Consider the following 72,089-nt stretch of genomic DNA (forward strand, 5'->3'; position numbering starts at 1 on the left):
ACGAACTTTACACGCAGTGCTTACTCACCTGATCCATCGGCAGCGGCCGTGTCTCACGCTGCACCTTCGCCTGCAAAGACAACAGCATTGTTATACTTACCGGCACGCTGTGCATTCCGGATTCTTCACGCTGCATCTTCGCCTACAAAGACAAAAGCATTGTTACACTTACCGGCACGCTGTGAATTCCGGATTTCTTCATTCTGCATCGTCGCCTGTAAAGACAAAGAAAAAGACATTAAGCAGGTATTTACTCACGCCCATCACGCTCGTCACAATCAAACGCCTGCGAATACTCCGGCGTCTCTTTAACACGAACTAAGCTGCAAGGAAAGAGACAGTTAGAGCGCTTGCCATACTTACGAATTTCCAGGCGCTTCACTCCATCTTCCATCTCAAGAGTCCTGCAATACATAAGGGAAAAGCATTATACAGTGTCTTCAAAATTAACGTGCCACGCATTTAAAGACTATAAAGACAAAAGGTGTCCAGAAACTTACCGCTCGTGCAGACAACGACGGTAACCATCCTCTGAAGTCAAGAGGTCAATGTTTCACCAGTGAAGGAACTGGCAACGGCACCCTGCACTAGACGCAGATGGAGAGCCCAGCATTCACCTATCGAAGGTGAGCACGTTGACCTGGGAGGGGGGCTCTACAGACAAGCTGGGAAGAGAGAGAGAGAGAGATAGGGACATTCAACAACCCAGACCTTTAATCCCCATATTCTTTCACCTGCAGAAACCTCCCCCTTCGAGTTCGACACACAGTGCGAAGAGGTTCGACCCCAGAAGCCAATCGAGTCCTGCACATCACTTTTCGAGTCACAGACACCTTCCTGCCAAGACCCGCGCCTCCGTGGAAATCAGGTGAGCATTACAGAACGCGAAGCCCACCACAAAACTCCTACCCAGGCGCAATGGAAACCTCAGACACTGATCAACTAGCCCGGTTGCTCGGGGAATTAAGAGCTGAAGTACATGCAGCTCGTCAGGAAACTAACTCTCTAAGAAGAGAACTGATAATTTCCAAGGAGCGGACTGAGGACCTCGCTAGGCAGTTGCTACAAACACAGGCAGGACAGACACCTTTGCCCGCTCCAGGAGGAAGTTATCCTTCTGCATCATCTTTAAATCCAGTGCAAATCAATCTGCCCGGTAATGTGCCCTTGGCTCCGCCCGAACACTTTTCTGGTGATCCAAAGAAATTGGCGGTGTTCATCAACCAGTGCCGCTTACACTTCTTATGTCGACCAGCTGCTTTCCCAACAGACCAGACCAAGGTGGCTTTCGTATCTCAGTGGCAGCGCCGCAGATTGGTCGATCCCTTTAGTCACCCAGGATGATCCGGTTTTACATGATTTTCAGGCCTTCCAGTCCAGCATGGAGAAACTGTTTGCAAGACATGCAGAAGGGCAGGCCTTGGACAATGAACTTCTTTCATTACGACAAGGTAATCAAGACCTCTTGACTTATATAGCCTCATTCAACAGACTTATAGTGGAAACTCAATGGCCCGAGGATAAGAGAATAATGCTTTTCTACAGAGGCCTGCGTGGAGAGCTCAAGGATGTGTTAGCTCAAGTTGTGAATCCTCCACAAAATTGCTCAGACTATATTGACTTAGTTGTCCAATTGGACCACAGACTACAGAACAGGAAGGCAGATCGTTCCAAATATGATACCCGAGTGTTTTCTAAACCACCAACCTCTACTAGGGGAGCTGACACGGTGGCACCCATGCAAATAGGGGGCATGAAAGGACCTTTAACCAGGAAAGAGCGGGAAAGAAGAAGGCAGCTGCAACTATGCCTCTATTGCGGAAACCCAGGACACTTTCTTCAGGACTGTCCAGTGAAACCAGCTAAGAAGGCTGTAGGAGCCGCGGATACCTGTACCACAAATTCTGAGCAGGGAAACGACCTAGCCCGACAAGAGTAGAGGTCCTGTTGCCGAGCGTTAAGATCTGTCCTGTGACCTCGCATTTCGTGGTACCCATGGTCCTCATTAGTCCTGACCGTCCAGATCGTTTGCATGCAATTGAAGCTTACATCGATAGTGGAGCAATCGGTAATTATGTGGACCGTGAAATGGTATCAAGGATGACTCTACCCCTTGTCCCTAAGGCTGTAAAAGACGTCATTACTACTGTGGATGGCACGGAGATAGCCTCCGGACCAGTAACGCATGCCACCAAAGAAGTGACGCTAGTGAGTCAAGATGGACACCGGGAGAGAATCGTGTTTGATGTGATCAAGGCTCCTCAGTTCCAGATCATTCTGGGAATCCCTTGGTTAGAGAAACACAATCCTCAGATCGATTGGCGAGCAAAGACGGTTCAGTTTCCAGAATGTTTTACCACTTGTTATCCTAGGCCTGATGTTTCACTGGCGGCAATCTCTTCTGAGGAGGTTCCTAAATTACCTCCCGAATACCAGGAATTCCAAGACGTTTTCCGGAAGGATCAAGCGAACACCCTGCCTCCTCATAGGTCTTACGACTGTCAAATAGATTTGATACCCGGAACAACTCCTCCTTGCAGAAGGATTTATGCCCTCACCGAGCCAGAGAATCTTCACCTCAGACAATATTTGGATCAATACCTAGCTAACGGGTTTATCCGTCCTTCAAAATCTCCAGCTTCATCAGCTTTGTTCTTCGTTCCGAAAAAGGAAGGAGACCTTAGGACTTGCATAGATTATCGCGCCCTGAATCAGATCACCGTTAAAAACAGATACCCGTTACCTTTGATCCCTGAACTCCTGGACCAAGTCAAAGACGCATATATATATACAAAATTGGATCTCAGAGGAGCCTACCACTTGGTACGGATAAAAGAGGGCGATGAATGGAAAACGGCCTTCCGCACCAAGTACGGGCTATTCGAATATCAAGTGATGCCCTTTGGACTTTGTAACGCTCCTGCCGCGTTCCAATATTTTATGAACGATGTCCTTAGAGAACTCATAGACATGTGTGTTGTTGTCTATATTGATGACATCCTCGTCTATTCATCATCCGAAAAGGAACACCAGAGACACGTTAAAGAGGTTCTCGAGAGATTGCGTCAACATAATCTTTTTGCTAAGCTTGAAAAATGCGTTTTCAACGTAACAGAAGTCGAGTTCCTGGGATTCATATTGTCACCCTACGGAGTCCATATGGATTCAAAGAAAGTTGATACAATCATCAAGTGGCCATCACCAACCTCAGTAAAAGGAGTTCAAAGCATGTTAGGCTTCGCTAACTTTTACCGCAGATTTATTACTGAATTTTCTCGGATAGTCCAGCCCATCACCGCTCTGTTAAAAAAGAACAAACGTTTTGAGTGGTCTTCTGAAGCAGAACAAGCTTTTCAGGACTTAAAAGCTAAATTCATTTCTGCACCTGTTCTAAAACACCCTCGCCCAGAACTCCCCTACATCATGGAAACTGATGCTTCTAGTCTCGCTATGGGGGCAGTTTTATCACAAAGAGATCCGGTCACACACCAGTTACACCCTATAGCCTTTTGGTCCCGTAGGTTTTCGGCTCCCGAGATCAACTATTCAATTACCGACAAGGAACTTTTAGCTATCAGATCGGCCTTTAAAGCATGGCGGCATTATCTTTTAGGAGCCAGACACACAGTCACCGTAATGACTGACCACCGCAATTTACAATATCTAAAGACGGCCAAAGCTCAGTCTTCCAGACAGCTTCGCTGGGCTCTGTTTCTGGCTGAATTTGACTTTATAATTACTTATCGTCCAGGCAGTAAGAACGGAAAAGCAGATGCCCTCTCCCGGATGGGAGTAGATGAACATTTGACCAATCCAGATCCAATACCCATAATCCCAGAACAAAGGATTTTGGGTTTGGTCAGCACTCAATCTTTTGAAGACATCAAGACCACGGTTAAATCACTCCTAACTCCGGCCGATTTGCAGGACTGGCAATTAAAGGGAAAAGAATTCTCAGTGGATCAAGACCTACCATATTTCCGAGGACGATTGCACTTGCCCTGTGAGAAAATACAAAAACAAGTAATCTCCTGTTATCACGATTCTCTAATGGAGGGGCACCCTGGCATTACCAAAACCATGGAAAAGATTAAAAGACATTTCTGGTGGCCATCGTGGAAAAAGGATATTAGAGACTTTGTAATCTCCTGCGGTGTGTGTGCCCAGAATAAAAGTCAGAAGCAGAAACCAGCCGGCCTATTACAGCCACTTGACATCCCTCCCTGTCCATGGATTTTATCACGGACTTACCTCCATGCTTGGGGTATACTACCATCTTAGTAGTCGTGGATCTATTCTCCAAGATGGCTCACTTCATACCCCTGAAGGGTCTACCTTCAGCCTCAGTATTGGCCCGAGAATTCTTGGCAAACATTGTTCGCTTACACGGTTTTCCCTCGGTTTTAGTCTCCGATAGGGGAAGTCAATTCATCTCCCACTTCTGGCACAGTTGCTGTCGTCTAGCCCAAGTTGATGTAAGACTTTCGACCAGTCACCATCCCCAAACTGACGGACAAACCAAAAGGACAAATCAGACATTAGAACAATAGCTACGTTGCATGCTCCAACAAACAGAAAACCCCTGGAAGGATATCCTTTGGATCGCTGAATACGCTTACAACAATTCGACTCATTCTGGAACCGGGAAGACTCCTTTTTTCCAATTATACGGACACCATCCTAGAACCTCCAACCTGGATCCTCCCCAAGAATTTGAAGCACCTGCTGTGGATCACTTGCACTCGGAGATCACCTGTGCTTTTAAGGAAGCCACTGCCCATCTGCAAAGAGCTAAAGCTCAATTCAAAAAGGCAGCAGATCGGCACTGTAAAGACGCCCCTCACTACGCTGTAGGAGATCAGGTTCTTGTTATCCACTAAGCACCTGCCTTTAAAAGGACCCCGCACCTTCATCCCGAGATACCTTGGACCCTATCTCATATCTGCCATAATTAATCCGGTGGCTGTCAAATTGGAATTACCTACGCATATGAAAATACATCCAGTATTCCATGTCTCCTTATTAAAACCAGTACAACCAGAAACCCGATTGACTGAACTTCCAGAACCGGTTTTAGTAGATGGAAAACTTGAATTCGAAGTGAAGAACATCCTAGACTCCAAAATCTCCAAATCTAAGTTATATTATCTGGTTGATTGGAAGGGATACGGCCCTCAGGAGAGGTCTTGGGAACCCTCAGAATATGTCCACGCACCTCGTCTGGTCAAGAAATTCCATCTGAATCACCCCAACAAGCCAAAACCCCCGGAGAATACCCGCTTAGGAGGGGCCTTGAGGGGGGGGTGCTGTCATGATCACTGTTTCCAAGGAGCCAGGACCAGCCCAACGTCCTTGGAAGCAGGCCCCTAACCCTAGGCACCAGCCGGTCCCTACTGGGACCTTTTGGACCCTGTCCTGGCGCCGGTGGCACCAGGCTCATCAAAACCATAGGTCCCGGCACTGGAAGCGCCGGGCTCATAATTGGTGTGAAAGTGCTTGGGTGGACTTACCTGCAGCAGACCATGCTGCTTACTTACCAGCCACTTAGAAGCCCTCTGTGAAACAGGAACTACTTTCTTACCTGGGTGGGGCAGCTCCACTCCCTGGATACAGCACTGGAACTCTTCTGGAAACTGGAACTCTTTTCTTACCTAGGCGGGGCCGTGGAAGAAGACGCCTCATCACTCCAAGGCTATTTAAACCACACCCGATAGATGAAACGTGCTTCGCGTTATTCTGCATCTGCAGCAGAACGCTCACCGAGTTTGTTCCAGCCTTTCTTCTTTTGATCCTGAACCTGCAAGAATTATACTTACCATTCCTGTACCCAGTCAACATCAGCACCTGCAAAAGACAAGAAACAACAGGTTAGCAAGACTAACTTTACACGCAGTGCTTACTCACCTGATCCATCGGCAGCGGCCGTGTCTCACGCTGCACCTTCGCCTGCAAAGACAACAGCATTGTTATACTTACCGGCACGCTGTGCATTCCGGATTCTTCACGCTGCATCTTCGCCTGCAAAGACAAAAGCATTGTTACACTTACCGGCACGCTGTGAATTCCGGATTTCTTCATTCTGCATCGTCGCCTGTAAAGACAAAGAAAAAGACATTAAGCAGGTATTTACTCACACTCATCGCAATCAAACGCCTGCGAATACTCCGGCGTCTCTTTAACACGAACTAAGCTGCAAGGAAAGAGACAGTTAGAGCGCTTGCCATACTTACGAATTTCCAGGCGCTTCACTCCATCTTCCATCTCAAGAGTCCTGCAATACATAAGGGAAAAGCATTATACAGTGTCTTCAAAATTAACGTGCCACGCATTTAAAGACTATAAAGACAAAAGGTGTCCAGAAACTTAGCAGCATTCACCTATCTAAGGTGAGCACGTTGACCTGGGAGGGGGGCTCTACAGACAAGCTGGGAAAAGAGAGAGAGAGAGATAGGGACATTCAACAACCCAGACCTTTAATCCCCATATTCTTTCACCTGCAGAAACCTCCCCCTTCGAGTTCGACACACAGTGCGAAGAGGTTCGACCCCAGAAGCCAATCGAGTCCTGCACATCACTTTTCGAGTCACAGACACCTTCCTGCCAAGACCCGCGCCTCTGTGGGAATCAGGTGAGCGTTACAGTAGGGGTGCGGGCAGAAGGGTTTCTCCAGCAAAGATCTTTACATTGCCTATGAAAGTCCAAGCACGCCTGCCCTGCACTTTGACAGCAGACAGCGTGACGTCTTCCACATTGAACGGACCGTTGAAACAGGGTTCGTCCCACTTTTTCCTTGCATGATTGTGGCTTAGGACCGCATCTGCGGGGAAAAGTTTGGGAACACGTAATTCTTGAGATTCACTTGTTGAAGCATCTCCTTCTGTGTTCTGTACTTCCCTACACCCTTGTCGCTGCAGCTGCCCTGAAATGACAGACATACTTGAAGTCCTACAGTTCAAATAGTCACGCCATTCCATTCCTCACAAATCTGCAGTTGGCTGAGCATCACTTCTAACTCTGGATGGAGGCATTAAGCGTGTGCTCATTCGTCTCCCCGTCACTATCTCGTGGGGCGTGAGATGGTGGTCAGAACCCGCTTCGTTCTTTAAAGCATATAATGCCAGTGGTAGGCAATGCAACCACCCTTTCTTCAAGGTAAGCTTCAATTTGGCTATTCTTTCCTTGAGGTGGCCGTTGAGCCTCTCACAGTTCAATTTCCTTGTGGATGATAAGCTGAAGAAACCTTGTGCTTTATACCAAGCAACAAGCTGATCTGTTCAAATGTTTGATTCACAAAATGTGGGCCATTGTCTGACCTCATTACCTCACATACTCCCCATCTAGGAAATGCAACATGCTCTAATAGATTTGGTACGAACCAATCCTCAGCAATAGTTGCAGCGAGATTCTCTCTGGTTGTGTGCACGGGGTGGTGTAGCTGTTCCAGCGCCACCCTTAATAAGGCTATAGGCATCACCGATTTACCAATGCTGTCTTGTCGCCTCAATGCTTCAGAGGGGTTTAAAGAACACCCTCTTTGCATCCATAAATTCTTTTCCTCTTGAGGTGCTTCCCCTTGGTCCTCTACCAACTGCATTTTTGACAGGTTATTATAACTTTCAGATACAGTCATCATAACAACCATTTTTCATTTACATTAGGAGATTCAACATTCATCATTTCTTTATCTGTATTTGCTACGTGCTTGTCTTCAACATCTGCTGCTTGATTTCCACGTGAGATAAAATCTGCCCTTTTAGTGTGAGCTGCGCACTTGACAACTGCCATGCTTACTGGGAGTTGTAGTGCTTTAATAAGCCTGTCCAATAAGGCGGCGTGCCCCTCCTTTTCCAACGTGCTACGTGCAATGTGCTAACCCTGAATGCACCGTCAACGTCACATAGGCGGAGGCACTGTACACTGTTATTTCCTGGTCTGCGTGATCCTCGAGTGCGCATATCAATGCCAATAATTCTGGAGCCTGTGCTGAATAATGAGACGGCAATCGAGTACTTTTAAGCACCCAAAATTCCCCATTAGCCGTGTGCTTTATCACAGCGGCACCTGTATATCTCTGTCCATCATTTTGATCGATCCTTGAAGAACCATCAATGAAAACCGTCTCTCCTCCTGTTAATGCATTCTCTTTTAGTCTAGGGATTTCATCATAGAACTATTCATAGTTTGCGCACTCGTGTTCAGGCTCTCCTTCTGTCATTGGCTCAGCTATAAACATGGCAGGATTCACTATTTTAAATCAGACTATTTTAATCGCTGGATTCGATATGACTACCTCATAGGTAGAAGCCCTTTGTGATGTCAATGTGCCCTTTGGTTTCTCTAAAATGGCAAAAAATGCGTGCTCAACAAATAACGTCATGGAACATCCCATCACTATGCTTGCAGCTTTCTCTATGGCGAACACAGCGGCTGCTAAACTTTGTTCGCATAGAAAATGACCTCTCATTACTGGGTCTAAGATTCCACTGTAATATGCAAGGGGCTTCTACCCCAACATGGTTCTCTGCGTGAGCACTGCTGTCATAACAGTGCCATCTGTATGTGAGAACAAAAATCATTCCTCAGTATAATTAGGCGTCCCTAAAAATGGAGCTGTGCAAATTGCTTTTTTCAACCCATCAAACCCTTCTTCCATTTCCTCAGTCCACACGATTTTTTACTGCGTTGCCTGTGCTTTCTTTAAGGCCTGCCACAAAGGCCTTATATACGAGCTTTAGTCAAAGACACATGCCCTGATGTAATTACATAATCCCAAAAATCTCTGCATGTGTTTTATCGTGTGTGGCTTTGCAGTTTTTAAAATAGCCTCAGCTCTCTCAGGGGCAACCTTCTTTCCTTCGTGCAAAATCAATTGACCTATGTATAAGCACTTCTTGTTGACAATATTGCAACTTTTCTTTGCCAACTTTATATCTTTGATCAGCGAGTATAATCATCAGCTGAACAGAATCGCATCTGCAATCTTCCTATGAGGTGCTGCAAACTAAAATGTTGTCTACGTATTGCAACACAACATTTCCTAAAGCGATATTGCTTAAGTCCATCTGCAGAACTCTATTAAAAATCGATGGAGACTTGCAGTACCCCTGGGGTAAACGAGTACTTTTCAGACGTGTTTGTCTAAAGGTAAATGTCAGATCCTGCGAGTCTTTGTGCAATGGGATTGAGAAAAACACATTTTTCAAATCAATCACAGTGAAATATCGTGCTTCAACAGGTATATTATGTAAGATTGTGGACGGGTTAGGAACTAGAGCGAACTCGGCTTCTACAATCTGGTTGCTCAGCCTAAAATCTTGAATTAGTCTCCAAGACCCACAAGCCCCCTTTAGATTTCTTGATAGGGTACCCCACAGTATTACATGATGATTCTGACGTCACTAAGATGCCCTGATCCATCATGGCAGGAATAGTCTTAAAAATACCTTTATCTGCCTCTCGAGACATGGGATACTGTCATGCTCGAGGTAAAATTGCTCCTGGTTTCAATTTAATCTTCACTTCTCCAACCCCCTTCAGTAGGCATACGTCATAGGGGCCAGGGGCCGTAATGAAACTGGTTCTTTTGCCATGTCTTCATCAAAATACTCAGGACGCTTTAGTGCTATCAATATCTTCTGAGGAACTTCTCTTTTAATTGCTCTCAGCCAGTAAGTGTTGTCTATGTTATATATTACTTTGTCATTAGATGGATGATCTCCAAACAGATCTTCATCAGTGACGTCAGTCAATCTGTAACCCTCCCCAATGGTGATTAATGCACACCATTGTCTCCCTTCATCATCATTTCCATCAAGCAAAACTATTTCTCCTCGCACTATGGCTGCTTGTAGCTTTAAGGGAAAGACTTGTCCCTCCTCTTCAAGCATAGGTATTCTAGGTCTGAACAGAAATTCATCGAGTGTTATCATTGCTCTGCCTGCTACGCCTGGTAGCCATTTCAACAGAATGCGTACTCCATAATGAAAAACCTCTGATTCTAGCGGTTTGACTCTCGCAGCTATCTGTCCTGGAAAAGCCATAATAATTTCACACACGTTTAAATAATGCATTCCTGGTGTTGAACACACTATGCCTTCATCAGAAAACAAAATTGTCATATTTAACTTTGTCATCAGATTTCGTCGCAATATATTAACAGGTGTTTGCCTCGAATATAGAAATGGCACCTTCATGTCACATTCTCCTATAGAGATTGGTAATTCTTCAGTGAAAGAAACTCTGCTTGTAGCTCTTGTGAATACCTGAGCATTCATGGCATTGCCAGACATTGAACATGTTCACTCTCGTATACATGAGTGTGTTGCACCTGTGTCTACTAAAACAAAAAAGATTTTCCCCCTATACTGACGTCTACCCTCGGTTCCTCGTGAGGATTCGGCATCACGGATAGTATTGAACACATCAGGTCTCCCAGTTTGCTGTCCATTTGCGGGTACAGACGTATTCCGTTACCTGTAAAAGTATTCCCTCCATCGACAGTGACACCCCCTATTCTACGAGTCATTAACTGTCCTGTGCTCGTGTTTTGCTGAAGCTGCATAGGTGACTACTGTGACTGCCCTTGTAGCAGATTAACTGCTACCTGCTGTGGTTGCAAGCCTTGCTGCACTCTCTGCGCTTGCTGCTGCATTGTTTGATTCTGAGCAAATCCATCTCCATTCTGCTGCGAATATGCAGGCGGATTTGACATCCCCCCCCTCTCAGAAACTGGCCATTTTGCACTAACCCTTGACTTCTACATGTGCGAGCAAAGTGCCCTGTCATTCCACACGTCCAACATATAGGCGGTGGTCTCCCAACCTGCCCATTTTGCATATGCTGATTGCCATCCTGCATATTCTGAAACCCACCTTGGTTATTCTGAAAGCTTCCCTGATTATTCTGCCAATTCCCTTGATTACCTTGGGAACCTCGCCCTCGGAATCCCTTTTCCCTGTGCAGTAAATCCACTATTGTTTTGATCGAACTGCCTTTGATTATTCACCTGCGGCATGTTCACGGTTTGCTGTGAATTTGATCCGTCTACACTCGTCAACATTGCCCCTTCAATGGCGTACTTGGCCAATTTATTCTGCATTAGCTTCGCCTCCTCGACCTTTCTAATATCGTCTTTTTTTGCGATTCTTTTATTGCAGGAGTCTGCAGTAATGCGCAATGGTCAGCTTAATTTCCGACCACGGTTTTGCTTCTATACCCACTAATTTCTTGAGCTGCTTTTGTACTGGCAGCCCTTGGCATAATATATGATAGAACACTAGTATAGATTTTACCCAAGATTTGCGTGTTTCCAAGCTTCATTTTGAATGTAGACAAACGGGTCATCCCCGTCCTGCATCTTTTTTGTCATTATAACTTCCATATCGGACGTGTCCGGATACAGTACTCAGCGCTTTCCAGACTGCCGCCCTACAGTTATTGAACGGTGCTCCATCGTGAGCATTGTTGACTGTAGTCACATCAGCATATCCTGCCCTTGTCCACGTCATCAGCTCTCACCAACTATGGCGATTAGGAGACCCTTAATGTCCCTATAGCCAACGTGTTTCCTCCCATGTATCCGTTTCCCAGCGCCAGAAGTTAAACTCGGGATTTTACACCTTAGATGATCTCTATCCATTTGAGGCCATGGTATATACTGTGGTCTCGTTCCCCTTTTCTCTGGCAAGGGAAACTGCGAAGCCCCATACTCATTCTCATCATTTGTCTGTCCATCGCAGGGACAATATTACCACATCGCCTTCGACCTGGCAATGATCTTAATCTGCTCACATAAGGCAGCGGCTCCCCCCTCTCACCATGGAGTTGCCCTTTAGGTCGGTCTGACTGTGTCAATGGTTCTGACGCCCTAGGTATAGGTGCGTTTACATCCGACCATCTTACTTCCTTATCCATAGGAAAGCATCCCTCAGGACCACATGCGTCATCTCATTCTTCCCCATGGATGGTTTTTCTGTCTTCGTCTGACATTTTTTGAGCCCAACTCGTGCAACTTCTCTCTTCGTCATCTCTATTTAGTGTTAGTCTGTCTAGAGACAGATCCTTATGCTTCGTACTACATGAGGCATCCTCTGTGTCATACAACTGAGTGCTCTCAAGTTGATCATTTTTTCCCTTCCTTCGTAGCTCTTTCTGAGCTTTCATTTCATGGTATACTTTATCTATTGCTTCCCCAATGCTCCTAGAGTCAAACTCGTCTTCTGGATTTGCTCTAGATGGGCCTGGTAATGACTCGTATTCTGGAAAGAATTCCTCTATATCCTCCCATGCTACTTGTGCATTAGGATCTCTTACTTCTTTTTCAGACAATCAAGATCGCATGCTCTCTGCCTTCTTTTGCGTTCCATTTCATCAAATTCTCTTTGCTTTCTCGCTTACTCTCTCACTCTGTCTTCTTCCTTTTTTCCTTTTTCTTCAAATCCCTTCTCTCATTTGCCCTTTGTATCTCCTTGTCCCTTCTAGTCTCTTATCCCTTAACTTCTGTTCCTCTTCTTCTATTCTTTTTTGCTCTAATCTTTCCTGCTCATCCATTGCTCTGTCTGTTATCTTTTCTTTGCTCTTCTTCTCTCGTTTTTTCTCTTGTTCATCTTGATATAGCTGCTCTTGTCTGTCTATCTTTCCTTTTTGCCCTTTCATCTTTCAATCGTTCCTCTCTTTATCTTTTTTATCTTGCTCGTCTTGATCTCCTCTTTGTCTTACGTCCTCGATGCTTTTACCATCGAGTTTAAGCAAAATCTGGCCACCTATCCATTCGTTCTGTAAGAGCGCTATCTTATCAGCCTTATCGCTTTCTCCTTTCCATCTCTTTATTTTTCTTCCTATATCTAGAGACGTACTTGCTTGATCACTTCTTTCCTTATCGCGTCTCTCCTTGTCCCTCGGGACTTTAGAGATGACATCTTTCTCAGTAATTTTCTCTGGGCCCTAGTCACTACTTTGCGTAGGTGACTCAATACGGGTTGCTATACACTGCCGCTGCTTTAAGCTCCCTCAATGGGTATAACCCATCATCTTTCTTATTCTAGTCTTTTATTTCAGAATGGGCGGGTGGAGCAGAGGGCTCTTCACCCCCCCCTCTTTGCATACATTAAGTATCCAATCTAAAGGAGGCAGTTAATCTCGCTCCTCCTGGTACATTTTCCAGAGCTCTAAGCTCACTAGGCGCTTAGCTATCTTCTTCCCAGTATATGCTGCATGCAAATATGTCGTCATATGCTGCAGGACTGTCTTTGATAGTGACCCTCCTTGCCGCCACGGCATAACATTTATATCTGCGGTTCCTTTAACCCATTCTGTACTATACTGTCTAAGTTTGGGTGCATGTTTCAGCAACTGCTTGCAGAGATGCACAAATGGAGTAATATCCTCCATCCTTAGCCCTTCACTCTTAACTTGTTAACGCTTGCTTGCTTTAATCACAGATTTAAAAGTACATTTCAGGAAAACAACAGAATATTAGCGAGCACCAACCGTCGCAAGCTCCAATCCCATTACCACAATTTGTACTTTAATCTTGCTAAAAAACAACCATCAAGTGCAATAAAACAATCAGTTTCTTTTTCAACTCCACGCTTCTCAATCATCAATTTTTATTCAGCTATGACATGAAAATTTTTTCAAAACCACATAAAACAAACAGACTCGACCAGCCACATATATCTTCTATGATCTTCTCTCTAAGACTCGCCTTGCCCTCTTAAAGGGGTAATTTATACTTTGTATGAAATATTTTTAATTAGCTGTTAATTGAATCTGTTTTCTACGTGTTCCACTATGGGACTCTGGGTTCAAATTTCTTCTGACGTTCTTTAAAACTTAGGTATAGGGCGTATTCTCTTTATCGTGGCCTCTCTCACGATTATATATTGCTCGGCCACACTCAAGTCAATATCTCATTCCCTATATATATATATATATATATTACACTCTTACTCTCACGTTATGTTTATCCCGCCTCCTTCTGTTACTTTCCTTTATTTACTACGCAGGCATCAATTTGCCACTTTCCTCAGTTTATATTCACCATTCGCATGTTCGTCTTCTGATTCTCGGAATTACACGCCTCTTTTACCGCCTCTTCAAACTGTCCTACGATCAACTTGTCGTAGACGTGGGAGGGGATTCTGTGGAAATCAGGGGACCCGTCACACCCGCTTTGCAAGTTCTTGATAATTACATTAACCACTATCTACGGGGAGCTTCACGTCTTGTCAGCCGAATTGCAAAAGTCGTGTGATATTTCCGGGATTCTAAAGTTTACTTATGTCGATGGATTTTTTAATAAACCATCCTCTCTCTGCTACCAAGTGAACTGGATATCCCAGCCCCTTTGATGAGTAGTGATTACCCTTGAGATGGATGGGGATGCAGATTTTATTCATACATTAATAATCAAAACGACTCCGGTAGTTTGGCAAAAAGCAACTCTGTTTTAATGTCAAGTATCTAAAACAGGGAGTACAACGAACATCAGCACTCGCTTGATCCTCTTACTCAACGAATCTTTAAAAAAAACGGAGGTTATATTAAACAGAATCGTCCCGAGTGGCGTATTGACCTGCGTCATTACCAACATCATCCTACGTGGCAAACTACAAAAACATATTGAGGGAAGTGATGGGCTCTATGTGAGTATCTAAGTATAAGTTCCATATCAGTATAGAACAGTGAAAGAAAGTGACAGGGTACTTAACATCAGGTGGGGCAACTAAGCCCCCCCTTAAAATGGCCACTATGAACGTCACTAAATACATGACGTCCCATTGGCTACCCAAACTATAGGACCCTTAATTACACAGTCCTCTACAATTGGTTGGCTTCTAACCCCCGTCAGTACTTTTCCACCTACGTCTAGCAGCACGTCCAGGCACGGGTTAGCTCGTCTTAACACTAGCTTCCCACCAATTAGCTAATCAATCCATCATCACTTCAATGGTCCAGTGTCAATTAGGACTTTGAAGCCTGGCCTTGTGTTTGTACTGTGCTCTGAGAAATTCTAGGGAGTGTGGGCACATCCTGCCCTTGTGCGTAGGTGTGACCACCTCGTTCTTCCAACTTCATCCTTGCTTGTGACTGGAGACCATGGAATCAAGCCTTTTTGTGTATTTAATATTATTTTCTAATAGTCCTCTGATGTCTTTTGTTTTGATCAAGCCTTCTGAACATGAATTGTACCTAAACAGAACCAACGAGGAACCGCGCTGCACCCTGTGACAGCGGAAACGTTTCTGGAGAACAGCTGTGCTGGGAAAGGGATATCATGCATGTGGAATCCGTGGCAGGAACATCCATCAGAAAGAACATTACTGAGAGGTAAGTAATGTGTTTTTTACCGTCTTCCGCAAGGATCGGGTCACTCTCAGACCGCACCCAAGTTCCTGCCCAGGGTAGTCTCTCAGATGATGCTAACAGAACAGATTATTCTCCCAATATGCTTTGGACACGACACCGACCGAGCGAGCATTGTACTCCCTAGACATCAAACGCATCCTGAAATGTTATGTACAACGCACAAGTGCCTTTCGTACATCGCCAAGATTATTCCTTGGCTTTGCAGGCCACATAAAGGACAGGCGATTTCCAACAAGGTCTGGCATGCTGGGTAGCTGGATGTATCGCTCACTGCCACGAAAGTTCAGGTGACCTTCTCACGCCCAGCAATGGCCCATTCAACAAGTGGAAGAGCTGCAACAGCGGCATTCCATGCAGGAGTATCAATTAAGGACATCTGCAGGACGGCTATATGGAGCATACGCTCGCCGAGCATTACTGCTTGGAAGAAAACAACAAATCAGAGACATTGGTTGGCCAGGTGGTGCTACGGCATCTATTCTCATAAGGTAGGATAAGCCTACCCTCTTGCCCTGCATTGGGTAAGCATGCTTGAATGTAATGTAACCGATGGTACAAATGTCTGCCTGCATGCTACCAATGCTTGGTATACCATTCAAGCATGTGAATCTCTGACGCATCCAATGATGGAGAATTTTAGTTAACATGTAATTGTATTTCTCTAGCATTGGTATCTTTCATAGATTCACATGTGCCCTCCCGTATCCCCTGTGAGGCTGCTCCAGTTAGCCCTTCCGTCCATCACTTGACTGGAGGCTCAAATCTGAAGATGGCTGTCTGGGGTGGAGCTAAAGCCCTGCCACTTCATTGATCAGGTGGAAAAGGACCAAAATGAGGTGGATAGGCTGCATAAAGAGAAGCCTCTAAGGGGTTACATGTCTTTCCATCAAAATGTTTCATCGAATTGCCGTACATAAAGTGCAAAGGGTTTATGCATCAAAACCCTTTCATCGAATAGGGTTTCATTATATAAACACTTTACATTTTTTGCATGGAAAGTCGGTGAAACATGCATAACGTTATAACGTTACAGGGGGCTGTCCAATGCTGAAATCTATTCAATACAGTTGCAGTGTAGTTCAGCACTGGACAGCTCCCTCTAACGTGTGTAGTGTGCACTTTTATTTTTTATTGGGGGAGGGGGGTTTCGCCTCCATATCCCCAATAAAATAAAGGTCCCCAGTCCTAGAAAATAAAATAAATGTGCACACTACACAATTCGGAGGGAGCTGTCCAGTGCTGAAATCTAGATTGTATTTCAGCACTGGGACAACTCCCTCTAACTTGTGTAATGTTTAGATTTTATTGGGGGAAGGCCCAACCCCCAAAACGTGATTTTCAAAATGTTACCCTTTATTCGACACATTGAATTTCAAACCCAAACATCCATACATCGATTTTAAAGGTATGTTTGAGTTGGAAATTCAATGAAAAAAAATTCAGTGAATATGCTTTTAGATGGAAAAGAATTTCAATTAATACATTTCGATGGATAATCTTTCGATAGAAATTATTTCGATGGAAAGACTGCATAACCGTCTAAGGCTTTATTAGCAATGTCCATTGATTTATATTTGATATTTATGTACCATGGAATCCCAGTTTGACCACAGGGAATAATTCAAGCATGAGAATCTATGAAAGATACCAATGCTAGAGAAATATGGTAAAACTAAAACTTGCCAGGCATTGCTATTAGATGCCCTGGTGCTTGCACCATTTTGCACATGCTACCATCAAGGCCCGTTCATACCACTGCAGCAGTGCCTGGCAAATGCCTTCCTCATGCCTACATAAAACCCCTAACTGTTGGCATTACCAATGCTTGTTTTAGTATTGTCATGGGGTGGGCTTTTTCAGCACCAAGCTTACAGGTAACAGGATTGGTTTGCTGGTGTGTTTTCTCAGGGCCTGTGGTACTGGGAATTTAGGTTCTGATGTTGGCTTTTTTGGCTTTGATGACCTGTGAGCTCTCCCGAGTGCTCCCTTGGTTTTTCCATGCCATTTGTCTTCTCACTGACTTTTCAATGAGCTTCTACTGTCATCAGACAACACATATGACACACAACTGCACTGTACCTCACAGCAACCTGATCCAGATTCACGTCCCACCAACACGCTAAAGTTCATCAACGCCTGGTCAGCAATCGCACATACAGCTGACTTTACAGACCTCATTACCACCCACAACATGGACATACTCTCCATTACTGAAACGTGGCTCACCTTCCTCCTCGATCCACATTGTCAGTCTACAAAAGACTGGTGGAAGGCTTGCCATCATTAACAAATCTTCCTGGCCCTGCACAAGACCAGACAAGATGTAGCCATCCACTAAAGGCCCTTTGGAGGCACTCCCCTGCTGCTTACCCCTCTCACAAACAACCATGTTCAACCTCATCTACACAAACACATCACCTTCATTGACTACCTTTCCGACCCAGTCAACACCATGTCCCTTACTCATGCCAAAATTATCTTCTGCAACTTCAACCTCCTAGGAAGCATAGCCACGATGATCACGAAGGAAGCACTACTCACTGGTCCGCATATTGGACACACTCACCAGCACACAACTGAGTCAGCTCACAACCAAGGAAATACCCTGCCCTTGTAACCGCCAAGCCTTCCTTCTGTTACAACACACCTATATTCTTGACTGATCACTTCGCTTTTCCCTACCCCATCAACTGCTTCGCCCGAACCCAACAACACAATCTTAAGTCAAAAGTCCCAACGTTTAGCCCGGCAGCTGTTTTGGACTACAACACCTATTAGCCCCGGACAGCATTGTGAATGATGAGGGATCACAGGAGTCATAGTCTAAAACATCTGGAGAGCCACGGGTTGCAGACCCCTAATCTAAGTCTATCAATCAGACATTCCACTCTTTCAAAGACTTCTCTTTAGAACCACTCATTGACGGCTTTATCAAACTCACCTCTTCCTTATCAGGACCCAGTAAAAAGACTAAAATGATACATTGGACACACTCATCAACATGAAGAATACCAACATACATGCTGCAGAGAAACATCAAACCCTCAGCCCCCTAGTACACACAGCAACATATGAACAAGTTATCTGAAAACAAGAGAAAACCTGGCGCAAGTCCAAACACTCATCTGATCTAACACGATGAACTCCCGATTGCCCGTAGCAAAAGTCACCTACTACCAGAAGACCACAGCCAAAAGCAAAGATCTCTTCAAGGCAGTTAAATAGAGCATAAAACCTTTCCCTCAACCTCTGATCCCTCTTCCCATTGAGAAATCCATACCTTCAACAATTTCTTTTTCTTCTCAAAGTCAGCGAGATCCACCAAAACATCTGCTCCAACCATATTACACACACCAGCCTGCTCATCCCCCGTGTAAAATGACATGGACCGCCACTACCACCTCCATCCATGGAAGATCTGATTCCCCTCCATCCTCATCCTCCTTGACCTTTCCTCTGCGTTCGATACGGTCAATCACGCCACCCTGATCAATCGACTCTGCAAGAACATGGGCATCACGGATCAGGCTGTGGCATGGCTGACCTCCATCCTCGACCGACCATCCCAGATCCAACCTGGGTCCTTTCTCTCCTCCACCTCTCTATCCACACGTGGTGTCCACCAGGGCTCTATCCTCTCACCCTGGCTTTTCAATGTCTTCCTGGCCCCTCTAGCCTACCTGATCTGCACCTTCTCTTCTAACTTTCAGTGTTATGCAGATGACACTCAGCTCTCTTTCAGGCTCCCCTTAGCCTCCTCTCCTTCCTCCCTCGTTCCTGACTGTCTATCCACGATTCAGGATTGGTGCGCCTCCAATGATCTCTGCCTTAATGCCAGCAAGACTGAGATCCTCCTCATTGGGACCCCTGCTTGCACTCTCCCTCTCTCACTCTAGCCGCTCTCCTTGGGCCCTCTAATTTTGCCTTCCTGTGAGGCCAAAAAACCTTGGCGTCATCTTCGACCCCACTCTCTCCTTCTCTCTGCACATCTCGGACCTTGCCAAAAAGCCCCACTTCCAGCTGCACCTCCTTTCTCAATCTGCCTCACACTATTCTTCGCCCCCGGCAACTTATCCAGAACAGGACTGCAAGACTTATCCCTGGCCTCAAACCCAGGGATTGCATCTCTCCAGCCCTGAAATCTGATCACTGGCTCCCCGTGGCTGCAACTATCAAGTTCAAGACCCTCTGCATCATCCACAAGGCCTTCTGGGGCTGGGCCCTCACTATATCCAACTCTCTCTGCCTAAATACCTTCCTTCTAGAGCCCTTCGCTCAGCTACCTCCGACTCTCTGATGGTCAGACGCTTCTCCAAGCAGAGAGTGGGGGGGTAGAGCCCTCTCCTCGGCAGGTTCCTCCATCTGGAACGGCCTCCCTGTCCTTAGCAGACTTGAGCCTGACCACCTGAAGTTCCGGAAGCGGCTCAAGAATGTTCTTTTCTCCTTTCTATCACTTCCCTGCTAACCTACCTGTCTGCTTTGTTGATTGGTGACTTGGTACCCTCAGAGTCTCACTGGGTACCAGGCTTCCCCTTGACCATTCCTCTGTGCACTGCCTCCTGGCCTGCAACACGCTTAGCGGCTGTATCTGTACCCCTACAATCGCCCCTACCTCCTTGCACTTCCAGTGCCACGTTGCCCTGGCTGCACTTATTCAGAGCGATGATATGATAGGTTATTTATAATGCGCTTAATACCCAGAGGTTTCTAAGCATGGACCCGGGGATCAAACCTGTGTTGCCCCGTGTCATCTTGTTTCCAAGGCGAGCACGCTGCCCCTGACCTATCATCCCTTCCCTTTTGCATGCACTTTCCCCTCCCTCTTCCTCCTGCACTTTTCGTTGTCGCACTTGCACGATTTGAATGTCAAAAGACCTAGTAAGATCGTTTGTCTTGTCTTCCCTTGGTCCTCCCCACGTAGTCTTGTCACGCCTAGAAACATGTGTGTACAGGCGCGTTATAAATATCGTATCGCAGCATCATATCATTCTGCTCCTGCATATAATTGATATCATAGCCAGATATATTTGTGTTAATTACTTTGTGATTAATCACACTATGGTCAAGACTCTCTAGTTAACTGCACCTGGTATATCGATAGGTACAAATTGGAGATCATAGACTGCTTTTTACCTAGGCCTCTTGTTCTCCAAAAAGCTGGCGCTGGCAGTGGGGCTGGGCACCTGGTGGAAATCTAGGCTGGGGACTTGAGGCCTTGCAAGACGGCAATCTGAATCCTGTCTCCCTCCCCAGTACATGCAAGAAGGCATGTGAAGCAACAAAGTCTGAAGGGAAACGAGGTGATGGTGGGGTGCTGTGTAGACCACCAGACTGGGAGGGTTCTCTGTGGCCTCAACACTAGCTTGGGTGGACTGCCTGTGCATCAGTGGGAAGACGGACAGTGCTTGGGGTGGTGCAGAGGGTCCACCACATTACTTGGATCTGGCAGATGAAGACTGAGGATGGAGAGTTGCTCCTGTAGGGATCCTGGGGGGCGGGGCCATGGTGGAATTGAATACTCATCAAGAAGGGGGAAGGCTGGACAAGAGCATGGACCCCTTACAGCATACCAGTGATACTGCACAGTCTGGAGTGGTTTGCCGGGAAATGCTTTCTCTGTGGAAAGGGCTCACAGGATGCTGACGAGAAGTCCCCCTTCCCGGGGATGCTTCAACACCTGCTATCACTAAACCCTTGAACTTCAGAGACCAGGATGCAATCCTACGGGTGGCAAGACGCAGCGGTCCTTTGGAATTAAGATGGAAATCTTCCTGGATATCACAGGCACAAAGCAAAAGGCTCGGCAGTCCTTTGAAATGGTCAAGAAGAAGGTATGTTTGCAGAATATTTACTTTGCTATGATTTATCTGGACACTCTTAAGATTATCGTGGAAGATGGCACTCGTTTTCTCACTGACACCAAAGAGGCCTGGGATTGGGTTTTGTAAAAAATATATAAAGGCACAACAAGATGAGAAGGAGCTGGGACCCGGACAGAGGGAAAGATCTATTGAACGTGTACTCTGGCTGATATGAGAGATGGCCCTTGGCCTAAGTGACTGCGTGATGCTGAGGCAGAGAACGCAGCTGGGATTGTGTATGAGAACTGGAAATCAGAGTGATGTCTATAATGATGCACCAGCCCACCAACTAGAAATAATTCAAAGCAGAGTAGGCTGTGAAGTACCCTTTCAGTGTTTCTGTTGCAGGTTGCAATTAGCAATGTTCTAGATTTGACAGATGCTTCTGGTTGGGGAAGATGTTTACAGAGGTCGTTTTACGGTATGCTCTATGGTTGACGGTGCTACTCATATCAACCACCATGGTCATAACAGAGGGGTCATAAGGAAACAAGGCACAAATGTTAGGCAGATTGAAATGAGATTTAGAATACGGCCAATGTAATGCACAGGATCCCGCTCACTTGCATGACTTGGAATGTGAACGGGCTATGTGACCAGACTTAAACATGGATTAGTAGAGCAATTTATGGCCCATCAACAGGCAGATGTTGTACTGCTTCAGCAGCTGCACTTAGTAAGACTTCTTTTACGTTCCTAGGTAGGTGGTCAATATCAGGCAGAAGAGCATGCAGGATTTTTTAGAGGCTCCTGGAAGTAGCTATTTTAATTTGGCGATCGCTCCCACTGCACATATTGTGGGTCGAAAGGGATATTATGGGGAGGTATAGTCTGATATCTGGGAAATATGGGGAGACGTTATAACCATTGTTAATAGTTTTTGCACTCACTCTCCCAGCCCCCAACTTACAGGTATTGCTATGCAACAAGACATCTAGCCTTTAGCAGCAAGATATGGGGCAGATTTTACTGTAATAAGGGGTGATTTTGGAGGTTCTGAATGCAGAGTCGGACCAAACATCACACCAATAGATGAATTCGACACACCAAACTCTTGACCTTTACTCAAGTGGAGGTACTGAGGGATAGCTAGACGGATTGGCATCTTGGTGAGAGGTGTTTTTCATTTCACTGCAGAGTCCATGCAACTCGAGCTAGGCTGGATTATTTTCTAATACCCTATACAGAGGAGCAGAGAGTGTTTGGAGTGAAGTATCTGCCGAGAGGCATTTTACACCATGCCCCCTCACCCCACCCCTTCAGTTATCAGGATTAAGGGAAGAGAGAGCACGCAGGGGAGAGGGACGTTGGCGGCTGAATGCATACCACTTTGGTGACTCAAATACATTGAACAAACATCTGAATAATTTAATCTCAATGAGGGGTCAGTTGCTAGCGCTAGCTCCGTCTGGGAAGCTTTCAAAACGCGGCTTAGTGGGAGGGCTCTTTTGGTAATTTCTACGAAAAGCAAAGGAATACTGGAGAAATTAGGAGAAGGAAGTAGATGTATGAGAAAGGCGCTATGCAACCCATTGCGCCCCTGTAGCTCGCAGAGAGCTGCTGAAGGTGTTTGCGCATTACAAGGTGGGGACTACAGATAAAGCTGAACAGTCCTTCAGGTATGCAATGGTGTGAGTGTATGAGATGGGGATAAACCAGGGAAGTTGCCAGTTTGGCTGGAAAAAAGGAGGTGGGTTCTAGGTGGGTCTGAATGATCTTGGCCCCAGATGGAGGTGAATATATATCGGAAAGACAAATGACGGCGGCTTTTCCCTCTATCAACAGATATATGGCAAGGTTAATAGTGCAGAACTTACAGCAACCTACAAGTTTCTGTATGGCATCCAGCTTCCTATTCTAAATGCTGATCCAAGGAGAGGACTGTATAAGGATATAACTGTGTGAGAAATTGAGGGGGCTATATCCCAGTTGCGGTTAGGGAAAACTTGTGGCCTAACAAACTTCCACTGTGGAAAAAGCTGGGTGGGAAAATAAATCGGTATATTCTTGCATTATTTACTGAGTGCAAGGAAAGGGAGACCTGAACCTGACCACTATAGTGGGTGGTGCACAGGAAGCAGAGGCCGCCTGATTCCTGATTATCGCACAATTTGATTGCTCTCCTCAACGGAGAAACCAAAATATTGGCAAATGATTTGGTGAATGGACTTTTGAAGGGGATTGCACGTTATTAAGTACTGAACAAAAAAGTGGTTGTTCCTAAAGAGTCCTTTAGGAACTCCCGTCCCCTGCACACTTTCTAATGTCTGAAGATCAGACCAAACATTCAAGTAGGTAATCAAAAGTTCAAATTAACCATTTGGTATAATTGACAATTTGATATATGAAACTCTCTTTTTCAATATTTCAGTAAAACACAATATTTTATTATACAAATAAAGAAGCCCAACGCGTTTCGAGTCACAAACTCTTCTTCAGGGGCAATATCACAATTCATCAGATTTCTAAAAAGTAGAAAAGAAACATCTTAGTGTAATATTTCACACTGTAATTCAAGAATAAAGTATTCTTTAACACAGTAACTACTTTTTAGCAATTTTTAACAAATCACGTATTAATACATACTTAGATCAATCAGGGTCCTCAATATCCTAGAGGTAAATCAGCTAGTGTAGCTATTATTAGAAATGTGGAGAAAGAGCTTGGCTCGGCTCAAAATAACCAGAATTCTATCGAATCAATCCGCACATGCAGTCAAGAGAGAGAGATTGCTGTCAAAAGGTCTTTACTCAGTATAGTCGGAAGAAAAGCAGACAACACTTACCCCAGCAAGTGGGTGTCTAGATAGGGAAACAATCCTAGAGGTGTATATATTCATGAAGTAAATGATTGATAGGACCCCGCGTCCAACAGTAGATCAATATTAAGTCTGCAATACAAGTAATAACTCTAATTAGGAAAAGAAGTAGAGCCTCGGTGGAATGTAGTAAAAGAAAATAGATAAACACTTACATCAATAATAATGTCCTGCTCAACGGTACCCAGAAGAAATCCTAACCACAAAAAGCTGAAAGTAAGAAGAAAAGGATAAGTGCTAGTTCGAATAACGAGTCAGTCCATGGTACAGGGAAAAGTACCTAAGCTACTTACAGAATTCGCCAAAGATCAACGAACGTGGGAGCCGAGGAGCGACACATCTCACCAAAGTAGGATGCGTTGTTCCAATGGGTGCCTTTTATTTATACTCAAAGGAGTGCATGCGCAGTAGATTGCGCGTGCGCCTAAGGAAAAGGTCAAGCGCGTCATAAGGCTTGCATCATATGCGAACATGCACAATACCCTAAGGAAGGAAAGTAAACACAGCGCCGTGACGTATCAAAATGACGTATGCGTGTGCGTTTGATCGAAAGATGTAGGGCGTCATGAAAATGTCGTCATTTATCATGCGCGAACGCTTAAAAAGTAAAAGTATTCACGTAAGGAAGGAGAGTAGCGTTAGGAAGTAAGCAAAGTATGGAATACTCATAGCGCCGTCACCATAGTGACACGATCTGCGTCAGAACGTGATGGTGGCTGTAAAAAACTATGGAAAAGGAAGTAGCGTAAGACAGTAAAATACTCATTACGTAAAAGAATAAGCAATGGAGATGATAAAATAAGTGAAGATCAGTGAAATTGTCAGTCTTCCTACAGGGACTATGTCATAAATGTCCAAACCTGAAGAGTCTTTAGAAAACACATGTACTGCCTGCCCACCTAGGGGCGTACAATCTTACACAGTCACATGAAAAATAGACCTACTACAAAAGAATGGAAATAAAATAAAGTTACATTTTTTATGATGAAAGGCAGTACATTTGGATACATGATTTATAAAATTTATAAACAAATTTATAAAAAAGGGCCCAGATAATAGTCTTCATTCATCCCCAAAGGGGAGAGGGAGACGAGGCAATGAATCCAAAAAAGTTCTCTCTGGGCTAGTAGCTTCTGTAAGTTACCTCCTCGAGGAAGTGGATGTATAGTTTCTAGTATTACAAAGCGCATTTGTGCTACTGTATGCTGATGGTCTCTGAAGTGTCTGTATACTGGTGATTTAATGTTTTTTGTGCAAATATTAGACTTGTGTTCTGTCCATCTCTCCTTTGCTTTCCTGGTGGATTTGCCAACATAATATTTCCCGCATGGACAGCGTAAGGCATAAATAACATTTTTAGAGTCACATGTAGCATATTGTTTCAGAGGTATCTTTTTGCCAGTATTGCCATGGCGGATGTGATTGCTTCTTTATTTGTATAATAAAATAGTGTTTTACTGAAATATTGAAAAAGAGAGTTTCATATATCAAATTGTCAATTATACCAAATGGTTAATTTGAACTATTGATTACCTACTTGAATGTTTGGTCTGATCTTCAGACATTAGAAAGTGTGCAGGGGACGGGAGTTCCTAAAGGACTCTTTAGGAACAACCACTTTTTTGTTCTTACATATCCAACCTAGATGCCAAGGTTGAGCCTTTGCCCACCGCACCTCAAAACTCCATATAAACATTGTAGAATGTCTTCAACAATACCCTTGCAGGTATCTAACCAAAAGAACCTTTAATATAGGTGTGCCTTAGTGTTATCTGCTGTTCTTATTGTTTGTTTCTCCTCCCACGTTGTGGAGGGGTTGGCATCGGATACCCTAACACTGGCACCCTGCCTTTACTAAGTTATGTCTTTTTCAAAAATTAATGAACTCGCGGACAAATCAGCTACCACATTGGCGTTTTCTGATGAAGAGGCCATACGGATCCTTGAACTTATTAAAGACACCAGCAAAGAACCGTTGGGGACAGATAACCCCCAAAATCTAATAAAAAAATTGGAGAGATTAAACCATAGAGAAATCTCGCAAAAACTTTATGCCACCACGTTGGCACAGTATTTTAAATCCAAAAGAATTCCCAGAGGATTAAGGATTTATCTACGCCCTACACTCTGCAAAGACAACTTGGAATTTGTTAAACGGTAGGAACGAATTTTGAATAAATGCTCGCTGGATCTTATTCTATTAACAATTGAGGAATTATCAAAATCATTATCACAAATCAACCAGGAGATCGCAGAGATTTCTTCACAACTGTCCAAATTTAAAACAACGGCAGAACTGGGATCTATCTTAGAAGATATCAATAGCAAACTAGACCACTACAAAAAGGAAATAGAACAGCGGAAAATAAGGAAATTCAGGCAAGATACTCTTGATTACGCCCGGGATATTGTCTACTCTTGGCAGGAGTTCTATAACAGCAAACAAGCCAACTTTACACCAAGGCAACCAAAACCATGACCCACTAACAATAATACGGATAGTAGCGAAGTCACCAGCGGTGAGCTTGAAGAACGTCCTTCGACTAGCGGGACAACATTACCAACAGTGGGAATTACTCCAAGTGATATTTCTACTCCCACAATTGGGACCATACCAGCACCAATACCACCACCTGAGATTTTTTTAGGAGGAGGAGAAAAACCAGACGAGGGAAAAAGAAAACCCTGTCAGAAGAACAAACATTGAAGGAACCAATAATAGTCAATATCTCTTCCAAACCTCTTTCTCAGTCACAAATAGATACTCTCAATTTAGGTATCTCATTTATACCAACTACCAATACAAGTCTGTTTGAAGAGGAGGTCAATCTGTTCAAATTAATTCGAAAAATGGAACTGAAAGTCTTTTTTGATATTCTCACTGCAGATACAAGCACAAAAGATAAATGTCCTTATCTGGAAATAAAAGACAAAAGTCATTTATCCACAAATTAATCATCCCCTGATAAATTTGTTTAAATTAAAAACCACGAGAGCACTTAGAAGCTTGAAATACACGACCTCTTGCAAACAAAATATCAAAAAACACCAGTTGAGAATAATTAAAGATCTAGCTGAGGATAATAGTATAACTATTAAGAAAGCAGAGAAAGGAGGGGCTCTCGTTATTATGGACACCTCATTTTATAATGAAGGCTGTTTGAAACTGTTATCTGATCAAAATACCTACCTTAAATTGGATAGTGACCCTGTGAGCAAGATTAAGGCTACTATCAAAACAACCATAGAAAAAGCCGAAAATGCAGAATGGATATCAGAGAACACAAGTAAATTTCTGATTAACAACAATCCAGTAACACCGGTGTTCTATGGACTCCCGAAAGTTCATAAGAACAGAACGGACCCACCTTTTAGGCCAATTGTCGCGGGTACAGAGAGCATTTTTCATCCCTTGGCAGTATACCTGGATACAGCACTGCAACCTCTAATTCAAAAAACAGAAACTTATCTAAAGGACACAACTCATTTTCTACAGAATATCAGAGATTTGAACTTGGAGGAACCTAACCTTATACTATTTACAATGGATGTTACTAGTCTCTACACCTCTATTCCACATAACCAGGGCATTAATGCCCTTGAATGGTTCTTACTAAAACATGTAGATGTTACTATTCACAAAGTATTTGCAATTGAACTCATTAACATCATTCTCTTCAACAATTACTTCAGGTTTAATGGACAATTCTTTCTGCAAACATCAGGTACATCAATGGGATCATCGGTGGCACCCTCATATGCCAATATTTTTATGTATTTCTTCGAACATACACATGTTCTAGATGTTGCTTGGAAAGACAAAATCAAGAGCTGGTTTAGATACATTGATGATATCTTCGGCATATGGAAAGGAACCAAAGAAGAACTTTTGAAATTCTGGGAATACCTCAACAAATGTAACGACAGGATTAGGTTGACAATGGACATAGGTAAACCATCTGTACATTTTCTGGATGTCAACATTGAAATTACGAATGAGGGTCTTAAAACACAGATCTACAGGAAACCGACAGATGTAAATAGTAGTCTACATTTCCAAAGTTTTCATCTTAAAGAAAATTTACCTTACAGTCAACTTCTCAGAGTGAAAAGAATTACTTCGGAAGCAGATAAACTAGAGGAAGAATACATCAACATGAAAACAAGATTCAGAGACAGATGTTTCCCTGGAGACCTGATCGATAAAGCCATACTCAGAACTGAACTGAATAGCCAAGAGGACCTCCTGGACCCAAAAGCCAAAATGAAGAAAACTAACTTAATTCACTCTTTGAAATATTCCAGTCAGAGTTTTCAAATCAAGAGAATTATTCACAAAAACTGGGAGATCATAAAAACAGATCCACAACTGAACAACCTTTTTCCGGAACCACCAATGCTGGCATACAAGAGGGGCAGAAACTTTCGCGACAAAAATGATTAAGGCTGAAAAACAGAAACCTGCTAATCAAACTGTGCTGTGTAAAACCAAAAATGGGACTTTTCCATGCCTTAATTGCCAACACTGTTCAAATGTGATCAAAGGCGATCACATCCGCCATGGCAATACTGGCAAAAAGATACCTCTGAAACAATATGCTACATGTGACTCTAAAAATGTTATTTATGCCTTACGCTGTCCATGCGGGAAATATTATGTTGGCAAATCCACCAGGAAAGCAAAGGAGAGATGGACAGAACACAAGTCTAATATTCGCACAAAAAACATTAAATCACCAGTATACAGACACTTCAGAGACCATCAGCATACAGTAGCACAAATGCGCTTTGTAATACTAGAAACTATACATCCACTTCCTCAAGGAGGTAACTTACAGAAGTTACTAGCCCAGAGAGAACTTTTTTGGATTCATTGCCTCGACTCCCTCTCCCCTTTGGGGATGAATGAAGACTATTATCTGGGCCCTATTTTATAAATTTGTTTATAAATTTTATAAATCATGTATCCAAATTTACTGCCTTTCATCATAAAAAATGTAACTTTATTTTATTTCCATTCTTTTGTAGTAGGTCTATTTTTCATGTGACTGTGTAAGATTGTACGCCCCTAGGTGGGCAGGCAGTACATGTATTTTCTAAAGACTCTTCAGGTTTGGACATTTATGACATAGTCCCTGTCGGAAGACTGACAATTTCACTGATCTTCACTTATTTTATCATCTCCATTGCTTATTCTTTTACGTAATGAGTATTTTACTGTCTTACGCTACTTCCTTTTCCGTAGTTTTTTACAGCCACCATCACGTTCTGACGCAGATCGTGTCACTATGGTGACGGCGCTATGAGTATTCCACACTTTGCTTACTTCCTAACGCTACTCTCCTTCCTTACGTGAATACTTTTACTTTTTAAGCGTTCGCGCATGATAAATGACATCATTCTCATGACGCCCTACATCTTTCCATCAAACGCACACGCATACGTCATTTTGATACGTCACGGCGCTGTGTTTACTTTCCTTCCTTAGGGTATTGCGCATGTTCGCATATGACGCAAGCCTTATGACGCTCTTGACCTTTTCCTTAGGCGCACGCGCAATCTACTGCGCATGCACTCCTTTACACTCCTTTGAGTATAAATAAAAGGCACCCATTGGAACAACGCATCCTACTTTGGTGAGATGTGTCGCTCCTCGGCTCCCACGTTCGTTGATCTTTGGCGAATTCTGTAAGTAGCTTAGGTACTTTTCCCTGTACCATGTACTGACTCGTTATTCGAACTAGCACTTATCCTTTTCTTCTTACTTTCAGCTTTTTGTGGTTAGGATTTCTTCTGGGTACCGTTGAGCAGGACATTATTATTGATGTAAGTGTTTATCTATTTTCTTTTACTACATTCCACCGAGGCTCTACTTCTTTTCCTAATTAGAGTTATTACTTGTATTGCAGACTTAATATTGATCTACTGTTGGACGCGGGGTCCTATCAATCATTTACTTCATGAATATATACACCTCTAGGATTGTTTCCCTATCTAGACACCCACTTGCTGGGGTAAGTGTTGTCCGCTTTTCTTCCGACCATACTGAGTAAAGACCTTTTGACAGCAATCTCTCTCTCTTGACTGCATGTGCGGATTGATTCGATAGAATTCTGGTTATTTTGAGCCGAGCCAAGCTCTTTTTCTCCACATTTCTAATAGCTACACTAGCTGATTTACCTCTAGGATATAGAGGACCCTGATTGATCTAAGTATGTATTAATACGTGATTTGTTAAAAATTGCTAAAAAGTAGTTACTGTGTTAAAGAATACTTTATTGTTGAATTACAGTGTGAAATATTACACTAAAATGTTTCTTTTCTACTTTTTGGAAATCTGATGAATTGTGATATTGCCCCTGAAGAAGAGTTTGTGACTCGAAACGCGTTGGGCTTCTTTATTTGTATAATAAAATATTGTGTTTTACTGAAATATTGAAAAAGAGAGTTTCATATATCAAATTGTCAATTATACCAAATGGTTAATTTGCTATTGATTACCTACTTGAATGTTTGGTCTGATCTTCAGACATTAGAAAGTGTGCAGGGGACGGGAGTTCCTAAAGGACTCTTTAGGAACAACCACTTTTTTGTTCTTACATATCGAACCTAGATGCCAAGGTTGAGCCTTTGCCCCCCGCACCTCAAAACTCCATATAAACATTGTAGAATGTCTTCAACAAAACCCTTGCAGGTATCTAACCAAAAGAACCTTTAAAATAGGTGTTCCTTAGGGTTATCTGCTGTCGTTATTAAGTACTGACCAGCTTGATTTTCTTCCAGGGAATGAATTTAGAAAGAATTTGCAATGCCTTTTCCGAGGTGGCTATCATACATGGTTGGTATTAAATGAAGTTGTTTCTGCCGTATGTTTTAAGATTGAGATAGCACTGGAACCTCATCGGTGACCTTTCGATGTGTTTTTTGACATCTGATTAATGGAACGTGTTTTGCTACATCACTGACAAGGCTTTGCATTCCCACTGTTTTGTAGAGGTTGGAACCTCCTCATGCAAAGATTCTTCCTTTACCCCTGCTACTAATAACAAGTTGGCAGTGAGGTAAGCCTCTAAAAATTGAGATTCATTAAAAAAGGCCTATCAGCTATTGGCTATGAGAGTTTGTATTTGGTACACTCAACTGATAAATACAGTTGTCTCTTTCTTTTTCTCTTCCTCTCCCTCTTGTTTGTTTAAGCTGACACCACACAGTGTTCAGAGCCTTTGATCAAAGAGCTGCCCCCGCTTGCTTGCATCAGGTTGCACTGTCAATACTTAGAATTGTTTCAAGTGTTTGTAATTCCGATTGTTGTCTACAGTACATCCCCCTGAAGAATTTCCCGTGAATAATTATCTTGAAGAACTATGGGAATGAAACATGTCGGGTCTCTCTGGCTGTGAGATAACTGTCACGGTTTTAATTAGGCATTAAAAGCTGCTGTCTACTTAGAAGCAATAATAGGATCTTAATATAAATGTAATAGATCCATAATTAGACATCAGATTTGTATTCATACTTAAGATGCTAATGTTATATATTGTGTATTTTCTATGTGTTGTTTAGTATACAATTGGATGTGTGTGTGTAATATTATTAACAACCTTTAATGAGAAATATTGATTACTTTAATTGCTTTGCTGCTTTTCTGTCTATTAAAGGTGCAGGTGTTCCTTTTTAAGTTTAACACAGAACCCCTTTAGTTCTATCTTTGGTGTTTTGTTTTCTTTCCTGACTTTTTTATATATTTTTTTATATTTTTTCACCTGAGGTTTGTTTTGTTGCTCCACATATATGAATTACTGTGGTCGAAATGCTGGTTGTATATATATGAAAAAAACTTTTTAATATGGAATGAATTTTGTAATAAAGTATACATATACTTTTTCAATGACGGTTGTGAGTGCAGTCTGTTGCAACTGAGGAGGGTAGTTCGTTAGGTTTCCAAACTACTGCTTTTGGATCCTTAAGGGCGAGGACTTGAGAGGAGCTAGGACCTTTTGTATGTAATAATACAAGTTCAATTGGGCATTGTCCTAGGCCTCTTTTCACAAAAAAACCCAGTCCTTTGTAGTTCTTTGGCTATCATACAGGGACCACTAGGTATAAAGTCCTTACATTCAGAAAAGGCCTTTGATTTGATAAAATGGGATTATATCTGAGTGGTAATGTGTGGGCTGGGATTTGAGAATGCATTTGTCTCATGAGTACAGTTGCTATATGCTGATCCAGTATCCAGAGTCTGGGTTACTTGGGGAATGTTGCAGTGCTTTTCTTTAAATAGGGGCACGCAGCAGAGTTGTCACCTGACCCTGCTTCCGTTTACCATTGTCATGGAGCTAGTAGCAGAGTGGATCAGAAGTCACTAGATATTTCGATGAATTGAATGGCCCAGTGGATGGGGAGATATAATTTCATTGTCTGCTGATGTTTAGTTTTGTTGGTTTCCCTGGATGAGCCAAGGATGTCTGGATCAGAGTGATGGAAATCCGAATTAACAATGTCATGTTGCAAGCAACTAGCCGGGCATAGAAAGTCACTTGCCCCCTCAATTCTCCACAAACACAGAACACACCATTTCTTGCTCACCAATGGCTAATTGCGAGTGCAGGTTTTGAGGCATGCAGAAAGAATTTGGCAGGCATAGGTGTTTAAAAATGTATTGGGAGAAATGATACTATTGCCTATGAAAGGTGAGAGGAGGTGATCCCTACAGATCCTTAGAGATTGCCCATTGCAAATTTCAAATCAATCCTTTAAACATTTGGGGATGCAAATTGGCACAAAGGATAGGAACTTTCTGGTAGACAATTTACAGCCTATTTTGACAACATTAAGGAAGGGTCCGTGGCATTGGTTGACCCTGCCACAGTCAATCCTGGGGCGAGCAAACCTCTTCAAGGTGATAGCACTGCCCAGGTTGTTCTACGTATTATAAAATACTCTAGTGGAAATCCTGCATTCTGACTTTGTGGAAATTGGGACTTTGCTGATGAAAATAGTTTGGGTTTATGGGCCCCACCCGCAAGTGGCGTTAAAAACCCTATGCCAATCTGGTTTGGAGAGTTGCATCGGCCAAATGGATATCCAAAGGTACTATTGGGCATCTCAGTCAGTGTTGGCCAATCAGTGGATATATTGAGGGGCACCAAGGCTCACTTGAAGTTACTTTGGAAGCCAAGAGCTTGCTGCTTCAAGTCATCGATGGTGAGACAGTAATATATGATCTGCCACCAGCTTCCTGGCGACTTGTACAAGCCCAGGAGGGAGGTTGGGAAGGGAATGTTGCTCTGGTGGCCTCGCTCTCGGGTAACCTGCAATTGCAAAAGCTGGGCCTATTTCCTCAATGGTATGGCATGGTATAACTGAGATGGGGAAGGGATGTCGTGGAGGGGGGTACACTGCTGACCTTTCAATTCTTGCAAGAGAGATTCCAACTACAGAAGAAAGAGCTTTACTTCTACATTCAACTGTTGTGAAACACACAATATACAAACAATTTAACTGATATGTAAGAAAGGCATGGTATCAAAGTAAGACAGACACAAGTGATGACAGTTCAAGGGTGTTTAATAAACTGTAAAATAAGTGAGATAAACGCCTAACCTAAATCTAAGATGGGAGCAAGCTGCGACCATCAAATAATAATGCAGTCCTAGTAGAGTCTAGTCAAATAAAAAGGGCCTATACTAAAAGAAACTACTGCCAATACTTACCGCTTTGCTACATGAAAGTGTGGGATAATGTTCACAAGAATAGAAAGAAGTGTTCACAAAATGATAAGTCAGGATGTTATGGCCGGGGGTCTCCCTTCCCCACGCTTTTAGCACGTGACAAGGCAGGAGTCTTGAGCACAGCAGACTCTTGGGCTCATCTGGCATGAGTTTACAGTTCTTTTTCTATATATCAGGGCCTTCTGTGTCCAAGTCTCTTCTCATGCAAAGTCTCTTACTCCAGAGGGCCTGATATGCCAAAAACCACAACAAAAGAAAAGTTCCTTCTGCTGACCTTCACATCGGACGATTACTCTTCACCCTAGGATATCCCTCAGCCGGGCTCAGGTCCTTCTTTCAACTTCCACCTACCAAAGCACTTGCCAATTTAAGAGACTTCCGAAGGGCGATCTCGTCTTACTGGGTCACTGTGTTAGCCTATGGCAAGTGCGAGTTTCACATAATCACAGTTCACACAGCGTTCCCCTCAGCCAGGCACAAACTCCTGTTTCACAACTTCCTCAGTCGGGTTCACAATTTTACAACTGTCAAAACCTCTGCAACGTATCAAGGATTTTCGATTGTGCAAGGGGTTTGGCTTGACCCTTGTATGACCACCTTGCCACCTCATGCCGGCCTTCCCTCTGGCCTCTTGGTATTTGTAGTTTCAATGTTTTTAGTTCCACACATCCTCTTTGTTCAGGAGAGGGGTACTAGTCAGAGACTTTCGAATGAGCGCCCACGTGGCACCTGACCACTCTCTCTCTCTGGTACCAAGTTCGTTAACAAAAAGACCTCAGTCTATTAATCTTCTTAATGTTGCCACTGCAACCTTGAGCCTAACATAGTTTGGTCTACTATACAGGTTCTACCGCCTCACCGGCTGTGCTGAATTAGCTGGTGTTTCTTTTGCCGCTGGAGTCAAGGACCGTACCAAGATGGCAACCGCGTCTCTCCACCCTGGCTATCAGTGCGGGAGGGTTCCGACATCCATCACGCCAGTTGCCAGCTACGATTCCTGGTCTTATGTTCCCTTTGTCGGAGGCATTGCTGGTCTGGGTTGAAAAGGGCAAGGACAAGGCAATTCCCTCCTTGATGTCCTTTCAGATCTTGCCACCTTTCTACACCGTTTGAACTGCCATCCTGGAATAGCTGCTTCCTTGTGCGTACATCCTTGCTCAGAGTGTGTGCTCTGCCTTTTATTTCTGTAGGGAAGGGAAAGGACAGTCAGGTGTGTGTAGTTCTCGGCAATTGCCTGACTCCTGTGTGTTGGGACATGTCAGGTAAACGGCTCTCGTATTAGTCCTTTGTAGCTCACAGTGTGAGAAAGGATTTGTGTTGGAAAAGGGGGGGTAGAGTTTCTAAGTATCTTAATGGACAGGATGGGAAAAAGGTGTAATAAAGAAGGGGATACTGCGTCTCACCCTTCATTGTCCCACTTCCACTCCCCGAAGAACCCGCATCTAGGTGATCCTCCCGCACTGGTCCACCCCCAGGAGCTGGATCCAACAGCAATGGTCGTGTCCTGGCCACCTGGATGACAGATCCCCGGGAACTAGCGGGTGAGACACCTTCAGGTTTCTCACAAATATTTAGAGCTCCCCGAACATGCACCCGAGGTGAACCGACTGATGGAGGAGTGTGAGAAAAAGAGGGTGTCTCACTCACTAGTCCCCGGGATCTTTCTCTAATGTGGATCACCTGGGTGAGGGGTCTTCAGGGGGTGGGGGTGGGACGGTGATGGTGAGACGCGGTATTCCCCCCTTTTTTGTTCATCTATACCCTTTCTATTTTATAGGATTTTCCAAAGTCCCATTCCCCCCCCCTTTTTTACACAAACACTGGGCCAAGGAAGAGGGTGACAGAGTAACCAGATGTACTCTCTCACATTGTATTGGACATGTCCCGTTAATTGGGGCAGGCAAAGTCAGGCACTTCACACAAAGTGTATGCACCTGATACCAGTTAGCTCTCCTCACATGAATAAAAGGCAACACCGAAAGAGACACTCTGAGCAAGGCGGAACACGAATACGAGCAGAACTTCTGGGACAAGGGCACACCTACTGGAGCAGAGTAACGGGACGAGAACACCAGGCAGAAAACCTCAAGGGTTCCCTACTAGAGGTTGTTGCCTCAGACAGACTGCGAAAGACACATGGAGAAGGCCACATCCCACAAGTGAGATTGCATTGTGTTTCAAGGATGCCAGCGGCCCAACCCAGGTGAACGGCAGAGTTGGCGAGGCGAGGCCAAGTCTGTTGTACTAGCCTTGACTCGTGAATTGGAAATAGCAAAACAAGAAAGAGGCGCTCACGGCCGGTGAGTTGGCAAGCGACCTGAGAGACCAGTGTGTGTTAAAGTGAATGAAGCAGTAACATTATATCACGGGTGAAAGATGTCCGCGTGTGGATGAGATGCGAAGAAAGGCTGACCTCTGAATGAACTTTGAAGTAGAAGGCAGCTGTGAAATCAGCGATACTAAGCAATGGAGTGGTCCAGCGAAGTGAAGTAGCTCATTCCAAAGTCTCTGTGAAAGGTACATTGTTTGGAGTTATAAAGCTAACAAACAGAAAAGGTGAATTAAGCGAGAGTAACCGTGAACTTTGAGTCGAAGTGGTTCTGCAGTGGTCTGTAAAGAGAGCCACGCACATTCGAAAGTCTGACATCCAAAAGGGGTCTGTGCCCGATTGAGGGAGACCTGAAGTACATTAAAGGCATGGTCTAGTAAAATGTTTTATTGTCCCTACGGGTCGGCCATGTTTTTTTAAGCCTAAGTGGCTCGATTTTAGAAAACTTTCCTATGGACCTTACCCGAGTTTTCGTCCATTAAACGCATGCGAAAACAGACACCAGCGCGCCGCAATTTTGTGATAATCCTATCACTTGCCGCATCGCCCTGGCTGACCTGCTTCTGCGGCACTAAATCAATTCCCCCGCCCCTGAGCCTGACATTATCCAAACATTCATATTCCCCGCCTCTCTCTGTGACGTTACTGTGCTGCGTAGGCAAACGCGCCCAGTCGTCTTCTACGCGACTCCACACAGAACCCGGAAACTAACAGACCATCTCACAACACAGCGCGCCACAATTTGGAATATGAAACTGTACTTTAAAATCAAACAGTAATACGGTACATTTGGTAAAGTACATTTATTTGACATTAAATGTTTAGAAAATATTCAGCAATTGCCACATGAACTCCGAAAGCCATTTATTTTCTTTTATCTGTATCCGCCATGGTACACAGGGTGTTGCTTTTCGTTAAAAGAAGCACTTTGGAAGCACGGTGAACCGCAAGGCTGTTCCATCAACTAGGCACTAGTCCATCGTCAAGGTTGATATGTTGCTTCTAGCCACTAGTATAGCGTAAGAGCATGTGGGCCCTTGGCGATCGTCCCATAAAATTGTCAGTGTGCTCCAGTTGTTCACACGAAGCTGCAGGTGTCTACTGTAAAAGCCATCTGCTGGTGTCTCAAACCGATGGCAGTAGCAGAAGGGGAGCAAATACCTGTTATGAAAACAAAAAAATTATAATTAGTCTCGCCAGCCGATCTTCATTAATATTACTCATTTTATTTATTACAGCCGATCAGAAACTATTTGCTTGCAAGGATCGTTCAATGGAGTATGTTCGGCTCTAAAATCAATGCGAAAAGTAACTAAATAAATTGAGGCCAACACACAATGATAAACGACAGTTAGTCTACATGCGTGTGGAATGATATGATATATGATATGGCATTTGTAACGCGCCTATACTCAAGTGTTTCAAGGCACGACGAGGCAGGTGGGGAACAAGGGCAGACAGACAACGATCCTACTAGGCCAGGTGTCTTTCTGATCGCGCATGGGGAAGGGGGAGGAGGGGTAAAAGTGCTGTACATGGTTAGTTGAATACAAATTAAATAATAGGGCCAGCTGGTGGCAAGTGCAAGGTAAATGCCGGGAGAAGGGGCTGAAGGATACAGAGACAGTCCCGTAGTGCAGGTAGGCAGTGCAGGGAAAAGTGGCTGGGCCAAGGACCGAGATCGGTGAGACCAGTGGACCTGCATGCCCATGTGCCCACTACGAACACATTTTCCTTGCTTTTCCTAGCTCTTCATTCATTCATTTATTCATGCATCCATTCATCAAATCTTCATTCCGGTATAAAAGCGTGTAAAGATTTACTTACATTATATTTGAAATTTCCATTGTGTCTCTTCGTAATGCAGTCTGTAAAACGGACCGTGCTCTTGACAACGATTTTTCGTATACTGAACTAAAATGAAACTCGGTCTAGTTTCTGAATTTTCTGCCTTATCGTCTCTTACGTTATTGCGCACCCGCTTCAAATGTAGTTCTTTCGGCATGGTCCCTGTCTCAAGATAAAAAAACAATAGACCCTTATACTTCCAGTGCGACTTGTGGGCCTCATCTGGGCGCGAGCTGAAAATCAAAGCCGCTGTCCTTCGCATTCTTTATTTGCAACATCAAGTAGTATAGCCATCTGTGAGAACTTGAAGTTTAGAATCCGTCTATGTAGTGCGCCTCAATGTGCAAATGCGAACTGGCTTCTCTCCCAAATGCCACGGCCCGCTTGGTGTGTTCTAAATTCCCCAATTTTGTCCCCGTTGTCTGCGAGCTTTGCAGCCCAAATTGAGACATTTAATTTTTGGCGGAAGGTAAGGGAAAGTATAAAGTACCACAGGAGTTGAGTTAAAAGTGAGATTTATTGTTTGTTTGTTTTATTATTTGCAATACGCAAGCCTCCCCTCCGTTAACAGTGTGCAGCATTTACATTTACCTGAGATGAGACATGAGAAAAATATATACATACACATATATGAGGTGAATAGAGAGAATTCAAAGATGACACCCAGCTTGTTCGCCACCCATGATGGTGAAGGTAGGGGTTAGGGTTACAGGTACACTGTACAATAACATTTATTTACAAAAAGACCAATCGTATTGCAATTATTTAAACCGGGATTTGTACTTCACAACCAGCTGTGCTTCGGGTGGGCATGGCACAGTCGCAATGTTCGGTGGAAGTGGATCACTGCTCTGCACAGAAACGTCCAAAATTCCATATCTGTGCTTCTCTAACACAGCAACAATAAGGCCTTTCACAAAGTCGAACTGCATTTCATGATAGACTGGTTTGATCACCCATTGCTTACTTCGTTTTGAAAACACCTTAGTGTAGCGGGGCATCCTTACTTTACCCCTAGTCCTAGATTGTTCACGTCCGACATTGCTGTTATGGGCCAAGGCCACTAGTAGAGTGCGATGTTTCATGCCCCGAAAGCTAAAATGCAAGCGCTTTGGCCTGTACTTTAGGCACATATTGTGGAACACCTCCAAATCTCCTGTGTGACAGAATTCTGTCAGTCCTCTCAAATCTCTTGATAGAGTTTTGTCGAAAACAATCTTCTCAATGGCTTTGTGTGTCGGTGAAGATGGAATCAACCACTTCTTCTTCCGTGCCTCCTCTGGGGACAAAGGGCCATGTTCACATTGGTGGAAATGTTGATTTGCTGTCCAGCGGTGAACGCTGGTACAGTGGTGCATCAGTGACCGCCATTTTTCAAGTAGTATTTCCACTGACCCTTCACAAGTTTTTGAGCTCCACCAAAGATGGTTGGTGATAGAATGGGACCACTGCAAAATACTTTCAAAACCTTTTTTTTTTCCTGCAGCCGAGATTTTCTTACTGATTGATTTAGCAAGATGCCATACGTCAAATTGATGAATAATATGTGGGAACTGCTCTCTCATTGTCATTGTGAAACGTGTCTGTCCGTGGCTATGAGGTCGATGTGCATTCCCCTTGATTGTAGATATTCCACTGATTCTATAAATCCTAGTTTCTCCATGGCCACTGACGATGTACATTGTGTTACCTGCACGACCACCAAACTCACAATTTTCTTACTATCCATGTCCTGAAAACGGTAGGTGCAGTACTTGGCAGAAAATCCAGGGCTGTCGCACTGTCCATCGCCGGCTAGCCTGAATCGTTTGCCTTCGAATGTACTTGTTAGAGACAATTGTTCAATTTTCCAAGCATCACTAATGGCCGGAAACAGATAATCACGTTGGTATATGTAGTACAGCGCTTTACAAATGAAATGGAGTCCCACAAACTGAAAGAAAGCCTCTAACTTTCTAAAACTAGAGCCACTAAAAAGTGATGCAGCTGCACACAGTAGATTGCCTGCTGGCAGTTTCCCCAGCATCGGTTGTGCAGACTATGAGAACCTATGATTTAATCTACAGGCGGCATTTATTTTGACGTTACTGCCTTTTATTTGACGAGTCACATTAATCAATGGCTTCCCACATACTTTCCCTCTAATGGAATGCACACATTTCAGCATACTTATAATTTCCATCAAACAACTGTTGAATACAATGTATTTGCTCTCTTTCATTAGACTGTCATCCTGCGTCAACGTTGTTTCAGCCTGTGACGTTGTGGAGATTTCAACACATTGGAAAGTAATATCGCTGATATCAAGTTCTTATGCAACTATGGATGCTGCGGCTGGTTCATTCTCTGTCATTTCGACATCTATTACTTCAACATTGATGGGAGAACACAACAATGTCGACAGGTTTTTGGGTGGCAAATTTTTGGCGGGTGTAGATTGTGTGAATTGATCTGCAACTACTTCAGAGCTATCTTCAATACATTCAAGAACATCTTCTTGTGGTGGTGCGGTCGCACTGTAGCTATGGTCCAATGCAACTTTGCTGTAGTCTCCAAACACAGTTAATTCATGTTCTGGCCATTGGACATGAGCATCTCGAGCCTGAACACGCCTCGCCTCAATTAATAGTTCCCCCATAGTGTACATGGTCTGGCAAGCAACATCTCTCATTCGCTTCACTGTCTGTGTATGTATAATTCTGACACCCATAGGTAACTGGAGGAGAGATTGGAAAAGGGATGTTCAGTTTAAAACACAAGATAAAGTGTAGTCCAATTGACTGGAAAAAACATAAAATAGTCCCCAGCACAAACATTTTTTTAAAGTTATGAACTGTTTGTAACTAACCTTTTTTTGTTTTTTTTTCTTTGCAACTTTTTTGACTTGACCTTCAACATCTGCACGCTGTAGCTCTGATTCGTTTCCGCATGTCCTCCCTTCCTCTTGCGCTGCAACAACTATATTTTCTGTATCCACATAGACAGCACGGAATGAGGCTCCATCGTCTCCCTGAAACATAGTACTTTCATTACTATGCATCAAAATATTGTTAGCATAAAACACATGCGAGGACGAACACACGGGTACATCTCAATAGCCAAACACGATTTAAACATTGTGTGCAACAATCAAACGACAAGTATTCGACCAGTGATGATCTATTTCGATGGAGCTGTCAGTAGCCATACCTCTGGCTCTGCATGGACTGCCATGAATGGTTGTATTGGAGAGGAGGCATCCGCATCTCCCTGAAACACAGTACTTGCATTAGTATGCTTTTCGATATTGGAAACATTACACACACTTGGGGTCGACGGCACAGGTACATATAAAGAGATAACCACAAATGATGCATTGTCTAAAACAATCAAGGAAAATTTAAGTATGCAGATTTCATCGACTTATTTCTCCGATTCCTTTACATCTGCATCATCTAAATGAGATGTTGTGATTGTAGTGGAAGCTCCGTCGTCTCCCTGAAACACAGTACTTGGATTAGTATGGTTTTCAATATTGGAAACATAACACACACTTGGGGTCGAACGCACAGGTACATATAAAGAGATAACCACAAATGATGCATTGTCCAAAAGAATCAAGGAAAATCTAAATATGATCACATTTCATTGACTTATTTCTCCGATTTATTTACATCTGCATCATCTAAATTGGATGTTGTGATTGTAGTAGAAGCTTCGTCGTCTCCCTGAAACACAGCACTTGCGTTAATAGGGAAGAAAGTATAGCAAATGGAATCACGTTATATGATCACGCATGATGGAGCTGTCAGTATCCATACCTCGTGCTGCTGAAGAATATCTATGGATGTTGCAAATGTAGTGCGCACTTCCGAAAGCTGTTGCGCCGATTCGTATACGCATGGTCCCGCTTCCACTTCCCCTGGAATTACTTGAATGTCAGGCTCTGCATCAAGTGCAGGGGTTGACGCTCCATCAACTGCCTGAAACATAGTACTTGCATTAGTGAGGATTACAATAGTGAAAACATAACACACCTGGGGTGCGACAGCACAGGTACATATCAACGGCTAACCACGAATGAAACATTGTGTAGAACAATCAAACGACAAGAATTCCAGCTCTGATGATGACGCTCGATGGAGCTGTCAGTATCCATACCTCCTGCTGGTGAAGAACATCTGGAAATGTTGTAGATCTGGCGGACGCTTCAGCATCTCCCTGAAAGACAGTACTTGCATTAGTATGGATAACACTAATTATAACTGAAAACAAACACCAGTGGACGATAACTAAGGTGTATATCAATTGGAAAGCACTAACCAAACATTCAGTAAAATAATTACACGATAGAATAAAACTATTACTTGACAGTCATAAAACAAGTCTGTAGCGGATTAGCCAAGTAAAATTACCTGATACGCGTTAGAAGTGGTTGATAACTGCGACCACGTCAAGGATGTAGAATGTTCTTGCTTCAGATTCAAGGGAATGTTCTTGCTTCAGATTCAAGGGAAGTTGTAAAGGTAAATTAATGATTGATAATGAAATGCCAATATTAAAAATAGCCATGTAAGGCGACAGAATACTTGAAAAATGCTCAATACAGCACAGTTCCCTGTTCCCATATATATACATTGCGTTTGTGGGTTATGAAATCGAAAAAGAATATATTGATAAATGTCATTATTCAAAAAACTATACACTCATATCAATATCGAAATTATTACAAGGGATAGAACACCTACAATATCAATTAATCCATTCGGCTACCTACACACTACCGCAAGGCCTAAAGCTAAATCCGGACACTTGACTCACCGGTGGCGGAATGTGGACGAATAGAGTGGGAATAGCGTTTTCGCGCAATTTCCGTGTCGTTCGCCGTTTATTCTTCTTTGTTACCCAAGATGTTGTGTACATGTCCAAGGAAAAGTGCCGGCTGCAGATGCGGTATCGATCACCCTTCTTGTCCTGTAAGACTTGTTGGACTCTACTTTCCAGCTCATCCAGTGGATATACGCAATGTCTGACCCATTCTCTTATTCGAACAACAGTTTTCGGGAATACATGCATTGTAGTGCCTTCAGATTTCGCATGGGTCTTCGAAGGGCAACCGCTAATCGAACAGGCAGGCATTGTTGATAAATCTGAAAAGTAAATATCGACATTATTATACAATCTTCAAGAATAAAGATTTGATACAAAAGTAAATGATTCATACAATGATCAATGCAAGGTTTGTTTTGGTCGCAGGAACTATACCAGTTCATTATGTGCGGCTTAGTATTTGCGTAAGTTGCAGAAATGTATAAATGATGTGACTAAAATCTGAACATGTGACTCGTCCCTTGGATGTTCTGTCTTGCACGAGAAGGAAACATGCTTACATTATAGACTGGACCCCCGAAGGATGCAATTCGATGACAATAGACACATATGAAAATAAATAGATCTATTGATAGCATAGCATTGGAAACTCAAGTCAATAGCAATGAGACCAATGAACATAGCACTATTGTGTACTCTACTCGCAAATAGATAGAAATTAAAAAATCTGCGAAATATGACTAGGATACATGGCCTTACCTTGACCAACAAACAGTTGGATTCAGCAAGCAGAGCAGTATGTTGCAGAAGAATAGGTGGGTGGCCACAGGTAGCACACTGATGGGTTTGCTCTAAGCGGTCACAGACGTTCACGGATAGCACGACGACAAGCAGATTAGCGTAGATCTCAGTGGTTGCCAGAAACCACGTTCAGGAGTTGACTTACAAGGCACAAAGATGTTCTCATGAGACATATCAAGAGGTTTATAAAGTATTAGAAACAGGGGTGTGTTTGTGAATGAATGACGTATGTATGTCGTGGTCTTAGGGGGGCGGCCGGCTTGAAGGGGAGGCCTGGCTGGAGACACGGGGTCTGAGGAGGCCATGTGAGAAATGGCCCCTGGGCGTGGGATACCTTTTGAAGTGTACATGCTGTTTGGCACCTTGGCCGTTTGCGCCTGTCACAGCCCCCCATGCCAGCGCTCATCCCCGGGTGCGAACCGCCTTTGATAGAAGGGGGTGGGATGGATGGGCCTGGGGCGTGCAGATAAGGCACAGGAAGACTGCTGAATGGAGACACACTTATGTGGATTGCAGGGGGATGGTCTGCTTGAAGGGGAGGCCTGGCTGGAGACACGGGGTCTGAGGAGGCCATGTGAGCGATGGCCCCTGGGCGTGGGATACCTTTTGAAGTGTACATGCTGTTTGGCACCTTGGCCGTTTGCGCCCGTCATAGCCCCCCATGCCAGCGCTCATCCCCGGGTGCGAACCGCCTTTTATAGAGGGGGGTGGGATGGATGGGCCTGGGTCGTGCAGATAAGGCACAGGAAGACTGCTGAATGGAGACACACTTATGTGGATGGCAGAGGGGCGGCCTGCTTCAAGGGGAGGCCTGGCTGGAGACACGGGATCTGAGGAGGCCATGTGACCGATGGCCCCTTGGCGTGGGATACCTTTTGAAGTGTACATGCAGTTTGGCACCTTGGCCTTTCGCACCCCCCACAGCCCCCCATGCCAGCGCTCATCCACTGGCGCGAACCGCCTTTGATAGTATATCGTTGCTTATCAATAACAAATGCCACATACCGGACATTCTTGTGAGCACAGACCCACACTTCAACCGGTGTATTATAGTGGTCAAGACCTGTATAATCCAATGGTAATTGTTAGTATAGATATATGTGTGACTTTTATAGAGACATAACCTACTGAAAGACTTTGAACAAGTGTTATTTAGTGCATGCATTATCGAGAATATGCTATGTTAGCTTAGATAGATAGTGACCACCCTGCTTCACAGCGACCAGACCTTCACCCATTCGGAGCACAGATGTCTGACGTCCATCCTTGAATGGAGACACACTTGATTCATTTAAAAAATCGAAACAAATATATGTTAAAATAAATATACGTTGTTAAAATATATGTGGTGTTTTATTTTGTATCTTATTTTCATGACACAAAAATACAAGACTTTAAAGATTATACAGGTCAGGTTGCAGCACAGCGAGAGAAAATCCCCTGTACTGACCGCTGTCACTCGGGAACGTTTCTCTAATGGCACGAACGGCACAGGCGGGTATCACTCTTCGAACGCGGTGTCCAAGCCTCCCGTGGAGCCACCATGTAAAGGAACGATAGGCCACCAGCCTGTACCACCTGTGAAAAGGAATGAAACAAACTGTTTTTAAATGACCAAGATAAGTTTAATAAACGTTTGTTGTCAGTGACAATTCTTGTAACTAATGGCATTCTGCACGGACAAATGCTATCTAGACAATGCACACTATTGAACGACTTACATGCGTTACAATGATATGTAGATGTAATTTTGGATATAGTAGAAGAACATGAAATAGGAGTGGCATGACAAGCAGAGTATACTTACTCGTTACTCGGATTACGAGGACGAACAGTTGCGTGAAGTTTGTGCATAAGCACCATCATTATTCTCAACACGGCCCGTGTGAGGCAGGCTGCCCTGAAGTCTGGCAGCTCGGTGATGCATTGCGGTCGTGGCTCACCTTCCGAAATGTAGGCCAGGCATCCCGAGTTTTCTCGGCAGCAGCAGTTCTCCTCCTCGGTTGGCATTAGCTCGCACCGATTGCATGTGCACCAGGTGGAGACGCCGTCCATGCGACTAGGCCCAGGCTCTTCATCTGTTGATTCGTCCTGCCAACTGCCGTCCGAATCCCCATCGTTTTCGCGTGCTTCCCTTTCCAGTAGTTCCTCCTTGGTATACTCGGGCTCGTACATGTAGGGCATTATTGTAGCCATTGTGTGGTAAACAAATTAAAATAATTTACCGAGATGGTACAGGTGTTCACACGGGCTACAAGCGGCAAAGGTAGCTGACCAGAGCACAGAAACGAGTCACAGAATACTCTAAGTAACACAGAGAGAGGAATGGAATCGAAAGTCTGCTGCTGTGTCTTGTGAAACAGTCTGTTCATACTTATTGAGGAAAGAGGCGTCCTGCCATTTCCATGGCGACACGTCATTAGCTGAAGCACAGCGAATGTTGACACAAGACGTGCTTTGGCGTTGGGAAATGGGCGGTACGAGTCTGCTGATGACAGCCTCAGGGGCGGGGGATATGATTTAGTGCTGCAAAAGCAGGTCAGCCAGGGCGATGGGGGAAATGATAGGATTATCACAAAATGGCAGCTCCCTGGTGCCTGTTTTCGCGTGCGTTTAATGGACGAAAACTCGGGTACGGTCCATAGGAAAGTTTTCTAAAATCGAGCCACTTAGGCTTAAAAAAAACATGGCCGACCCGTAGGGACAATAACATTTTTTACTAGACCATGCCTTTAAGCTTGGGGAAGGGAGCGCCTTGGTAAGTTTGTGTTGAACTGTGATGTGCGAGGTCTGAGCCCGACAGAGGGGGACCTACGTGAACTGCATGTAAGCCCTGAGGAGCGAAGGGCTGACAAGGAGAGCTGTTGGGCTGTGGCGAGTGCCTATTCTGTGCTGCTGTTCGGCATTTGCTGCGGAAAAACATCAGAGGACCAGAGGACCCGACGGGAGGTGCGTGTGCCTACCCCTTTAACCCCATAGCTGCCTGGTCAGGTGGTCAGCTGGGTCAGGGGTTAAGAGGCCGCCTCCGCCGCCCTTGCGGCGCTAAGCCCTGAGGAGCGAAGGGCTGACAAGGAGAGCTGTTGGGCTGTGGAGAGTGCCTATTCTGTGCTGCTGTTCGGCATTTGCTGTGGAAAAACATCGGAGGACCATCGGACCTGACGGGAGGTGCGTGTGCCTACCCCTTTAACCCATAGCTGCCTGGTCAGGTGGTCAGCTGGGTCAGGGGTTAAGAAGCCGCCTCTGCCGCCCTTGTGGCGCTAAGCCCTGAGGAGCGAAGGGCTGACAAGGAGAGCTGTTGGGCTGTGGCGAGTGCCTATTCTGTGCTGCTGTTCGGCATTTGCTGCGGAAAAACATCAGAGGACCATCAGACCTGACGGGAGGTGCGTGTGCCTACCCCTTTAACCCTATAGCTGCTTGGTCAGGTAGTCAGCTGGGTCAGGGGTTAAGAGGCCGCCTCCGCCGCCCTTGCGGCGCTAAGCCCTGAGGAGCGAAGGGCTGACAAGGAGAGCTGTTGGGCTGTGGCGAGTGCCTATTCTGTGCTGCTGTTCGGCATTTGCTGCGGAAAAACATCGGACCACCATCGGACCTGACGGGAGGTGCGTGTGCCTACCCCTTTAACCCCATAGCTGCCTGGTCAGGTGGTCAGCTGGGTCAGGGGTTAAGAGGCCGCCTCCGCTGCCCTTGCGGCGCTAAGCCTGAGGAGCGAAGGGCTGACAAGGAGAGCTGTTGGGCTGTGGCGAGTGCCTATTCTGTGCTGCTGTTCGGCATTTGCTGCGGAAAAACATCGGAGGACCATCGGACCTGACGGGAGGTGCGTGTGCCTACCCCTTTAACCCCATAGCTGCCTGGTCAGGTGGTCAGCTGGGTCAGGGGTTAAGAGGCCGCCTCCACCGCCCTTGCGGCGCTAAGCCCCGAGGAGCGAAGGGCTGACAAGGAGAGCTGTTGGGCTGTGGCGAGTGCCTATTCTGTGCTGCTGTTCGGCATTTGCTGCGGAAAAACATCGGAGGACCATCGGACCTGACGGGAGGTGTGTGTGCCTACCCCTTTAACCCAATAGCTGCCTGGTCAGGTGGTCAGCTGGGTCAGGGGTTAAGAGGCCGCCTCCACCGCCCTTGCGGCGCTAAGCCCCGAGGAGCGAAGGGCTGACAAGGAGAGCTGTTGGGCTGTTTGGCATGTGGCGGGTGACGGAGTGCCCCCGACGACGGTTCCCATCATGAGTGTGGCGGAGAAAGCACAACAAACGCAAGTAAAAGGTACGCCCTGCCACTTAATGTTGAAAACACGGGCACAAAAGAGACGCGAGGTTCACGCAGACAGCACTAAAACTCTCGAGTCACAGCATACCCACGCAAGAAAAGAAAGTAATTATCACTCGTGTACCTCTACATGTGAGGTCATAAGTGAACTGACTGCTCCCCTTTTCATCCCAAATACACACAATTCTTCGACCACACTGTCACCATTGCAACAGTCAGATTTGGCTAATATGGCCAACGATGTGTTTGTTAGAGTGCCTACGGCTTTAAATGATAATCTCGCTGTCTTGCATGACTCCCCGACAAAAAGCAAGGATAGATGCACACAAAATAAGATCACACAATTTGAGTTTGATGAAGTTACGCTTAGTCTTTATAATAATATTTATAAGACAGCATACGGGGACGTGGCATCGAGTATGTGCGGAACTTTAAATCCATCACAAAATCCAATTAAGTCCCCATCCGAAACTTCACAATCACCGGTAATCTTACCTCTGGACTGTGTCGGTGCTGAGGTGCTGGCGGTGAGTGTGGACTGCCCTGTGGTGCCCGGAGGGTTGCCGTGGGAGGCCGTGGAAGTCGCGGAGCCCGGAGAGACTCTGTGCGTCGGGAATGTGCCGGCTGACGCTGATGACGGATCTTTGTCGACGCCGTATGAGCTACATAGGTGCGTAGTTGGGGGCGTCAACCGAGACGGTTTGAGGACTGAGACCAGAGCTGCCAAGTGCAGCAAAATCGATGGAGACTCCTGCGTCGAGCTTCCGTTGGAGACGAGTTCTCCTGGAGTCAACTGTCGATTGGTCCCACGGCCCCCGGCTGCCCCGATGACATTCGTTGGTTCACCATTAGACTTGTTAAGAACCTCTAAGCCCAATGATAATACCAATACTGGTGAAGAGTGGTGTGCAGACATGGTCGCCGGCTTAAATAAAGAGATGGTATCTGATTTGTTAACATCTCCAAAACTAACATCAAAACCCAATATGCGACGCGATTCATTGGAAATCGCAAACAATGTTTTGAAAACTCTATTTAGCCTGACTAAGGGCAACAACAAAAATTCTGCGAGTGCGGCCACACCTCCTATTGATGAAGGAAGCTCAAAAGCTCTTTTGAAAAGGTCTAATAACGTGTTACTTGATCCATGTGAGATGACCCTGGTGGATGTTCCCTTCAAACGTGCAAAAATGTCGAAAAATGAAACATTGTCTGCATATGCTCACGACACTTCAGGCTTACCATTATCATCGCAGGAAAGACTGCATAGTGGCAAACATTGTGCCTATCGCAGAAATCAAAGTACAAGTAACGCTAATGGATCTGTGGTTTCTAATACTGATGACTCTGATGGAGACGAGACAACAAACTCGTCGTTTATGGAACGACCATTCCCTAAAATTAGGAGAAAAAGATGTAGTTTCGACCTTTTACCCAAGTGTACAAAAAGATTGACACAGGGTCCCGAAACAAGTAATGCTATGCCCTCTTCAGATTTACAATCATTGATTTTGTCCTCACTAGCTATCTCCTTGGCCCCATTTACAAAGTTGTATGAACATTTATACGATGCTACAAGAGATTTAACTACAGTAGTGGCTTTGCTAAATTCGAAAGTTGTAGAATTGGAACAAATTTGTGCCAACACTAACCGCTCAATGCATGAGGGTTTTGGAAAGTGCAACAAATGGCATAAGCTGTTACAAGAGCAAAAAAAGAATGATACAATTGACAAAAAATTGTTTGCGGAGGTCGCTAAAGAAGCTCTTGCCTTGTTTAAAAAAGATACACGTGGCCTTCAAAACGGCGAGTTGAGTGAGAAATCTGTGGCCAGTGTACATCCTGCCCTAACCTGTAACACGAAAGCAATAGAGACTCCGAATCCTATAAACAAAGTACCCAATCCTGAAATACATTCTGAACAAACCCTACTAAAAGTTAACATCAAGGCTCCCAACAAATGTGTACCTAACGTCGTTCTACAGACTGCAAACATGGTGACTCAGGATAATCGTGTAAAGTCTGACGGTGTAAAACTTAATCTTCAAGAGTCGTCTACCCGGCAGTCAGATCTGATTTCAATTATAGATAAACCAGAGAATAGTGCAGCAAGAGGCTCTATAAGGTTGTCGAGTGCAGGAAATTTGGGCCCGGTTATACTGCCGATTGAGGAAATCGTTGATGTGTCTTTTCACACTGCGTTTGTGCAAGCAAGCAGCTCAGCAAATCCGGCACTTGAATTTACTCGAGACAAATCTACGTCTAATAGTAATATTGAACAGAATAAAGTTGGCTTAGGTGAGGAAATAGCGATCTCAAATCCAGCGCCAAAGATATTTCCATTATTTGAAAAACAAGTTGCGAAACCACTTGGTATGGAACCTGTAAAAATCAGATAATTCAGCAGTGCAAAAAAACAAAAAATCAACCAGCAAAAAAGAAAAAAAAATGCACGGTGCAAGAAAATTTTTAAGGAATATTAAAGTGGTACACGTACTTGCCAATGGAAAGATTGAGTCTATTTCGACTGAATCAAAAAAATCCCTCATTCTACCCACGAATGAAAAGCGCAACGAAAGAAGGCTCAAGCGATGAAATCATAGAGGTGTCTGAAATATCATCAGAATTGCTAAATATGTCAACTTATAATGAGCCAGAATATGAAGATCTTGAAGAGCCAACTGTTCTTGTCGATAAAGTCCAAAGCAACAACAAAGAGAGTCCCAAAGCCTTCTTCCTGGAGAAAGACTGCATAGACGGCAGATTTGTCGTTTTACAAAAAGTAAAACGGAAGGTACAGCCTACTGCAGCAAGTCAGGTTGCAATAGTTCAGTGTCCTGACAGTGCCCTTTATACCAACGAAACGGCAATACAATCAGCGCATATGACCGAGAAGGAAAAAAAGTCCAATGTTTTTGACTCTACAAGAAAAACGTAACAAGCTACATGGAACCTGCTTAAAGTACATGCCGGACGTCATGATAAAGCCAGTGCAGCCGTTTGAAAGGTTGGCTAGTAACCACGAAGTGAAAACAGCATTAACGCCGATAAACGGAAATTTAAACAACCAGACCCTCCGGACCACGCAGGAAAAAAGGGATAAGAAGCTTGGTTCCTGTATTACTAATCCTGGAAGGAGGGGGCCCGAAGACCTGACTGAGATTGAACTATACGGAAAACAATCATGTAGACGTGTTAAATTGCAAGAAATGCAGCTTGTAACGCAAAATGACAGGCACAGGCTCGATCGGGCTAAACTGTTACGACCAATCATAGTGTTCTTGGCAAATGGTCATTCTGGCGCCGTTGGCGGCGTATCTCGAATACACAATTCCCCCAATCCAAAATGGCCGAGGTTTTACCGGTGGACAGTGCAGTGTTTCGGGAGACCGCAGAACAAGCTCCTCCCATTCATCACAGGAACGTATTTCCGGTTCCGGATCCATCACAGCATCGCGTTGCTACTGTACACAGAAGTCACGCTTCGTGAGTATCGCTTCTAGATTTCTCGGACCCCGAGCATCAAGAGAACTTTATCTCACTGCCTTTATTCTTTACTCCCTTCCGTTAGGAATCCTCACATCCACCCCCCGGGACTCTTGAGCCAGCTCTACTCAACACGGAAACCTCCGGGACCCTTCCACATTAAGTAGGCAGCGTTCCTCATAAATCTTCCATAATATATTCCCTCCACCAGCGCTTGTTAACCCTCTCCTCTGTTATCTCTGCACAGCTCAATCCACATCTTGCACGCACACGGACCACATCTCCCAACTGCCACTGCGGTTGGAAACCAAGTCCTGGCCTTCAGATACTAGTTCCAGCACCCAGTCGGGATTACGGTACGGGAAGGAAGGTAGACTTCCGTCATAACCATTCCTTCTCTCTTAGAAACTGCATTCATACCAAAGTATCTGTTTTCACATAGATATTACCCTTCGTCCTGCACGTGGGATCCAATCTCTCCGCATCTCCATACAGTCTCAATCCAAGGGTAGGTTCCCCTTGCTTAAATCTATTTTCCTTTCTCACTTACTTTACTATCAGGTATAATCTCTCCCCTCTCATTTTCAGCCAACTAAGACAACTGAGGGAAGGAGACGTTGAATTCAACACAAAGGAATAAAACGCCAAACCTACTCTACGGGGATACGCATCTGTATCCCGACCCATCCAGCCTCGTCTCCGTTGGATTCCACCAGCGAGGGTTTTCTCCCCCTTGAGGGTTTCCCTGGCGTCTTCACTCTGCGCCGATTGATCAGCGCCGAGAGAGGGTGTCAGGTGAATCACTCCCTTCCTCCGAATACCCTCCGAAGACCAGGTAGGAGACGCCTTGTTCATATACTCGTGTAATTTTGAGAAGGTGATTGTCGGCGTATCCCTCCTATTGAGGGACGCCATTTATATAGGCTGGTTTCCTATTACTAGCCATAACAGCTAGCAACGCCCTTAAAAATAAAGAATTTTTACTCGATCACCTTCCCCACGAGTATCCGGGCAGGAAATCTCTTTGAACCATGGATCAACAGATCCAACAACTCGCGGCAGCCATGCAGGCCTTGTCCACCGAGGTACAGAATCTCAAACAGGAAAATGCCTCTTTAAAGAGTCAAGTGGGTAGATCGGCTCAATGCTCAGAGGTACCCCCAGGGCCACTTCCCTCTGGCAGGTTCGATGGAAACCCTCATCTTGTGAAAGAATTCCTAGAATCATGCACTGTTCAATTTGCCTTTAAGGCAGCCTTTTTCCCAACAGACCGTGATAAGGTAGGTCATATGATTTCTCAAATGACCGGAGCAGCCTTAGCCTGGGCCACTCCGTTAGTGACCAGTAACAATCCTATACTGGACTCTTACACTGCCTTTTGTAATAGCGTAAAGAACATGTTTGGCAGACAAGAGGTAACTATAGCCTCTCAAGAACGTCTTTTGGACCTAAAACAAGGCTCTCAAGATATCCTGACGTATATCACCCGTTTCAAGCAGATGGCGGCGGATACGGCCTGGACAGATGATGCCTTGATAACGTTGTTCCATAGAGGTCTCTCTGAGGAATTAAAGGATGAGGTCTCAAGAGTACCTCGACCCTAGAACATGAGTGAATTCATAGCCCTGGTAATGCAGTTGGACTATAGACTCCAGGAGAGAAACAGAGAGAAAAGAAAGGGAAGGAGCAGTAGACACCACTTGGAGGGAAACATTATGCCACACAAATCCGTTTCCACAGAAGAACCCATGCAGTTGGGTGTCTCCCGCGGACCACTTACCCCTGAAGAACGATTTAGAAGAAAATCTCTTGGGCTCTGCATGTATTGTGGGGCAAACACTCATACAGTCAAAGAATGTCTTCTAATCCCCACCAAAAAGACGGGAAACGCCAGTGCCCGGCCGTAAGGGGAACGACGGTACAGGGCCCATTCCATTCAAATAGTTCCCTCTTTAGCGCTTTTTCTGATCCCCAGAGCCAAAATCCTGAGAACGGTATGGTGGTTTTAGGAGTATCCATCGCCTGGAATAACATCCGACTGGAAAACGTTCTTGCTCTGGTAGATAGTGGAGCCGCGGGTAATTTTATAGATGATTCCTGGGCTCAAAGGCATAACATTCCAAGAACCGCAAAAACTATTTCCATCCCTGTAGAGAGTGTAGACGGTAGTCCCCTCATTTCTGGCCCCATTAAAGATCATACGGGTTCCCTGGTCTTGACAATTATGACACACCAAGAACCAATTGTGTTAGACATCATACGGACAGCTCACTATCCCATCATATTGGGGATTCCGTGGTTAAAAAAACATAACCCGTACATTAATTGGGCAGCAGGAACTTTATTCTTGGGTTCCGAGAGGTGTGTCCAGCAATGCCTTACGGGAAGAAAGACCGATTCTGGAACCGGTGAGGCAGGAAACTTGAAACCTCCTGGAACCCTCCTAAACCAAATCTCCATTATACCTCCAGAATACCAGCAATTCCAACCTGTCTTTACCCACTCTGAATACACGGAATTACCTCCTCACCGAAGAGATGACTGTGCCATAGATTTAATACCCAACAGTCCTCTCCCATTCGGACGCAGGTATATACTCTCAGCCAAAGAGAAGGAGGTGCTGAAGGAGTATCTACGAACCCATATCAAAAATGGTCTAATCATGGAATCAACTTCCCCGGCGGCAGCTTCCCTCTTTTTTATACCAAAAAAGAACACCTCAGAGCTCCGCCCGTGTATTGACTATCGCGGCTTGAACAAGATTACGGTGCCAGACAAGTATCCAATGCCACTCATCCCAGACATATTGGAGGCCGTAAGAGGCGCATGCATTTACACCAAACTCGATCTACGGGGGGCTTACCACCTTATCCGAATTAAGCCAGGGGACGAATGGAAAACGGCCTTCCGCACTCCATTTGGCCATTACCAATACAGAGTTATGCCTTTTGGTTTATCCAACGCCCCAGCCGTGTTTCAGCGGTGTATGGATCACCTATTTGCAGATATTTCCCTACACTATGTGATAATCTATCTAGACGATATCCTGGTCTTTTCCCCCTCATTATCTGAACATATCCACCATGTACAGGAAGTTCTCTCCCGCTTACAACAAAACCACCTTTTTTGCAAAATAGAGAAGTGCGAGTTCCATAAACCCTCTGTCGCTTATCTAGGGTACATACTTTCAGGGGAAGGCATTGCGATGGACCCTTCCAAAATCTCAGCAATCACAGAATGGCCAATTCCGAAATCAGTCAAAGACATCCAAAGATTCCTGGGATTCGCCAATTTTTACAGGCGTTTCATTCCCCATTTTTCCTCTCTTACACATCCTTTGACTCATCTCCTAAAGAAAGGGGTGCCCTTCCATTGGTCATCAGAAGTACAACTCTCATTCAGGGAACTGAAAGAACTCTTTACCAAAGCTCCAATACGATCCATGCCTGACCAACAGAAGAGGTATATTGTAGAATCGGATGCATCACACCAGGCTCTGGGAGCTGTCCTCCTCCAACCAGGGACTAATAACGTGGAACAACCCATAGCCTATCTATCAAAGACCCTTACTCCAGCTGAACTTAATTATACCGTCCTGGAAAAAGAATTACTGGCCATCAAACGTGCCTTTGAGGAATGGCGACATCTGTTGTTGGGAGCCCGATTCCCAGTTGAGGTGAGAACGGATCACCACAGTCTCCGCATATTACAGTATGCCCAAACTTGTAACAGTCGCCAAGCCCGGTGGGCAAATTTTTTTTCTCCCTTCCGCATCAAGTTTACTTTTATCCCAGGTTCAACAAATCTGAAGGCAGATGCATTGTCTCGGAGAGACCCGGTGGAAGAGACTCCATTCAGGTCCGAACCTATGTTCCCTAAACCCATGAGGGTAACAGTGATCCGAGACTTCCTGCAAAAAATCATAGATGCGTCAAGAGAATGGGAAGCCTCACAGTTAGACTTAATTGGAAAATACCACTTGATTCCCAGCCAAGGACTGTTCCTCAAAGATCAAAGAATCTTTATCCCTCGCAGAGATCTGCATCTAGAAGTATTACGTCTCTGTCACGATTCTAACTCGGCAGGTCATCGAGGCTGGGCAGGTACGTTAGATCTTATACAAAGACAGTTCTGGTGGCCAAATGTCAAAGAGGACGTCCGGGAATACATAGCATCCTGTCCTATCTGTCTCCAAACCAAGAGCCCTAGACGACCTCCTTTGGGAGAACAGGTCCAAATGCAGGTACCCTCCAAACCTTGGCAAATCATATCCACTGATTTTATAGTGGACCTCCCGATCTCGGAAGGATGTAATACCATCATGGTGACAGTAGACTCACTTACAAAGATGGCTCATTTTATTCCACTCCAAAATATTCCATCCGCTGCTGTGATGGCTAGGGTATTCTTGGATCGCATATTCTCTCTGCATGGACTTCCGGAAGTCATCATATCGGATCGAGGCTCTCAGTACACATCCAAATACTGGAAACAGTTATGTCATATCCTCGGAATCTCCAGAGCTCTAAGCTCTGGGTACCATCCTCAGACAAATGGACAGACAGAAAGACTCAACCAAACCCTGGAAGCCTATCTCAGATGTTACATATCAGCCGCACAAGATAATTGGAAGAGCCTTTTACCCCTGGCCGAATTCGCGTATAACAATGCCCCACATTCAGCAATACGTCTCAGCCCGTTTTTTTGTACCTACGGATTTCACCCTTCGGTATTCACACCGCTTTCCTATTCTCCGTCATCCTTTCCGGACATCAACGGGATGATAGACATCATTCAGAAAGGACAGAAAGAGGCAAGGGAAGCCTTGATAGAGGCACGAATCAAAGGCAAGATACAAGTAGATAAGCATCGGACTCCAGCCCCCCCAATACAAGTGGGAGACAAAGTGTGGCTTTCGAATAAATTTCTCCCTAAGAGACTGGTCACCTCCAAGTTATCCCCCAAGTATTTCGGCCCTTTTATAGTTGTCAAACAAAAAGGTCAGGCAGCCTTTCAATTGAAACTTCCATACTCCTGGAAACGTATACATCCCACATTTCATGTTTCTCAGTTAAAACCAGACATACGGAATGAATTCCATTTACAAACCACTAAAAATCCTCTTCCAGTGCTTACGGACACCGGCCCTGAATATGAAGTGTCCGGAATCTGCGATTCCCGCTACAATAGAGGGAGGTTACAGTTTTTAGTGGACTGGAAGGGATATTCCCTGGCCGAACGATCTTGGGAACCGGCTTCTGCAGTTCACGCCCCTAGACTGGTGCGATCATTTTATCGCTTCCATCCAGGTAAACCCGGCTTTGTCGCGTATAAGAGGGGGCATACTGTTACGACCAATCATAATGTTCTTGGCAAATGGTTATTCTGGCGCCGTTGGCGGCGTATCTCGAATACACAATTCCCCCAATCCAAAATGGCCGAGGTTTTACCGGTGGACAGTGCAGTGTTTCGGGAGACCGCAGAACAAGCTCCTCCCATTCATCACAGGAACGTATTTCCGGTTCCGGATCCATCACAGCATCGCGTTGCTACTGTACACAGAAGTCACGCTTCGTGAGTATCGCTCCTAGATTTCTCTGACCCCGAGCATCAAGAGAACTTTATCTCACTGCCTTTATTCTTTACTCCCTTCCGTTAGGAATCCTCACATCCACCCCCCGGAACTCTTGAGCCAGCCCTTTCGTAGCTCTACTCAACACGGAAACCTCCGGGACCCTTCCACATTAAGTAGGCAGCATTCCTCATAAATCTTCCATAATATATTCCCTCCACCAGCGCTTGTTAACCCTCTCCTCTGTTATCTCTGCACAGCTCAATCCACATCTTGCACGCACACGGACCACACCTCCCAACTGCCACTGCGGTTGGAAACCAAGTCCTGGCCTTCAGATACTAGTTCCAGCACCCAGTCGGGATTACGGTACGGGAAGGAAGGTAGACTTCCGTCATAACCATTCCTTCTCTCTTAGAAACTGCATTCATACCAAAGTATCTGTTTTCACATAGATATTACCCTTCGTCCTGCACGTGGGATCCAATCTCTCCGCATCTCCATACAGTCTCAATCCAAGGGTAGGTTCCCCTTGCTTAAATCTATTTTCCTTTCTCACTTACTTTACTATCAGGTATAATCTCTCCCCTCTCATTTTCAGCCAACTAAGACAACTGAGGGAAGGAGACGTTGAATTCAACACAAAGGAATAAAACGCCAAACCTACTCTACGGGGATACGCATCTGTATCCCGACCCATCCAGCCTCGTCTCCGTTGGATTCCACCAGCGAGGGTTTTCTCCCCCTTGAGGGTTTCCCTGTCTTCACTCTGCGCCGATTGATCAGCGCCGAGAGAGGGTGTCAGGTGAATCACTCCCTTCCTCTGAATACCCTCCGAAGACCAGGTAGGAGACGCCTTGTTCATATACTCGTGTAATTTTGAGAAGGTGATTGTCGGCGTATCCCTCCTATTGAGGGACGCCATTTATATAGGCTGGTTTCCTCTTAACAGCCATAACATAAACACACCACTAACGAATGTGACACGGGTGTAAGGAACAAAGCCCTTACGGCCAATGGTCTAGCGCCTCAGGTCAGATTGATGGTTGAGAGATTAAACTCATCTGACAGGTTGATTTTAAACAGGCGTAACATTATTAAGCTACTTCATCATGTACCGAGTTTACGTGCAGTTACCACTGAGGATCTAAAGACTGTGGAATTTCCAGATGAGCAAAAGAACGATAAAGTGATTTTACACATCACTTCATCCTTAATAGCTTCCTCCATTTTGGAGGCGAATGTATCACTTTTTTCATTGGGTTTTGATGTCTATAAATTAGACGATGGGGATTCTGGAGCCTATCGTGAGCCCAAGATGGCGACAGAGCCCCAAGCCTCAAGTACCTCTATCCTATTAAATCCGACAGTATTATCAACTGAATTAGCCAATACACGACTGATTGGGCCAACTACGACAAGACATAACATGCCTGGCGAACACAGTGATCAAAACAAGGCCTCAAATTATGAAAAAAAAGGGGTCTTGATGGACGAAGATAAAAATTCTGGTGAAAACATGGCTCAAAACAAGACCATAAAACACGGAAAAAAACAGGTCTTGTCGGACGAAGATAAAAAATCCGTACCTGAAAGTGAAAGCGAGAAACTCACTATAACAATACAAGGTAAAATGCGACAAGTGTCGCAGAGCCCAATTCACCTACAAATACCTGCATTCAGGGTGAAATATTTGAATGGCAATGGTTGGCCGGCACGCTAAATAATAGCTGTGAACGATAATGCCAGGATGCTGACGCCGTGAAGCACTGTGTACTAGGCTCTTGGAATTCACGGGGCTTCACACATTTGATGAATACTGAGTGGTTGGGAGGTTTGGACATAGTATGCTTACAAGAGACATGGTTAAGCAGTAGCCCTGTCGCATCAGACTTTGAGATAGCTATAAATCCAGCTATAAAAGCGGTGAAAGGCCGTCCTATGGCTGGTCTTATAACTTTAGTAAGACGATCATCCGGATATAGCATCGAAAAATCGATTAATCACTCACCTTTCATCCAAGAGTCCACGATTGTCAAATTGGCCAAACATTCGAGTAATAAAGAACAAATAACTATCTTGAACTTATATTGGAATCATGTGAGGGCTGGAACCAATGTGTTTATTGACGAGGTCACATGTCTCATCGATCGCCTACTGGTTGAGCAAGAAGGAGCCAATATAGTCCTTTGTGGCGATCTGAATATAGACTGCTTTCAATCTAAATCTCGTCAGACAAAGAATTTGGCAACGAAATGGATGAAAGAATTGGGCATAAGAAATTTGCAGGTGCTTAATGGCTGCACGCTAGGCGACATACCGCCGGCTTTGACGTGGAACCGTGGAAATCAGGGTTCTACCATTGACTATATATTTGTCACTGCCGATTTCCATCAATTGGTAACTTCATTAAAAGTGCAACGAAATTCAAACAGCGACCATGGAATATTAAAGATGGAATTCATAAGTACAAATGTAAGTGCTAAACCAAAATGGCAGGTGAAAGTCGATGTGGGAGCAAGTAGAGTTCGCCTGTGTTTAGCTGAAAAGGACGTTGAACTCATAACAAACAAATTCAATAGCGATACTGCGACATTAGAATATGCTCAGCTACTGGCAAACTTTAGAACCAAGAATGGTGGCTCTAAACATACTATGTTGAACCGAACCCATTGCTTTGATTTGGCCGTATTACAACAGAAACGGGGTATGAGAAAGATAATACGGCAGGCACGCTCTGACGCCCCAGAGACACGTTGCATGAAGATAAGAAAGGCGAAGCAACACTACAAAAACTGGCTTAAATCTTACAAAGTGATTATGACCCAAGGCGACTCAGAATGTATGTTAAGAAATCTGCATAACAAGAAATCCCGTGATTTTTGGAAGCTCATTAACAACACACAGGCATCCCAGTCAGCGTTACAAGCTTCCATGGTATCTGAAACAACATGGATTTCACACTTCAAAGAACTATATAAAGACTCTGGAGGTGACGCTAACCTGGACGATCACTGTGCTGCAGGTTGGTCATTAACTTTCCCGAGAGAGGAGATCATCAGTATAATTAAGAAAGCCAAAAATTCCAGGGCTCCTGGTCCTGACGGTTTGACTAACTTCACGATCAAGCAACATCCAGAGCTATTGGCAGACTTTTGTGTGGATCTCTTTGCGAGAGTGAATCTCCAAAGAAAGACACCGCAATCCTGGAAATCAGCGGTGATTGTCCCCATATTTAAAAAAGGGGACAGAACATGCCCTAAAAATTACCGGCCAATCGCCTTGCTTGACGTCTTAGGGAAGGTGTACGCGACCATGTTGCAGCATAAGTTAGTCAAATGGGCAACTCATTCGAACACGTAGATGTTAGACAAACTGGTTTTGTCAAGCAAGTTGGATGCTCGTTGAATCTATTGTTGTTAAATATACTTAAAATTGAAGCAATTAGAACCCAAACAATGGTTTATCTTGCTTTCATTGATTTTTCTCATGCATTTGATACAATAGATCGAGCACGGCTATGGAACAAAATGAGAGAATGGGGCTGCCCGAAAGACCTAGTTGCCGCAATAAAAGATTTACACACTGGAACCTCTATAAGGGTTTGTCTGGATCAAAATGGTACGCTGTCTCAACCAATTAACACCTTTAAGGGAGTCAAGCAAGGCTGCCCGCTGGCGGCAGCATTATTTGGGTTGTTCATTTCTGATATTGGCTACTCCTTTGAAGGCTTAAACATCTTTCCGCCGAAGATCCATAAATCCCGGTTGAGCTGGATGTTGTATGCGGACGATCTTATATTGCTGGATTTAACACCGATTGGTTTACAGAGGAAAATTAATGCAATGCAGAAATATGTAATCGAAAACCACCTGTCTATCAACACAAAGAAGTGTGAAATACTGGTTTTGAAAGACTTCAAAAGTGGCAAAACTAGGCTTGCAAAAAATCTAACATGGTCATTAAACCAAGAAAAGCTAACTATCTCGCCTAATGTGAAATACCTTGGAATGATGCTCAGTTCCAGCCTCAGTGACGAACCATGGAAAATTGAGATTAAACGTAAATGCAAACAATTGGCGTGTCAAGCGCAGGTGATAAACAATAAATATGGGAAATTTTCTCTGAAAGCAGTCTTACGTTTTTATGAGCAAAAGGTGATACCTATACATACATATGGGGCAGAAAATATGTTGGGTTGTACTTGGGAGATATGGTCTACTCTTGAGAACATCTTTTGGACCAAAGTCCTTAAGTTGCCAAAAGGAACGGCTACGTACTCGATAAGATACGAACTATCATTGATCTCAATTCATGCGAGAGTTTGTTGTAATCTGTTATCACTTTATCGGAAAACGAGAACTAGTGAACAGATTCCGCAATTTGGCGTACTCCATGGTGCGACCTCCTCCGGACCTGGGATCCTGGCATTATGGATGAAACGCTGTGAAGCTCTTATGTCTGAATATGACATTAAGATAGATACTCTCCAAGGAAACCCGAATGCAGCAAAAATAAAAATATGGCGAGAGGATTGGGAACTAACATGTTCAAAAAGAACGTCCTCTAAAATAATGTGTGAGGTTCCTACTGAAGCTCGGGCATATAACAACCCACAAAAATACGTTGAACTGTTTCCAGACCCGCACGCCCGAAGACTGTTCATGTGGTTCAGGCTAAATGGGTTTAAAACAAAAGAGCGGCTACGGGCCTGGTCAACATATGCAAATTTAGATCCAACCTGTCACTGTTGTCTTCAAGCACCTGAAACTTTGAAACATTTGATGCTCTTCTGCGTTGGGCTGCGAACGGAAAGAACTCGTCTCTTGGGCCCTTGGAGTGACTCCCATCCGTCAATGGACGCTGAAGATTGGTGGCAACAAATGTTTAATGGAAGGGATATGAAACTAGTCTTGCCTGTAACACATCTTTTAGCAATAATTGAAGATCGATTGCTGACCCCTAATGTAGCCATAAATAGCGGCTGAGGATGTGTTACATCTCTCCTGGGACAGTGGGAAATGATACTTCTGTAGAACAATGAGGGAAAGGGAAATGGATGAATGTTGTTTGTCTGTTTTGTAACATTTATGTATTTTAAAGCTTTAATTTACAAACCAATAAAATTATTTAAAAAAAAAAAAAAAACTGCATGCTGTAAGGTCTGAACTTTACTTTGGAATATAATTTTAAAAGGCAAGAAAGAGACTTTAATGTGGAAGGCCAGGCATGCCTCAATCCACGGTTTTGAATTGCTTAGAGTGTTAGAAACCGAGCCAGAGTGTGTCATCCTGCCTACGAGGACAGCCTTACTCCATGAGGTGTAACATGAGGAGAGCTGGTTCAACTACCTTTATTGTTTTGAACACTGATTTTTCCTTTTGCATACATTTACACTTTTTGTACAAGAGATAGGGCAGGCATTAGGTTTTTGTTAGTATACGCCATTTTGATTTCATGGACTTCACTAGGGCTATTTTGTTTATTGTTTGATGGTCGAGACTACTCCCATCTTAGTTATAGGGCAAAATAGGAGTTTCTCCAACCCCAACAATTTCAATAAAGGTTTTGACAAATTGTATCCATTGTGTCAGTGTCATACTTGTGATACCATGCCTCCCCTACAGGAGCTCATAAAAAAAAGTCTATTTCCACCATGTATTAAGTGATCAGAAGCGTTAGCTCGTCTCCTTTGATGAAATTGAGAGACAGATGTGTGTCGAATGTGTGTAAATTGGATGGGGAGAGAATTGGTGGAGGCCCGAATGTCGGCACAAAAGGTGGGTATCTGCAGTAGGTTGTGATTAGTGCAGTTCAAAACACTGCACAGGGTTTACTACTCCAGGAATTCACTTTATAGGATTGACTGCGCCCTGGACTCAAATTTTGTCTGTTGTACAGTGGAAAATTATCCCTTTCTCCGTTTAATGTGGCGCTGTCCCAAAATCCAATTTGATCGCGAGTGCTTGCAACGATGGCAGAGGTTCGTGCCGATGAGCAGGGAAGAAGTCCCAAGCTAGCACTTCTCAATATCTTGGAAGATGTCAGCTTTTCAAAATTGCCTCATAGTAGGGTGTAAAGAAGGTTCTAGGAATTTTAAATAAGGCTTCCTATTTTCTGTTTTTACATAAATGCAGAAGGAAATCACTATTTGTAAACAAAAAATAAAAAAAGGAAATTCATGTGTCTTGGTTGGCTCTTTAGGTTGTCAATCATGCACTGCAGATCAATGGCTGTACAAAGTAATACGACAGAGAAGCTGAAATGAGAATTCGATTCCGTTTTTAATGTTCAAATGGCTGCAGATTTGCAAAACTTCACTTGAATGTGCAAGAAGTCAGCTCTATGAGCTCTGCATTACAGGCATGTGAGTGCTAATTTGTTTTTTCTTGTAAATAAATGTGGAAAAATTACTAGTTACAACCTATTTTTTTAAACTGCAAAAAACAAATGTGGATAAATACAGATAACATTATCAAAAAATAAGTATGATCAATACAGAAGGAAATGGTGTAAAAAATGAATACCATACAACCGGGAGCCTTAATTGCCATTAAAGCGCCTGGTTGTATGGTATTCATTTTTTCAACATTTTCGTCTGTACTTATCAAGTCATTTTTTCTGTATTTATCCACATTTATATTTGCCCTGAAAACAAAATAGTTAACTAGTATTTTTGGAATTTATTCAAATAAAAAAATGTAGCGCATTGGTGTTTTCAATTGGAAGTTCATAGAGAGCTGGGTTCTTACACATCAAGCCATGATCCTGCTTCACCTTTAAAGCAAAAAGCTGCTCCTTATGATGACATGATACAAATCTCTGTAGCTCTTCAAACAATTTCACTTTTTAGCCTTACCATTGTGTTAGTTTGCACAGCCATAAGACTGTACGGTATAAGTGAAAACCTGAAGCGCTAATGAAAACACGTGAATTTCCAGTTTTTTAAATAAATAAATACTAAAAGGGAAATGAGTGATTTCCTTCTGTGTTAATGGGTTAAAATCAGTAAAAACAGAAAAGTGGAAGTCGGCCACCAGAGGGCGCGGGGATGCAGTAGCTTAAGTGCTTGGTTCCATGTTCCCCAGGCTTTTTGGGGTCCTGAGTGCCTCCAATGACCCTGCCCACCCTGTGCATCGATTCTCCTGGGGTGTGCTTGGGCGACGTCTGGAGTTCATAGACCTGCAGAGCTGCAGGCGAGAGACAGCGGAGCGGGGGCAGCGCTGATCTCAACCCTGCTGGAGGCTCCACAACACTGCCAGGCAAGGCCGGGCTGAACTTGGGGTGCAGCTCCTGGGCAGGCCAAGCCTCGGGGGAACTCGCTGACGCAGGAAATTACAGACCCCCCCCCGTGTGTGGTCGGAGCCATAAACCTCAGATGGGCCCTGGGTGCCTACCTCAAGCCCAGGGTTGCAGATAGTACAGCAGACCCCACATCAAGGTGCAGAAGAGAAGATTGCCTGCGGGTGGACCAGTGGCTGTGAGGGGCAGGATCTGCCACGCCCCCTCCCCGCTCTGCGGATGTGGCCTTCCTGTCAGCAGACACTCTGTGGTTTGGCCTGATCAACGAGCATCAAGACCAGCAGCATGCCGAGGTCCTACAGCTGCTTGTGTGACTCATCTGGGGGGCCTGGATACCCCTGAGCCCAACGCTGTGTGGTGGGAGTAGGGGGCAGAGCCCTCAGAATTGTGACGCATCTACAGGCTCAGTATACCGTGTGGATTTGTAGTGGTGTGGCGCTGCGTGGGCATGCTCTCCTGAGAGCCTGTGCGAGGTAGGTACGACTCCCTTGGGACTCGCTTCTTCCGGGGGTTGGGGCATGGGTGGTTCCCTTGCTGTGGGGCCCAGTACTGACTCCGACCCCTTGTGTACCTCTAGCCTGCTGCATCAGAGAGAGACTGCTGCGATAGACGGGTGTACCATTTATTTCACGCAGGTGCAGTGTGACACCCCGTTTAACTCAGGGTTCAGTTCTTCCCCAAATTACATGCCCCCTCACAGCTTTGGAGGTGTTCAGAGTGTCTGAAAGCTGGGGACCCGGTGGTCAGCCACCCAGGTTCAGGAGGGTCCCCTGTTAGCAGTTACCCCGCGAGGACAGCCTGCCGGGGAGGGCAGCATTGAATGTCGGGCCTAGGTGAGGGCTGGTTACGCCAGACGACTGCTGCTGGTGGGGGCCGGGGGACCCGGGTTACTGGAGAAGACGTTGTTGGAGTTTGGTCCTACCTGCCCGCTGCCTGTGCCCTGGGGAACTCACTGAGAGCAACACATGGCGCTGAAGACTGCGACATCCCTCGGCCGTAATCTACTTGGAGCGCAGAGATCTTAAGGCCACTGCATACTGACTCATGAACTGGAAAGAGTCCCTCCAGAAGTACAAATTTACCAGGCCGCAACTACGTATCCAGGAGGTGCTTTCCACTTTAACCCAAACGATGGGGGGCAACGAGATGTCCATGAAGAAGGACATTAGGGGTATCCGCTCAGACATTGGTCACAGACTGGATGGCCTCAACAAGAAGTTTCAGAACATGGACAATAGACTTTAAGGGCTGGAGGCCAACGAGACTACCGTAGACATTCTGGAAATGCAAATGGACATGAGACTGTCAGAATTGGAGGGACGGGAAGAGGTGTACCGCTTACCTCTGGTACCCCGCAGGAGTGCTTGGTCCGGTTCGCCAGATGTGTTGTCCTAGGGTGTGGCTGCAAGGCCCAACCCACTCCTTCCCCAACTCTTCTGCTGAAGGGCTAACTGCCCAGCATACGATTAGGTTGGGAGAGGTTTGGAGGTACTTGGTGTGGTGATTCTGGAGTGGGACCCTCTGGATGGATCTACAAGTAAGTAAGAAGCAGATGGTAAGCCACTGGGTCTTATGCTTTCCCCTCCACCTCCCTAGCTCCCCCAACATATACTGGCTGGCAGGCTTTGCTGGCAGGTGCTCACCTTAGTACTCTTTAGAAAGGTAGGATTAACCCTGTTGGCATCTTCTCCCAGTTGCTTCACTGCGAGTGGGGGGGCCCAGTCCTGCAGCGACGCACTGAATGCCGGTAAGTAGAGGTTTCTGCTTTGACAAGAGGAAATCACTCTTAAAATGTATGACTTTGAGAACCGAGAGCGCCGTAACAATCTAAGGTTCTTTGGTTTCCCAGAAAAGGAGGGTGAAATCGAGAGACATCAGCACAATCAATGCAGTCATCAAGAAGATTTTCAATGGAGATAACGCCACAGAGCTCACTATCGACAGGACCCACCGAGCGGGAGGGGGAGCCAAAGGTCCACATTTAGTGCTGGCCAGATTTCACTAATACTCAGAAAAAGCTAAAATCCTGAACATGGCTGGGAGAGTGGGCCCGGTTGAGTGAGATGCTGCACATATTGCCATGTTTCATGATTTGTTTTTGTATACGCTGACCAGATGCCAGCTCTGTGGTCCCCTAACCAAGTGGCTCAACTTTAAAGGTGTTAGACACAGATTGGGCTTCATTTTCTCGCTGGATTTTGAACTTGATGGATCCAATTATAAATTGATTACAGAGGACGACATCCGGAAAGTCTCTGGGGAACTGCTTGGGGAAGATTATGCAGGGCCCAAGTCTCACCTGCAGGCGGGATGGACAAGGGGATTACAAGGCATAATGGACCAAGGGATAGCCATCGAGTTCCAGGCTCCTGTAAATTTAAGAAGTTGAACACCCTGTTGCCTTCACGCTCTTGACTTTGAGATCTTGCATAATTTGCGATCTGTCCAACTGATGTTTATTTCATATGATGGTATGTTGGGTGAGCATGTTGCAGTTAGTATGAAGCCAATGCAGTGCCCTGGGAGGTGTTTAAGAGTTGGAGTGGACGGGGAGCGGCACTCAATCAGCTCCTTGGCGTTGCCTTGGCAGTGGGGGAGGGGGGTTGTGGTAGGCGGTGAGGAGCTTACAGGGTATTTTCGTGGGGCTCAGGGTGGTGTCTTTCTGAATAGGAGTCCGGGGCACTGATATAACCAGTGGTCTGGTCCTATTGTGATTTGAGAATCATCACAGGCCGGACACTGACGGGTGGGAGGTTGTTATTGATCTTGGGGGGGGGGGGGGTGTCAGAAGAAGTTTCACATGTATTCAGCGCTGTATGATCGATCAGCGAGGGCTAAAAAAAGGCAGAAAGAAGCAAGCTGATTTGTTTCAATGTATTATTGTATTTCGGAGGAGGGATTTTGATGTTCCGGAGGGGACCAAATGATTGAGTAAGGCTCTGCCCTTAGGGCGGACTCCTTGAATGTTCAGGGGATAAATTCCCTGTGTAAAAGATCTCTGATGGTGCAAGAGTTCAATTGATTGAAATTAGACTTGCTGTTCTTACAGGAGACTCACTGGCAAAAAGGTAGGGAGCTAGCGCTGAAAGTAAGGTCCGTAGATACCATTTATCCGGCATTGGTCCCAACCAAAAAAAAGGGGAGGCGATTGTTATAGCTAGTAAGCTCGGCATGGTTGTAGATAGTGAACTCAAGGACCCTAAGGGGTGCTTTATTTTTCAGAAAGGATCGGTAAAAGGCAACAACAGACTTATGGTGGGGTCTTTTATTGCCTGAATGAAGGCCAAGCATTGGTTTTGGGAGTCGGTTAAGGTAAAGCTTCAATTATTCGCTGACGGTCCTTTAGTGGTGGGGGGAGGTTTCAATATGGTCCTAGACTCGACAACAGATAGGAGATCAAATGACTCTGAAGAATCTCAGATGCAGTTCACGCAATCCTGACAGTTTCATCGGTTCTATGTTCGTTCATCGTCAGACATTATAACTAATGCCTTTTAAAAGTGTACAAAATTACGAAAAAGCTCATCAAATGTTTTTTTGGGGGTTAGCCCCTCCTAACCACCCTCCCCCTTGGCGACCAATTGTTTTACTATTCACGAGCCCCTAAACCCTTATCTGCCCTTTGCCAACCCCCACCCCAACTTTTCATTATCTTTTTCGTAATTTCGTACACATTTAAAAGCCAGACGTAGAAATTACTGGTGATGAAACAACGTTCTACCGTTTCAGCAAACCAACAACGAATTCCGGGGAGTGGACTCCCTGGTTCTTGTGGGAAGAGTCGGTCCGCTGTTTACATATTATTCCCGGGTGTACAACTCTCACTTGAGAATATATTATATTCTCTTAAAGAGTAACCCGAAGAGCTTTGTTACAGTCCCAAGGTCGGAACATGACTTACTGAGAGTTGATATTGGGGATTGGGTGAGAGAAGGGTGCAAGGGTAGGTGGATGTGCCATGACTTCCTCCTGAAGGACCGAGAAGTAGTGCAGGGACTATTGACCAGTATAAAATAATACTTTTGAATTAATGAGAATGGGGAGGTTTGGAATCCCAGGAGTGTGGGAAGCTTTCAAGGCTACGATTAGGGGAGAACTCATAAATTGATATTTTATTTATATCGTGCTCGTACACGTGTTTCAGAGCATGACGAGGCAAGGGAGGGGAACAAAGAGGAAGGTCTTGAGGTGCTTCCAGAACCGGAGATGGTTCTCCTCAAGTTTCAGAGTGACAGGTAGGCTGTTCCAGAGGGAGGCACCAGCCAAAAATAGAGATCTACCCCCAGCTTGTTTCTTTGAAAAACAACGGACCCCGAGGGAGTTAGAGTTAGAGGAGCGAAGAGCTCGGGAGGCAAGGTATTTACCGAGGGAGAGCTGAAGGTATTTTGGACCCAGGCCCCAGGAAGCCTTGTGGAAAATTCAAAGGGTTTTGAATTTAATCCATGCAGCCACTGGGAGCTTATGGAGAGATTTCAGGGCTGGAGAGATACGATCCCAGGGCTTGAGGCCAAGGACAAGTCTCGCAGTCCTGTTCTGGATGAGTTGAAAAGGGCGAAGAGTAGAAGCAGGTAGATTTAGAAAAAGGCTGTTACAATAGTCAAGCCTATAGAGAGCCAGGGCTCGAGAGACAGTGAGCTTCTGGGGGAAGGAGAGGAAGGGCAGAATACCTCTGATGAGGTGCAGTAGGAAGTTTGACTTTTTTGAGACATCAGAGATGTGGCCATAGAAGGAGAGCGTGGAGTCAAAGATGACCCAAGGCTCTTAGCCTCACAGGTGGGAGAAGGAGAGCGGCCAAGGGCGGCTGGCCATAGAGTGGTGGGAAAGCAGGGTGGAGGTATGCCGATGAGGAGAATCCAGTCTTGCTGGCATTCAAGCAGAGATCGTTGGCAGCACACCAGTACTGAATGGCAGATAGGCAGTCAGAGATGAGAGAAGGAGAGGAGGTGGCTGAGGGGAGCCTGAAAATGAGCTGAGTGTCATCCGCGTTGCACTGAAAGTTGGAGCAGAAAATGGCAATGCGGTGGGCAACAGTTGCTAGGTGTTGGTTGAAAAGCCAGGATGAGATATTAGACCCCTGGGGAACATCGCAGGTGGAAAGGGGGATAGATGAAAGGAAGGACCCAAGTTGGACCAGGGAGGGTCGATCAAAGAGGAAAGAGGTCAGCCAGGCCAGAGCCTGATCGGTGATACCGAGGTTGTCATGGAGACGGTTGAGCAGAATGGTATGGTTGACCGTATCAAGAGAGATCGAGTAGGATGAGTACAGAGGGGATGTTAGAATCGAGGTTGGAGAGCAGGTCTTGGCAGATGTTAAGGAGAGCAGTTTCCGTGCTTCTGATAGCTCTAAAGCCAGATTGATGGTCATGGACACAGCCAACCGAATCAGAATGAAGGTTAGGCTGCGAGATGGCCAGCTTTTCCAGGAGTTTGTCCAGAAATGGAGTGATGGAGATTGGGCGATAGTTAGCCAGGCAAGAGGGGTCAGCAGTGGGTTTTTGAGAAGAGGGTGCTTAAGAGAGTGCTTCAGAGGGGAGGGAAAAACTCTTGAGGCAAAGGAGAGGTTGCAGAAATCAGCAAGAGCAGGAGCAAGGGTGTCAATGTGGTCCGTGATTGTTTTGGAGGAACAGGGATGAACCTGTTTTGATGAGACTTTCATAGATCGGACTTGTCTAGAGACCTCGTTGGGGGAGAAAAGAGGAAAGGATGAGAGAGGGTCAGAGGTGGGTGGCTGTAGGAGGGCCAGAGTTCGAAGAAGGGGAGGGGAGGAGAGGTGGAGGGGACGAGAGGGAGGACAGGATATCCTGGGTTTTAGAGATGAAGTGAGAGGCAAGGGCCGTGCAAAGGGCCTGGGAAGTGACAGGAGAGGTAGAGACTGCAGCAGGGTTGGCAAGCTCCTTGCAGATTTTAAAGAGTTCGACAGAGTTGTTTGATGCTGCAGAGACACAGGATTGGATGTGGGCTTGACTTAATTGCCCCTTAGGGCGTGATTCCCTGCCCGCCCCCCTCGACCCTAGGTAGGTCTGTGTGGCGTGGGCTCAGAATCAAAAGTCTTAAGTTATGATGAGTGGCGCCTCATGGTTTCCGTACTAGCGCTTTGACAGTTTCCCTGAGGGTTTGCACCTCTTGTCATAATTGACCAAATACAGCCAGAAAATATTGTGTAGTTCGTTTTGACTCAGAGAGACCCTATTATGAAGCATTACTCAAAAATATGAAGCTGACACTGGAAGGTAGCAAGTCAATATATCTAATATTATTTCTGGTCTCTACCAGATTTGATCATCATTACACCTGCTATGATAAGAACAGTAAAAACGTAGCATACTGTCAGATATAGAGACAGCATTATTGCATAAACTATAAACATGATTCACATTTAACAAAGATAAAGTACAATTCATCATTTTAAAACACCAGCTTGAGCAATCATGGAGTTCATGTTATGTTTGTCTAAGCTATAATATGGTATGATCAGGAGTGGAGTGACATAATAAAACACGCCTTCAGTCTCATTATATGCAAAACAGTTTCAACCAACTCACTTGAAACTCACGATTTCCTGGGCTTGGTGATCTCACTTGCTATCGACTGCTCTTCCCAACTCCCCACAATCTCGTGGTCTGCTCGTGGCTGCCTGCTGCGGAATAGCCTTAGCCTGTTGTGCTTTTTATATTAACACGTGTGACTTGTCCTACATGTACTATGTGTGTCACTTCCTCGGTCTGGCGAGAAAGTCTAGAGTCTGAACCTGCTCTTGTGCTTCGGTTTGCATTGCACACATGATTTACCTATGTGCAAATTCAATCGACAGGTACGTTCTTCGCCTCTTGGATATTTACCTTACAGTGAATGGGCTCTCTGTAGGGACAAGAGCAAAGCATGTCATTCGCTCGTTGACCCCTTTAAAGCATCATTCTAGTGAATGCCTTTCTTCAGAGGAAAACATCTACATTTGTCTTCAGCCACTCTAACCGTGTATTTCTATTTTGGTATTGTTTCCTGCCTTTGGCTTCTTATCAGCGCAGAAGCATCTCTTGACTCCTACAAGCTCATTTTAAAACAGGAAACTGCCACTTGTGGTTGTCTTTCTTCTGTTTGAAAGGGGAAAAACTGTTCACCTTTAGCTGACCCTAACGGCAAGTGCCTGTGCGTTTACAGCTAGTGTCTGATTCTGTCTTTTGAAAGCCGCGCTCGCATTGTGTGTGAATGTGTGTTTTTTGCCCAAAGAACATCCATAGCTTATTACTATGATGGTGTAAAGACCACGTGTATTTTCAAGGCATTAAGTCGTTGAAGATAAGAGGCTGCTATTCTGTGGTTACGAAGAGGCAATTATCATGCTGTCATATCTTGTTAATCGCTTTTGCTAAAGACACGGAACAAGCTATTGGCTTGCTTTTAACTGAAACCACAGGCGTTATTCATCAATGGCAATATATCGTCTACAGCAGATGTCTTAACTTTGTCTTTTGACACTAGCCTTTACCGTATGTGCAACGGTGTACTTCGTATTCACCGCACGCACAGTGAGTGAAGTTGCGTAATCTGTGGCACACCGGCCTTAGCTCGTACGTAACATTTGTAAATCATGACAGGCTCTCTTCTTAGTGCGGATAGTCGGTATTGTCTTTGGAGCAGGCGCCTGTTTGTCAGAGGATGAATAAGAAGTCCTCCATTTCCTCTCAGCAACCCTACACTTACGTTAAAGTGTAGCTAGGACGGAGTCATACCAAGAATTGCACTTGGCTTTGGACTTCAAGCGGATCCTCATGACAGGGGCAAGAGCTTCAAGAGTATCGGAAATGAAGGAGTAGAGCATAGACTGGGCTGTGTCAGGATGTGAGTCAGCCGAAGGAAGGGGGGGGGGGGTGGTGAAAGCCTCAACTGACACACGCCCCATAGGCTGG

This window comes from Ambystoma mexicanum, chromosome 14, assembly GCF_040938575.1.
Source record: "Ambystoma mexicanum isolate Mex_15411 chromosome 14, UKY_AmexF1_1, whole genome shotgun sequence".
Lineage (NCBI taxonomy): Eukaryota > Metazoa > Chordata > Amphibia > Caudata > Ambystomatidae > Ambystoma > Ambystoma mexicanum.